This window comes from Malania oleifera, chromosome 13 (assembly GCF_029873635.1).
Source record: "Malania oleifera isolate guangnan ecotype guangnan chromosome 13, ASM2987363v1, whole genome shotgun sequence".
NCBI lineage: Eukaryota > Viridiplantae > Streptophyta > Magnoliopsida > Santalales > Ximeniaceae > Malania > Malania oleifera.
In genome coordinates, this window is record NC_080429.1 from 10,830,195 (window position 1) to 10,902,283 (window position 72,089).

At 36.3% G+C, this 72,089-nt stretch overlaps 1 protein-coding gene across 1 annotated transcript; it reads left to right on the forward strand.

Annotated features, from left to right (window-relative positions):
- Window positions 1-1,937: 1,937 nt before the first annotated feature.
- On the forward strand, window positions 1,938-31,164 carry LOC131145685 (uncharacterized). Its single transcript, XM_058094884.1, has 5 exons — window positions 1,938-2,019; window positions 2,129-2,455; window positions 3,671-3,765; window positions 10,344-10,367; window positions 31,039-31,164. The coding sequence occupies exons 1-5, from the start codon at window positions 1,938-1,940 to the stop codon at window positions 31,162-31,164; spliced, it is 654 nt and encodes a 217-aa protein (XP_057950867.1).
- Window positions 31,165-72,089: the final 40,925 nt, after the last annotated feature.

Consider the following 72,089-nt stretch of genomic DNA (forward strand, 5'->3'; position numbering starts at 1 on the left):
GGGCTGCACAACCTTGACCGTGGGGGGAAGCATGGCGTGTATAGAAAGATCCTCAGGGTGGCCATGAGTTACAGACGCGATGTTGGTATTTGATACCGAGGATACTTATGAGCCGGAAAGTAAAGTGGAAATGAAAAGTAAAAGAATGATTAAATTGGCTAAAATGAGGAATGAAAGAAATAATGGAAATTAAGAAATAAAGAATGATAAAATTGAGAAATGGAACAGTGTGAGTTAATAATATAAATAATTAAGGCGAAGTGAAACTCTCCGCCTGAGGGTTTACTGAGTAAGGTGAGTGCCCTGATGGGTATCAGATGTGGTCATACCCGACTGCATAACATGTTAGGGTAGAGGGAAACTACCTGTATGAGCGGGTAATCTTCCCTATTCTTAGGAGCTTCGCGGGTAAATATGTGTTGGAAATCATTGAATTTGATAAATGATTTTAAAGTTTATAAAAGTTTGTGTTGTATATCTATATGATTATGTGTATGTGAATATCAATGTATTTTCTCAGATGAAATGATGATTTGAAAAGTAAAGTGTATTATAATTGTACTCATTTGGCCACACAATGTAAATAATTTATTCCTTCTTACTGAGATGTGTCTCACCCAATTTATCTAAATTTTTCAGGGAACAGAGACCGGCCGGGTGATAGAGCTCCGTGATAGTAGGGAGCTGAGACCCTAATACATAGGGTGAGTTTTTGGATTAGGGGAGATGTAATTCCCCTAGAGTTGAATAGTGATTTTTAGTATGGGAAGGTAGTGTGAATATTTGTATGTATGTTGATACTCTGGGTATTGTGTTCTGACTGATATGTGTATATTGTCTTCCGCTGTTAGGTTGAATATAATAAAATACTTTTTACCTGGTACCCAATGCGGGTCAGGTTGTATGAATGGTACTAAGATTGTTGACGTGGCCGATTTGTGGATGTTGTGGATTTATGACGTGATTATTTATTTATTATAAAAAAAAATTATACGAAAATCGGGGCGTCACACGACCTAGCCCACCCTCTTCCACTTTTCACTACACCCGGGTGGTTCAAGTGCAACGCGTCGCTCGTAGGGGATGCCCTAACAAATATTCGGTAAAAATTCATATCATAGTGATTTGACAAATTTTATGCTGGCTGTCAGTTAATTATATAGAATAATTATATGAAGTAGTGAATATAAAATGGTGATGTTGCTAGCGATGCTTAATAGACCAAGTTACTTGTATTACCATGGAATAAGCTGAATTAATTAACTATGGAGAGAAAAAATTGGAAGGGGGGTGGACAAGTGGCAATAGCCCAATGCAGTAAAATTCATACCAAGAGTGTTAGAGAGCTCATCCTCAAAACTTAGGTATTTAGGAAAGAGAGTTAAGAAGATCTTATACTGAGTTTGAAATTGCTCACAGAAATAATATGAGACTTGACGTATATTAATACTTCCGCTCGAGTTCATAGGACAAATGAGGCGAGAAGAGCGGAGAAGTTATAGGCATGGAATAGGAGAAAGAGTGAAAGACCATTTTTTATTATTATAAAATTAAAATCAAGGAAAGCTAGAATTGTTTTTCACGAGCAAGCAAAGCAAGCATGCATGTGGCGGCCATCGGAAGAGGGATACAAATTAACAGATACACCCGCCGTCAGTGGCGGAGTCTTTGACTGCTTTGGGATCTCACAAATCACTCTCCCCTCCTCCCCCGACCATCTTGGGATTTGTCGCTTTCACACCTCCCCTAGCTAGCTTCATATATTCCTTAATTCCAGAGTCCCCACTTGAAGCCATGTATGTATAAATGCCCCTCCACTCCCCACCGGAATCCTCACCACCCCATCTTCGGCTTTCTCTAGCTACCCACTTCACAGGTATACACAGCAGCCATCCCGGCCACCGTCACCGTCCATCTCCTCCCAGCTCGGTCCGGCCATGGCTTCTCGTTTTAGCTTGAAGATGAAGACCCTCTCCCTGCTTGCCCTCTCCCTTGCCGTCTTCGTGGAGGGCACTCTGGGTAATTAATCATTTGGTGTTTCTGCTTTGTGTTGGTTTTTTGAATGTCGCCGATAAGGCGATCACCATTAATTTCGTCGTGCTATGGTTTCGTGATCGATGTACTGCAGGGGAAGTAACTTGTGAGAATCTGGGGGAGGACAAGTGCGCGTTCGCTGTGTCGGCGACGGGGCAGCGGTGCGTGCTGGAGAAGCAGGTGAAGCGCACCGGAGAAGAGAAGTTCGTGTGCCGCACGTCGGACATTGAAGCCAACAAGTTGAAGGATTTGGTGGAGAGCGACGAGTGCATCAAGGCCTGCGGCGTCGACAGGAAGTCTCTTGGCATCTCCTCCGATTCCCTGCTTGAGTCTCGCTTCACCCACAAGCTTTGCTCCTCTGAGTGCTACCAGTCCTGCCCCAACATCGTTGATCTGTACTTCAACCTTGCTGCCGGCGAAGGTAACTTCAATAATTCTTCAATGGTTTATAATTTAGTATGGAATTCTGGGAAATGCATCTCCAGCTATTATTCTTGTTTTGGTGAAAACTAAATAGTGAGTTCTGTTTTATGATTCACATACTCTCACTGTTTAAATTATTTTTATTAGATGAAAAGATGGAATGGAAGAACTACACTACTCCTCTAAGATGAATAAAGTTCTACTGATGATATTTTTTTTTTCGGAGAATAAACATAAGGGTGTGAGATTCAGATTTTTGTTACTACCTTAAGTTTTTTTTTTTTTTTTTCTATTAATGTGAAAAATGGTAGAGATAGTGATAATCCTGTATTTGAAAGAGAATTTAGATTTGAATTTGTGTATAATTAAATAAAATAAAATATTAAATTATATTAATTTTTTAAATTAACTCTTCAAATCTAATGCTCTCAAATTGTATTTGAGAGTGTGAATTTAGTTTTGAATTTGAATTTGTGTGGATTTAAAAAAAAATTAATACAATTTTATATTGAATCTAATCTAAATCTATACAAAATCGAATTCAAGGTCTTCAAGCATAAAGTTAATACAACTAAATACATTTAATAATTTATATGTTTTCTTTTTGTTTTTTTTTTTTGCTTTATATATATGAGATTGGTTTTCATGGGTCATTGAAAGATGGTTATTCGCGACTATATATGACCTCTTTTTTATTTTTCGGAAGTATTACTAAAAATAAAACTGCAACTCATTATGTTTTTCACTTTTGAGTCCACCATTCTATTTGATTATCGTTTGGACGAGCAAGAATTTCTCAAATCTCTGAACTCATGGATAGATATTGCACAAAGTTTTAAGGCCTAACATAATCATAATAATCCTTTTTAAGCAAAGGAGAGTGCTTCATGATTTTCAGACAATTTTATTTTTATATTTTATTTTTTAGACAAAAAAAATATGAATAATTACAGAGGCATTTTTTTAAAATTTCAAAAAACAAAACCGAAATAATTACAGAGCAAAAAAACCTTTTCCTTAGAATTCTTTTAGGTACCGAGGAGTCTTCACGCACATTTGATCGGTAATTGAGCATCGATATAACTAAAAATTTGAAGTTTATTAGATGTTGGGCTCATTTGTATATATAATTAAGCAACTCATTATAGTGATCTTCACCTATTTACGTATATCATGACTCTTTATTCTGTTATTAATGTCGTGTTTTTATTAGGCGTATTTCTTCCTAAACTATGCGAGGCGCAAAGCGTGCGTAGGGGAATGGCGGAGATCCGAAGCTCTGGCTTTGTTGCAACCGCACCCAAGGCAGCCATAGGGCTCACAGAAAGCGATGATATTATATTACCGGCGCCGGTGCCTGACTAACTTGTTTCAGTACCGAGAAGAAAATAATTCCGTATGCGGCTTCTTATGTAGTTCTCAATAATAAGCTTAATGGTAATTAGGTGCAGGCCTTCAGCGCAGACAGCGTGTGCACGTGCAGGTCACTTTTAAATGAAGTTGATAAAAGTTTCATTCCACATGCGTCTCATGTGCGTGCCCTCTTTTCTATTTACGTAAAATAACTGCAATTGAGCGACATAAATGAGTGTGTCAAACATTTTAGAGACAACGAAAGAAAAATATTATAGATAATTAAAAAAATAGAGGCTATAATTGTAAAAGTAAAAACGTAATTATATTTTATTATTAAAAAAATATGGAGTTAGAAGGGTAAACATAATGCGTGCCCACATATAGGGGTGAGCATAATTCGAGAAAACCCAATTTAACAGACTAATTTTGTCAATTTGGTTACGATTTTACTAATTTTTGGTTAATCGGTTATGCGTTTGGTTAATAGGAATTTCAATTCGGTTAACTGAATTAGCCGAATTAACAATTGATTACAATTTAAATATAAATTAAAGCTACTCTGGAGTGTTTTTAGATTGAGAGCAAAATTCATGAATTGCAGTTGCTAATGATAGAATAACAAAACTGACAATAATCCTCCATGCTTCTCCACATATGGGTTGCCATCAATGGCTTGCTGACATCTTCAAGCTCATTTCAATCTCTGGTTGCTTGTTGTTTCTATGAAGAACAAATAACATACAAAAAAGTAGCAGCGGTTTAGGAAGGACCAAGGATACAGAAAGTTACCCTTTTGAAGATGAATCCATTATCCAAACAGAGATCCTATTTTAAATTCTAGAATTTATTTCATCCCAAAAAACACAGCATGGTAATGAACCATTTAGTCATTAATTTATATTTTATTAATTTTATTAATTAAATTATTAGATGAGCCGCTTAATTAAGCTGGAATTGATAAAAAATCTACAATTATATTCTATCGTTAATAATTAATTTCAAATTATTTCGGCTAAATTTGGTTAACTGAATTACCTGAAAATGTAATTCGATCAGGTTCGGTTCGGTGAGCTTCCTTTGTTTAGTCGGTTTGGTTAACAGAAATCATTAACTAAAAATTTTGGTTAATTGAGTTAGTTAACCGAATTTGACTGAGCTGACCATTTGCTCGCCCATACCTACATACTGTATGTAAGAACCCAAACCGTGATAAATGGATTTGAATATTTTAAAGAGAGGGACATTTTGGTAAAGAGCAAGTCTCGTCGACGAAGCCAAATTTCGTTGACGAAGCCTTTGTTCTTCTCGTCGACGAAATTCAGAAACTCGTCGATGAGGAGAAGCCGAGGAGTCTCAGAAAAACCGGAGATCCCAAATTCATCAACGAGGCCACCGATTCGTCGACGAAGGCACCATTTTGTTGATGAGTTGGGCCGGGTCAAAGGGCTATAAAATAGGAAATTTCTTTACTTCCTCATTAAGTAACTTCAAATATCTCTCTCTCTCGCTCTCTCTCTAAACCTCTCCCTACTCTCTCCCTCTCTAGATTTCTTCACCGATCATTGATGGAATCAGAAATCTGAAGTTATCATGAGGATCGTGGAAGGATTCTCTACAATTTCTACGGATCAGAATCTCGTTTAAGAGATTTTCGGGTTTTGGCGTAAAATTGAGGTAAGACTCGGTTTTCATTTCTGATCCGGTAGTTTTATAGGTGACTATCTTGTGAGCATATTCTATACTGTGATTTGTAGGTTTTGGAACTCGGTTTGCTGTTTAGGGACCTTGGAGTTCGAGATTGGCTATATGGGGAAAAGGTAAGGGGAATTATGTTTATATTGGTTCTTTTTGAAATCGGACTCGGTGGAACTGTGGTCTACGGTCCTGTGTGTGTTTTGGCTACTCATTTGGGGGGATCTAACGGGGAAAACTATGGGTTTTTCATTATTACAGTTTTGGGAAAAGAGGGCGACTGGCTGTATCCCTGGTTTTGTGAAAACCATGGGTATATGTTGATTTATACTGTGTTATTGGGATAAACGTGCCTTAGCTTATTTAAACTGTGTTTGTTTGGAAAATCATGATTTAGATTACCAAATGGGTGTGGTTTGTTTGGTTATATGAACATGCATGTGTGTGTGATATGTTGAAATTCTAGTAGGAACGCGGTTCCGAAATGGTTCCAGGTACTGAGAGTGTCCGACTCTATATCCGAGGGCGTGTATTTTACCTCCTGCCATGTGGGCAAAAGTGTCTAGCTCTATATTTGAGGGCGTGAGCCTATTTTGGTAGATCAGGCCGAAGGGTGTGGATCCACTAGTTATGCGCCGGTACGATGCCATAGGAGTTGGGGACTAGCCATATGCCGGTGGCGTCGTGTTCGTGGGTTGGTTATAGGCCAAAGCCGTATGTCACGGGCCGGCTTTGGGCCGAAGGGTGTGACGACACCAGGATTACTAATCATGTGTATGTGTATGGGTGCGTGTATGCACTATGAAAATTAGTACTGGAATGCATTTAACTGTGTATGTTGTATCATTATAATACTCAAATGCCACACACCGATATAACCTGTGTTCTTCCTTACTAAGTGGTGTCTCACCCCTGCTGTACGTACATTTTTACAGGTCCTTCGAGTAACTAGAACTAGCATCCTGGTGTAGGGAGCGTAGTGGCCGGTATACTGCGTTTAGCACTTGGGTAAGTGCTAGGACTGTATTTTTGTGGGTTATCATTTTGGGATGTATTTGGGGTACCCATTTGTACGTTTTGATAGAGCTTATTTCTACTCTTGTATAGACTCTAGTATGATACAACATATGTATATATAGAATGACCTTTTTCTGCGGCGTTTGTGATTGTGTTTGGATGTGTTTAAGGTGCCTGGGAACCCCATAGGGTCGGATCCTTATTTATTATACTATATCTTTGGATGTTTTATCAGATACAGGGACAGGTTAGTTACATTTTCACCCTTGGGTCCCATTTTAGGGTTCGGGGCGTGACAGCTTGGTATTAGAGCTAACAAGGTTGTAAGGTCTTGTAGACTTGGTTAGGCTTAGTTGTGAGTACATATTAGAGTATAGGATGTTGGATATGGGTAGAGTTGGTTGAGGGTGGTTCGATTGCTCGACCGGGATTTGTCGATGGTATTTCGTGTTTTTCTTGGGATGACTATTCTAGTAAAAGAAGGGCAGATCATTGATGACTTTCGTGTCAATGTGATAGGACAGACCTAGACCTGGTAGGGAGTAGTTAACACGATTAGTTTAGCTCATTGTGTTAACTGTATGTGTCGTAGGGATACTGATAGATTCCTATTGTGCTGCAGAATGGAGCCCAAGGATAATGACCTGAGAAGTGGCTCTGAGGAGACTGCGAGTGATGAGTCTCCTTCTGTGCGTCGAGGTTTGACGAGGCAAGTATTTTGGGAGATCAAGCGGAGTGTGAGGAGACATGAGCGCTCTCCTACTGTTGCGAGGTGCACCATTGAGAGGTTTACATGCATGCATCCTCCGACTTTCTCTGGAGGACCTGACCCAATGACAGCAGAGGACTGGATGAAGAAGATTGAGAGGATTTTGTAAGTTCTGCACTGCACGGATAAGCAGCAAGTCCTCTATGCTACTTTCCAGCTGTCTGGGGAGGCGGGTTGGTGGTAGACTGCGGTGAGTCTGCTGGAGAAGCAGAGGGGTGGTCCTGAGGAGATGTCATGGAGCCGTTTCAAGGAGGTGTTCTTTGATAGATACTTCCCAGCTTCAGTACGTGATGTGAAGGCAGATGAATTTTCTGCTCTGACGCAGGGGAGTCTGACGGTGCAGGGGTATGCGGCTTGATACATAAAGTTGTCCCACTTTGCACCATGTTTGCTCTCGAGCGAGTATGAGAAGGCTCGAAGGTTTGAGAAGGGTTTGAGGAAGGATATCCACTTACTGGTGGGTATGCTTCAGATCTTCGAGTTCTTGGTGTTGGTGGATAAAGCCACGGTGATCGAGATTGGTATCCGAGAGGACGAGGTGGATTAGGAATCGAGGAAGAGGACAATACCTTCTGGTTCTCAGATAGGATCTCATCAGGGATCGTGGTAGAAGAGGGGTAAGGGCTCAGGTTCTCATCAAAATACTGAGCGCCAGGATTTTCAGGGGAGCTAGACTAGTGGTCGTTGTACCAGATGCCATAGGTGGCACGAGGGTGAGTGCTGGTCGTTTGGGGGTAACTGTTAGAACTGTGGCCAGTCAGGCTACATGTCTCGTGATTGTTGTGCACTGAAGCGAGATGTGCCTATAGTCAGTAAGGACCGAGGGAGCAATCAGATACCTCAGGGACCTATTCATACAAATATAGCTCCGGCCAGAGTATACTTTCTTACTCCAGCGGACGCTGAGCATGCAGGTAACTTGGTGACATGTACCTTATTGTTGATTTTGAATAAATCTTCTATTTTGTTTGATTCGAGTGCAACCCACTCTTTTGTATCTGTGAATTTTGTTTGAGGCTGTGGGGTGGAGACCTGAGATATGAATGAGGTGTTATCTGGTACTATGCCATCTAGGAGTGTATCTTTCTATAAGAAGATGTTGATAGACTGCCCAGTGGAAATTCAGGAGAAACTGCTACCGGTGAATCTTGTGGTATACGACATGTCAAGGTTTGATGTCATTCTAGGGATGGATTGGTTGTTCTCCAGTTATACTGTGATCGACTGTCGTGGGAAAGTGGTAGTTTTCAGACCTCTTGGGGAGCAGGAGTATGAATTTGTGGGATCGTGTGTGCGTGTAGCGCCACAAATTTTGTCGGCACTACAGGTGAGGAGGCTACTCTTGGACGGATGTCAGGGGTACCTAGCTTGTATGAAGGAATCGCCGCGAAATGAGTTGAGACTTGAGGACATTCGGGTAGTCAGTGATTTCCCGAATGTGTTTCCAGATGATTTACCCGGCTTACCTTCGGATCATGAGGTGGAGTTTGTGATAAAGTTGCTGCCCCGTAAGGCACTGATCTCTAAAGCTCCATACCGAATGGCCCAGTACAACTTCGAGAGCTAAAGGAGCGGTTGCAGGAATTACTGGATAGGGGATTCATTCGACCTAGTGTTTCTCCTTAAGGAGCTCCAGTACTGTTTGTGAAGAAGAAGGACGGGTCGATGCGGATGTGCATTGATTACCGTGAGATTAATAAGGTGACTGTGAAAAATCGCTATCCTTTACCTCGTATAGATGATCTTTTTGACTAGTTACAGGGAGCGCGGGTCTTTTCGAAGATCGACTTGTGGTCAGGATATCATCAGGTGAGGGTTAGAGTGGAGGATGTAGCGAAGACTGCTTTCCAAACCAGATATGGCCACTATGAGTTCTTAGTCATGCCTTTTGGGTTGATGAATACTCCAGCCGTGTTCATGGATATGATGAACAGAGTTTTCTATGAGTACCTAGATCGATTCGTAGTGGTATTCATTAATGACATTCTAGTATACTTAAGGAGTATGGAAGAGCACGTGGAACAATTGAGGTTAGTGTTACAGATTCTGTGGGAGAAGAAGTTGTATGCTAAACTGAAGAAGTGTGAGTTCTGGTTGAGTTAGATTGCGTTCTTAGGCCATGTGGTTACTGGGGATGGTATATCAGTGGATCCTAGCAAGATTGAAGCAGTGGTCGATTGGGTAAGGTCGAAAAATGTGCAAAAGGTTTGGAGTTTTCTGGGACTGGCGGGTTACTATCGTCGGTTCGTAGAAAGTTTCTTTAAACTATCTAGACCTCTGACACGATTGACCAGGAAGGAAGTCCAGTTTGAGTGGACCAATGATTACAAGCAGTGCTTTCAGGAGTTGAAGTATCGACTGGTTACTGCTCCAGTGTTGACCATTCCTTCGGGGAATGGTGGGTTTGTGATTTATAGCGATGCGTCTCTGAAGGGCCTAGGATATGTGCTTATGCAGAAGGGTAAGGTAGTGACGTATGCTTCACGGGAATTGAAAGAGCATGAGAAGAATTACCCTACGCATGATCTGGAATTGGCTACTATTATATGCACTGAAGATCTGGTGACATTATCTGTACGGGGTGTAATATGAGATCTTCACTGACCGTAAAAGCCTCAGGTATTTCTTTACACAGAAGGAGTTGAACATGAGGCAGAGACGTTGGCTTGAATTGATTAAAGATTATGATTGCATGATCAGTTATCACCCTGGAAAGGCTAATGTGGTGGCTGAAGCATTGAGTCGAAAGTTAGGGCCAACGACTGTATCTGCAGTTGTAACTGGGTGTCACATCAGACAGGATTTGGAAAGCTCAGGTATAGAGTTGGTGGTTGGTGATCATCAGACTTATCTTGCTGGTTTGGTGGTCTAACCGACCCTGTTTGAGCGTATAAAACCCGCACAGGCTAGTGATACAGAGTTGGCAGAGGTTAGGGAAAATGCACAACAGGGATTGACTATGGAGTTCAACATATTTGAGGGAGGTATGTTGAGGTTTGGGACCAGATTATGTGTTCCGAATAATGATGAGATCAGAAGGACGATTCTGGAGGAAGTGCATTCTTCTTTGTTTACGGTACATCCTGGTAGTACGAAGATGTATCGGGACTTGTACGAGACCTTCTAGTGGTCTGATATGAAGAGGAAGATTGCTCAGTTTGTTGAGTAGTTTCTGACGTGTCAGCAGGTGAAAGCTGAACATCAGAGGCCGGCAGGGCCGTTGCAGCCTTTGCCTATTCCGGTGTAGAAATGGGAGCATATTTCTATGGATTTTGTGACCGGTTTGCCACCAGCAGTTCATGGGCAGAATGCTATTTGGGTGATCGTGAATAGATTGACGAAATTTGCTCATTTCATACCGATGAAAGTTACCTATCCTTTAAGTAGGCTGGTGGAGTTGTATATGCATGAGATTGTGAGAATGCACGGGGTACCGTTGTAGTAACCCGACCCCGAAAAAAAAATCAAAAAAAATAAAATAAATAAAAAGATATTTTGGAGAAGATATTTTGAAAAGAGATAATTTGAGATATTTATATATAAATATCTTGGAGGAGATATTTATTTAGATTACTTAAGGGCTAAGTTAGGATTTATTCTATAAATTCTCTTATTCTCTCTCTCTCTCTCTCTCTCTCTCTCTCTCTCTCTCTCTCTAAGATCCTTCGCCATTCGTCGTTCGTTTCCAAAAACAGAGGGTAGTGCGTGGATCAGAAGAGGAAACTCTATACTTTTAGTGGATCGAATTGTCGTTTCGGAGAGTTTCGAGTTTTCCCAAGAATCGAGGTAGGAATCTGATCCTAATTTTGATTGGATATTTGGATAGCAGTAGAAAATATAGTAAGGTTATATTCTATGGTTTAGGTTTTCGGGATCTCGGGTTGTCGTTTTGGACCGTTTTCGTACGAAACTTCATTTCGAGTATAAGGTAAGGGGAACTTGATTACAACAACTATTTTGGAAAACTAAACCGCTAAAAAGCTAGTTTATGTTATTATCTATGATTTAACTGCTTATTTGTGAAATTCTACCAAGTAGAAATGTCGGTTTGATGATTTTACGATTTTTGGTAAAAATGAGGATTTCGACGTATGATCTCCAAATTTTACAAACATCGTTATTTGTGTTTATACTATAGTAGGAGAGGCTCGATTCCTTTATTTATTTAATTAAACTATATATATTGAATTTCTATCATTTAGCCGGTTTTTGTATCAAACTTGTGTGATATATGTTGAAATGGAAATGAATGTATTTTCTATATTACTGATATAGAATATGGGAATGAAATTCCAATTTGTTATACTGACAATGTGATAAACAAAGGCTGGTGATACATCGAGCCACATCAGTAAACAAAGAGGGGTAAACTGAGTGGAAAAACGCCAGTTTGAACCCGATGGGATTATTTATATACTATTGATATAGATTATGGGAGATAAAATCATATTTGTATAAATTGAATTTATGATACACGGAACCACAGCTTGAGAGTCCCGAGAGGGTTGAAAAATACTTTCTTTGCAAAGTTGAAATAAACTACTGTTATATGATACCGCACGATATCATAGCTAGATGTACACATGCAACCACACGTATTAAACGATGTGGGTAGCAAGATGGTCGGCTAGCAGGGTGAAACCATTGGTTGATATTCGGCCAATGGAGGCCGTCAGATCGTATTTAGGTACTCGGCAGTGTCTGCACGAACAGGGCATTGGACGAGTATCAGTGCACAACCCGAGCCACAGGGTAAAACTGGTTATAGGGATATTTTGCTGTTGGTCATCTGATAAATCATTAAATGGTCGAAAGACAGATGTGGGAATTTTGTAATATGAATAATGATATAACTGATGCATTACTGTATTGAAAATATTTGATTTGTATTCCAGATGTTGAATGAAAATATGCATGTATGCAGTCACACACTGTTGTAACTCCTTCTACTTACTGAGAGGTGTCTCACCCTATCATACAACCTTTATTTTCAAGTCCATCAGTGCGTCAGTCCTAATAGCTAAAAGGACTGAGAGATTGATTTTGAACAGCTTACGTAAGCATCTTAATCATGTAGTAAATCTTAGATGAAGTTCCTTTTTGGAGGGTTGTAATAATGAGAATTGTTCTAAGTCCGAAATATGTAAATTATGGATGTATTAGTGAACTCTGGTATAAGTTTAGTAGAAATCCCAATGGATGTTTATGTTTTTCCGCAACATTTACCTCATTATTATGTATGTTTTACACCTGTATGTCCCTGTTTAGGGCGGGTTGTTTCCATATCTTGAGCAGGTATAGATATTATGTAATGAAAGAGTGATACCTAGGTTCATATAAAGGACCGGGTCGTTATAGTTGGTATCAGAGCCCGTAGCCAGTCAGAAGTATGATTTGATTCATGCTGCCTGGTTAGGGATATGTGCTAAACTAAGAAGTTGCTAGTTGTTACAGTATAGAATATACCAGAGTATAGGACATGGATATGACCTTGAGTTTTGTTTTGTATACCTGGAGACGAAAACAATTGGCAGACTTTTATGTTTTTCTGGATCATTCGAAGGGTTTAGAAAATCATGGCAATCTATTGATGGTGTTGTTTCCAAGTGGAAGGGAAGAACTTGAGTTAGAATGATGATTTTAAAATAATGGAGTACATCGATATTTAGGATGTGGATTTAAGGGAACTGAGTCTATAGTATGATAGTGTTAGTTGATGCTTAGGCTATTACCTTCTAATGGATTCTCGTAAATGTTTTCAGGATGGAATCTAGGGATATCACTGCCAATATAGGTGGCAGTAGTAGTGAGGGTACCGGCCCCGAGACTGGTAACGACTCTACTAGTGTGTTACGTGAATTCGCACAGCAGCTTATGGCTGATGTAGTGCGTATGAATAAAGGGCAGGATCGTCCTATGACTGAGTTGGGTTGCTCCATTGAGCAGTTCACCAGATTGAAACCCTCTACTTTTGTGGGCAGTACAGATCCAGTTCGTGCTGAGAATTGGTTCCAGGAGATTGAGAAGATCTTAGGTGTGTTAAACTGCACTGAAACGCAGAAAGTCACCTTCGCCACGTTCAAGTTGGCAGGGGAGGCTGAGAGATGGTGGGGGTCAGTAAAGCAGATGGAGGAGCACCGATCGATACCGATAGCGTTGACATGGTCCCAATTCAAAGAGCTCTTCTTTGAGCGTTATTTTTCAGCCACAATTAGAAACGCGAAAATGGAGGAATTTATGAATTTGATGCAGGGTTCACTGACAGTGCAGCAGTACGCTGCCAAGTTCCAGGAGCTGTCTTGATTTGCTCCATTCGTGATTCTTGATGAAGCAAAGAAGGTTTGGAAGTTTCAGAGGGGTATGAGGAGCGAGATCCGTAAGTAGACGGGGATTCTGCAGTTGCAAGATTTTGCTACGTTGGTTGATAAAGTCACGGTAGCAGAGGAGTGTTTACTAGAGGATGCAAAAGTTCAGGTTACGAAGAAGAGGCCAGCGCCTCCTAATTATTCATCTGGGGTAGGATAGATTAAGTGGAAGAAAAATAGTGGTGGCACGTCCCAGAATTCCGCAAGTGTTCCACGTTGCTCTTTATGTGGTAAGAAACAGCAGGGGATGTGTTGGTTGTCTACGGGAGCCTGTATGCGGTGTGGTAGACAAGGACATCAGATGAGAGACTGTTCGAGGCAGAGGAATGATGGAGTCATGCAGCAGCAATACAGAGGGAATGCTCCGACACAGCGTGGTGGTCAGCAGGGGGGTACTACCCAGGCTAGGGTATATTCTCTGACTCCTGGTAACGCTGGTGACGTGGTCACAGGTACTATTTATGTGTTTTTTCATGAAGCTGTAGTACTTTTTGATTCTGGAGCTACGCATTCTTTTATTTCCCGTGATTTTGTTAAACTATGTGGTTTGGAGGTGCAACTGTTGGATTATGAACTGATAATGACTACACCATTTGGGTCTGCAATCGGATGTAGTAGGTTAGTCCGTAAGTTCCTTGTGGAAATTCAAGGAAGAATACTACGAGTTAACCTAGTGGTCTATGACATGCATGGTTTTGATATCATCCTTGTGATGGATTGGTTGTCGGCCAGTTATGCTAGTATTGACTAGCGCAAGCGGGAGGTGTTGTTTAAACCACCAGGGGAGCAGGAATTCAGATTCCAGGGGTCATGTGTGCGTTCTGCACCATGGATCCTTTCAGCTTTGCAAGCTAGGAGGCTACTCCTAGATGGCTGCCATGGGTATTTGGCATTTGTGAAAGATACGCCGGTTAAAGAAAATAAGTTGGAAACAATTTCTGTAGTATGCGAGTTCCCTGGCGTGTTTCCAGAGGACTTGCTAGGGTTACCTCCGGACAGGGAAGTGGGATTTGCGATTGAGCTAGTTCCAGGTACGATGTCAATATCGAAAGCTCCGTACCGTATGGCTCTAGCTGAATTAAAAGAACTGAAGGAACAACTTCAGGAGCTCCTAGACAAGGGGTACATTCTTCCTAGTGTTTCTCCTTGGGGAGCGCCCGTTTTGTTTGTTAAGAAGAAGGATGGGTCAATGAGAATGTGCATCGACTATAGAGAACTGAACAAGGTGATGGTAAAGAATAAATATCTGCTACCTCGGATCGATGATCTGTTTGACCAGCTTCAGGGCACGCAGATCTACTCTAAGATTGAACTACGATCTGGGTATCACCAGCTGAAGGTGAAAAAGGAAGACATTTCTAAGACAGCGTATCGAACTCGGTATGGCCATTATGAATTTATGGTTATGCCTTTTGGTTTGATTAATGCACCTGCAGTGTTTATGGATTTGATGAACAGGGTCTTTCACGAATATTTAGACCGGTTCGTCGTGGTATTTATTGATGACATCCTAGTGTATTCTAAGAGTGTTGCAGAGCATGAGGGGCATTTGAGGCTTGTCTTGCAAATGCTTAGGAATAAGAAATTGTATGCTAAATTGAAGAAGTGTGAGTTCTAACTAGAGCAGATTGCGTTTCTTGGTCACGTCGTGTCCAAGGAAGGTGTATCCGTGGACCCGAGTAAGATTGAAGTAGTAGTGGACTGGGTGAGACCGAAGAATGTTCAGGAAGTCAGAAACTTTTTAGGTCTTGCAGGTTACTACCATCGTTTTGTGGAAGGGTTCTCTAGTTTAGCAGGTCCTTTGACGCGACTCACAAGGAAGAACGTAAGGTACGTTTGGACTGAGGAGTGTGAGTTGAGTTTCTAGGAGCTGAAACGGTGACTGGTGACTACTCCAGTCCTGACCATTCCTTTAGGGGATGGTGGATTCGTTATTTATAGTGACACCTCTAAGAAGAGTTTTGGCTGTGTTCTAATGCAGCAGAGCAGAGTAATTGTTTACGGTTCTTGGCAACTTAAAGAGTACGAGAAGAACTACTTGACACATGATATGGAATTAGCAGCGGTAGTATTTGCATTAAAAATTTGGAGGCATTACTTGTATGGTGAAAAGTGCGAGATTTTTACTGACCATAAAAGTCTTAAGTACTTTTTCACACAGAAGGAGCTGAACATGAGACAATGTAGGTGGCTAGAGTTGATTAAAGACTATGACTGTGTTATTAGCTATCACCCAGGAAAGGCTAATGTGGTAGCTGATGCTCTGAATCAGAAGTTTGTTGATGCGTCTGTTTCAGCGATTAGAGTTTAGCACCAAATTTGTATGGATTTGGAAAGGTTGGGCTTGGAAGTGGTAGAAGGAAATAATCAGGTTGTCCTTGCCAACTTGGTGGTGCAACCAACCTTACAATAGAGGATCAGTGTAGCGCAAAAAGAGGATCCAGAGTTAGTTGTGGTTATGGAAGGAGTTCGGAATGGTTTAAAGCAAGACTTCAGTATTTCTGGTGATGGGATACTGAGATTCCGTAGTGGGGTTTGCGTTCCGAATGATGCCGTGATTAAACGGGTTATTCTGGAGGAGGCACACCATTCGCTCTACACTATACATCCTGGTAGTACGAAAATGTACTGGGATTTGAGGGAATCTTTCTGGTGGTCTAATATGAAAAGAGAGATCACCCAATTTGTAGAACAGTGCCTGATATGTCAGCAGATCAAAGTAGAACATCAGAAACCGACAGGACCACTTCAACCACTCGACGTCCCTGAGTGGAAGTGGGAACATGTCTCGATGGATTTTTTGATGGGTTTACCTGCGGCGATACATGGGCAGAATGCCATATGGGTTATAGTAGATCGGTTGACGAAGATTGCACACCTCATTCCAATCAGAGTCAGCTACTCTCTGAATAGGCTGACATAACTTTATATGCAAGAGGTGGTACGACTCCATGGTGTTCCTACATCTATTGTTTCAGATCGAGATTCGCGTTTTACATCTCGTTTATGGAACAGTTTACAGGATGCCTTGGGATCACGATTGATGTTTAGTACATCTTTTCACTCGTAGACGGATGGACAGTCGGAGAGAACTATTCAGATGTTAGAAGATATGTTGCGGGTTTGTATACTAGATTTTTGTAATAGTTGGATACGATATCTACCGCTTGTTGAATTTGTATATAACAACAATTACCAGGCGAGCATAGAGATGGCACCTTATGAGGCTTTGTACGGTCATCGGTGTCGATCTCCGTTGTATTGGGATCAGGTAGGTGAGCGGTAGATACTAGGTCCAGAACTGATTTAGCATACCTCTGCAAAGGTCACATTGATCAGGGAAAGAATTAAAGCAGCTCAGAGTCGAAAGAAGAGTTATACTAATACTCGTTGGTGAGAATTGGAATTTGAAGTAAGAGATATGGTATTCTTGAGAATCACTCCGATGAAAGGGGTGATGAGATTCGAGAAGAAGGGGAAGCTAAGTCCTCGGTATGTCGGGCCTTTTGAAATCCTTGAAAGGATAGGTTCGGTTGCTTATCGAGTGGCTTTACCTCCAGCATTATCCCGAGTTCATGATGTATTTCACATGTCTGTACTAAGGAAGTACACACCAGATCCATCGCATGTACTGAGTTACGAACCTCTAGAGATCAGTGAGGCTTTATCATATGAGGAGGTACCAATACTGATATTAGATCAGAAAGTTCAGCAGTTACGGACTAGGAAAATACCACTAGTGAATGTATTATGGCATAACCATGCAGTGGAGGAAGCTTCATAGGAGTTAGAGTCAGAAATACGCTAGAAGTACCTACAGTTATTTTCGGATGGTACGTAATTATGTATAGTAGTATAGGTGGTATGGTCTTTGGGAGAGTTTTGTGTGTGTGTGTAATCTTCCAAAGCATCACATTGTAACCACAATATTCCTCCACCATAAGCGAGGGTAGATAATAACTTCGGGACAGAGCTGCTTTAATGGTGGCTGCCGACTCTTCTGTAGGTCTCCGACGTAAGGTAGAGTATGCTTGGTATCAGTTGGTGAATTTTGGGGATGAAATTCTTATGAGGAGGGGAGATTGTAGTAACCCGACCTTGAAAAAAAAAATTAAAAAAAAATAAATAAATAAAAATAAAATAAATAAATAAATAAATAAAAAGATATTTTGGAGAAGATATTTTGAAAAGAGATATTTTGAGATATTTATATATAAATATGTTGGAGGAGATATTTATTTAGATTACTTAAGGGCTAAGTTAGGATTTATTCTATAAATTCTCTTATTCTCTCTCTCTCTCTCTCTCTCTCTCTCTCTCTCTCTCTCTCTCTCTCTCTAAGATCCTTCACCGTTCGTCGTCCATTTCCAAAAATAGAGGGTACTGCGTGGATCAGAAGAGAAAACTCTACACTTTTAGTGGATCGAATCGTCGTTCGGAGTGTTTTGAGTTTTCCCAAGAATCGAGGTAGGAATCTGATCCTAATTTTGATTGGATATTTGGATACGAAGAGAAAACATAGTAAGGTTATGTTATGTGGTTTTAGGTTTTTGGGATCTCGAGTTGTCGTTTTGGACTGTTTTCGTACGAAATTTCATTTCGAGTATAAGGTAAGGAGAACTTGATTACAACAACTATTTTGGAAAACTAAACCGCTAAAAAGCTAGTTTATGTTATTATCTATGATTTAACTGCTTATTTGTGAAATTCTACTGAGTAGAAATGCCGATTTGATGATTTTACGATTTGTGGTAAAAATAAGGATTTCGACGTATGATCTCCAAATTTTACCAACATCGTTATTTGTGTTTATACTATAGTAGGAGAGACTCGATTCCTTTATTTATTTAGTTAAACTATGTATATTGAATTTCTATCATTTAGCCGGTTTTTGTATCAAACTTGTGTGATATATGTTGAAATGGAAATGAATGTATTTTCTATACTACTGATATAAAATATGGGAATGAAATGCCAATTTGTTATACTGACAATGTGATAAACAGAGGTTGGTGATACATTGAGCCGCATCAATAAACAAAGAGGGGTAAAATGAGTGGAAATACATCGGTTTGAACCCGATGGGATTATTTCTATACTATTGATATAGATTATGGGAGATAAAATCATAATTGTATAAATTGAATTTATGATACACGGAACCACAGCTTGAGAGTCTCGGGAGGGTTGAAAAATACTTTCTTTGCAGAGTTGAAATAAACTACTGTTATATGATACGACACGATATCATAGCTAGATGTACACGTGCAACCACACGTATTAAACGATGTGGGTACCAAGATGGTCAGCTAGCACCATTGGCTGATATTGGGCCAATGGAGGCAGTTGGATCGTATGTAGGTACTCGGTAGTGTTTGCACGAACAGGGCATTGGACGAGTATTAGTGCACAACCCGAGCCACGGGGTAAAACTGGTTATAGGGATATTTTGCTGTTGGTCATCTGATAAATCATTAAATGGTCGAAAGACAGATGTGAGAATTTTGTAATATGAATAATGATATAACTGATGCATTACTGTATTGAAAATATTTGATTTATATTCCAGATGTTGAATGAAAATATGCATGTATGCAGTCACACACTGTTGTAACTCCTTCTTCCTTACTGAGAGGTGTCTCACCCTATCATACAACCTTTGTTTTCAGGTCCATCAGTGCATCAGTCCTAATAGCTAAAAGGACTGGGAGATTGTTTTTGAATAGCTTACGTAAGCATCTGAATCATGTAGTAAATGTTAGATGAAGTTCCTTTTTGGAGGGTTGTAATAATGAGAATTGTTCTTTGTTTTTGAACAGCTTACATAAGCATCTGAATCATGTAGTAAATCTTAGATGAAGTTCCTTTTTGGAGGGTTGTAATAATGAGAATTGTTCTAAGTCCGAAATATGTAAAGTATGGATGTATTAGTGAACTCTGGTATAAGTTTAGTAGAAATCCCAATGGATGTTTATGTTTTTCCGCGACATTTACATCATTATTATGTATGTTTTACACCCTTATGTCCCTGTTTAGGGCGGGTTGTTTCCATATCTTGAACAGGTATAGATATTATGTAATGAAAGAGTGACACCTGGGTTCGTATAAAGGACCGGGTCATTACAACCGGTGTCCATTGTGTCAGATCGAGATCCGAGGTTTACTTCTCGATTCTGAACGAGTTTACAGGAGGCATTGGGGACAAAGCTTACTTTCAGTACAGCGTTCCACCCCCAGACTGATGGACGGTCGGAGAGGACGATACAGATTTTGGAAGATATGTTGCGAGCTTGTGTGTTAGATTTCGGTGGTAGCTGGATACAGTTTATGCCACTTATAGAGTTCGCTTATAACAACAGCTTCCAGTCTAGTATCGGGATGGCATCGTTCGAGGCTTTGTATGGTCAAAGGTGTCGATCTCCTTTGTGTTGGGATGAGGTTGGTGAACGTCAGGTGTTAGGACCTGAACTTGTGCAGCAGGCATTTGAGAAGGTGGTTTGATCCGGGAGAGGATTAGATCAGCTCAGAGTCAGCAGAAGAGTTACGTAGATGCTCACCGCCGTGAGTTAGAGTTCGAAGTGGGAGGTAAGGTATTTTTGCGTATTGCTCCAATGAAAGGAGTGATGAGATTTGGGAGGAAGGGCAAGCTGAGCCCGAGGTTTATCGGACCATTCGAGGTACTTGAGCGAGTGGGTCCAGGAGCTTACAGGACTGCATTAATTCGAACACTTTCGAGGGTCCACAATGTGTTTCACATATCCATGTTGAGGAGGTACGTGTTGGATCCTTCACATGTTATCAGTTATGATGAGTTGGAAATTAGGGATACCTTAGCGTTTGAGGAGATACCTGTTCAGGTTCTGGATCGTAAAGTTCAGAGGTTTCGTACCAAAGAGATACCTTTAGTGAAGGTATTGTGGCAAAACCATGAAGTTGAGGAAGCTTCTTGGGAACTGGAAACAGAAATACGCCGGAAGTATTCACAGTTGTTTTGAGCACTTGTACATGATCCTACTATGGGTTGGGATAGATGGTTAGTTGTTGGGAGTGTGTGTGTATTGTGAACTCCTAAGACAGTTGTATATGTAACCACGGTATTCTTCCACCACAAGTGAGGGTATGTATGTGTATGATGGGACTGCGCTGTAGTAGTCGCCAGTTTCTTGTTGGTAGATCGTATATGTGTATTCCGGGTATGACTTTGTGAATGAGAGAGTACAAATTTCGAGGACGAAATTTTTTTAAGGAGGGGAGATTGTAAGAACCCAAATCATGATAAATGGATTTGAATATTTTAAAGAGAGGAACATTTTGGTAAAGAGCAAGCCTCGTCGACGAAGCCAGATTTCGTTGACGAAGCCTTTGTTCTTCTCATCGACGAAATTTAGAGACTCTTCGACGAGGAGAAGCCAAGGAGTCTCGAAAAAACCAAAGATCCCAGATTCATCGACGAAGGTAGTGGAAGATTCTTCGACGAAGGCACCATTTCGTCGACGAGTTGGGCTGGGTCAAAGGGCTATAAATGGGAAATTTCTTTACTTCCTCATTAACTTCAAATATCTCTCTCTCTCTCTCTCTCTCTAAACCTCTCCCTACTCTCTCGCTCTCTAGATTTCTTCACCAATCGTTGATGGAATTGGAAATCTGAAGTGACCACGAGGATCGTGGAAGGATTCTTTACGATTTCTACGGATCAAAATCTTGTTTCGGAAATCGAGTTTTGGCGTAAAATCGAGGTAAGGCTCAGTTTTCATTTCTAATCCAGTAGTTTTGTAGGTGACTATCTTGTGAGCATATGCTGTACTGTGATTTGTAGGTTTTGGAACTCGGTTCACTTTTTCGGGACCTTGGAGTTCAGGATTGGCTATGCGGGGAAAAGGTAAGGGAAACTATGTTTTTTTATATTGATTATTTTTGAAATCGGACTCGGTGGAATTGTGGTCCATGGTCCTGTGTGTGTTTTGGCTACTCATTTGGGGGGAACTAACGGGGAAAACTATGCGTTTTTCATTATTACAGTTTTGGGAAAAGGGGGTGACGGGCTATATCCCTGGTTTTGTGAAAACCGTGGGTATATGTTGATTTATACTGTGTTATTGGGATGAACGTGCCTTGACTTATTTAAACTGTATTTGTTTGGAAAACCATGATTTATATTATCAAATGGGTGTGGTTTTTTTTGATTATATGAGCATGCATGTGTGTGTGATATGTTGAAATTCTAGTAGGAACGCGGTTCCGAAATTGTTCCAGGTACTGAGAGTGTTCGACTCTATATCTGAGGGTGTGTATTTTATCAAATGCCATGTGGGCAAGAGTGTCCGGCTCTATATCTGAGGGCGTGAGCCTATTCCGGCACATCAAGCCGAAGGGTGTGGATCACCAGTTATGCGCTGGTACGATGTCATGGGAGTTAGGGACTAGAAATGTGCCGGTGGCGCCGTGTTTGCGGGTTGGCTATGGGCCAACGCCGTATGTCGCAGGCCGGCTTCGGGCTGAAGGGTGTGACGACACCAGAATTACTGATCTTGTGCATATGTATGGGTGCGTGTATGCACTATGGAAATTAGTACTGGAATGCATTTAACTGCGTGTATGTTGTATCATTATAACACTTAAATGCCACACACCGATATAACCTGTGTTCTTCCTTACTAAGTGGTGTCTCACCCCTGCTGTACGTACATTTTTACAGGTCCTTCGAGTAACTAGAACTAGTGTCCTGGTGTAGGGAGCATAATGGCCGGTATACTGCGTTTAGCACTTGGGTAAGTGCTAGGACTGTATTTTTGTGGGTTATCATTATGGGATGCATTTGGGGTACCCATTTGTGCGTTTTGATGGAGCCTGTTTTTACTCTTGTATAGACTCTGGTATGGTACTGCATATGTATATATAGAATGACCTTTTTCCGCTGTGTATGTGATTGTGTTTGGATGTGTTTAGGGTGTCTGGGAACCCTATAGGGTCGGACCCTCATCCATTGTACTGTATCTTTGGATGTTTTATTAGATACAAGGATAGGTTAGTTACATTTTCACCCATGGGTCCCATTTCAGGGTTCGAGGCGTGACACTGTATATGAATTTTTTTTTTAGAATTACTTGGTTTAAGTATATTATATGTATGATGGATTATCCGCTATTCATGTAATTATTTGATCCGATCTGAGATATTGCATACTTTATATTTTCCAAAAATATATATATTTTTAAAAATAATTATATATATTTTGTTTTTATTACTATATTCTCGTTGATTTAATTTGCATAAAAAAGCGGTTACTTAGACATTTTTAGAATTTGAAAGATTTCTTAATGTAAGTTATAGGATTAACATTTTTCACTACTTCATCCAACCATCCTTTCTATAAAAAAAAAATTCAAAAAGCATTATAAATTTAGTGCATAAATTTAAGTCAATGATAATAAGTACTTGATACACAATTCTATTAAATTGGCTTCAAAGGAAAAATAAAATTATCAATTTAAGCCAATTCTCTTCGTATTGAAATGTAATTATCAACTTCAATACTGATAAAATACAATAGTGCATACCCATCGAAAAGTCGCAAATGGGGTGTAAAAGAAGAGCATGTGTAGTGGGTTAAAATTTTTTAATCATTAATATTGGATTTAAATTTTTAATCTTTAATATTCATTTCTAATATATTTAATTTAGAGAGGAGGTATTTATTAGAATTTGTGAGAAAAAATATCATAAGAGATATTGAAGGGATAGGCAAAAACATTTTCCCTTTATTTTATAGATTTTACGTACGATTTCATGTTGATGGTATCTATGATTAGTGTCTTGTTTGCAATTTTTTTTCCTTTTTCATTAGACATGGACACTATTTTTATTTTGAAAAAAAGAAAAAGAAAATTCATTGCACATGTATCTCATGTGCATTTTGTTTATGGCATAGCAAATTGATCAACATAAATAACTGTGCTAAAATGTTTAAGGATGGTAAAAAAAAATAAAAAATAAAAAGCAGATGTAACTAAAAATTAAGTTTACTTAAGAAATGACCTCTCACCCATGGATTAAAAGGACCCGAAAAAAAAATTTGGATACCATTAGCTACCAACAAAAAAAAGGGAACAAAAGGATACGCTAATACATGAACATATAGTCTATTCCTAGCACTTGTTTTTTAGAGCTTAGTAATGAAAGATCAATTGAGTTCACGCTACATATTAGATGATAAGGTCATTCTTATCTTGTTTTATGATCATTAAGTCTTAAAATTTGAGTGCAAGACCTTCAACCTGAATGCCAAATATGATCAAATATTTGATCTTTTCTTATCGAAAAAAAAGTTCATAAATATTTGAATCATTTTCGTTATTCTTTCATAATCGAAAATTTATAAAACTCTACAATTTATTTAATCATATATATTGAATTACATACCCAAATCCCACTTCTTAAATTTCTTTACTATTATGTCTCAATAAACAAAAATAATATTGACATTGAAATGGAATAATAATAATAAGTAGGCAATTTTGCCCCCTAAATTCTAGGACCATTTATCACCAAAAATGCTAAAATATTCGTAGCCCAATTATTAAGGGTCTGTTTGGTATCGTTGTTATTTTCTATTTTTTGTTTCTATTTCTCCACAGTGAAGAAATAAATTATAAAAATGTTTTTTTTTTTCATATTGTCACTTTCCTATTTCTGTTGCCGATTTTCAGCTGTTATGTAGAAACCCAAACTTGAAAAATAAAAGAAAATAAATATAAAAGAGAGAAATAAAGGAAAACAAAAGAAAAAGAAGAAAATTGGTTTGGCAGGACCCAAACCGTCGAGAATTTTCTAGCGGTTAAGAAAATCGTCGTCGATTTTTGGTCAATTGGCAGGGTCAACTGCCAAACCGTCGCCGGTTTTACGAGGATAGGGAAAACCGTCGCTAGTTTTCTCCTAGGTTGCCCACCTATAAATAGAAGTGAGCTCATTTTTTCTTGGAATTTCAAAATCTCTTCTTTTTTGGCTCTGCTAGGGTTTCGAGATTTCTTCATTAAAAGGCTCCTACGAGTTCTCTCTTGCTCCCAGTTCACTCTCTCTCCAGGCTAGCCGGTACTCGTAGTTCTACCGGTTCAAAAAGCAAGGGTTTCAAGTATTTTCATCTGTTTCGGTTTCTTTTTCAGAAATAGGTAAGGGGATTAAGTTAAGTCAACTTTTTATCTAGTTTGAACTGATCAAAATGTTTTTAGTGTAAGTATATTTATGTTTTAAGTTGTTACTTCAAAAATTGACCATTTAGAATGGACATTTTCAAACGTAGGATATATGTTATGGTATTTTGAGTAAAATGAATGGTGGAAAGTTTGGTTTGACCTTATGAACTAAATATACTGTGTTTCTTGGTTGCTTACGGGTTATGTTCAAAATACTGAAATCATGTGGTAGGTGAATATAATTTTGGGGGTTATTGTATAACCGAGTTTGTGAATGTTTGTGAAATATCAGAACTATTTATGAAAATACAGGGATTTGATATGACAGTTGTAGGCCAGGTTTTATTGGATGGCCAGGGGCCTGGTTCTATTTGACGGTCGGGGGCCGAGTTGTTGGCCTAATAAGGCTTACGACTCTTATTTTGATGATAACAAATCAATGGAATTTAATATGATTTTAAAGTGGTGATGTTTCAGGAATTAAGTATTAGAAAGTTCAAGATCAAGTAATCACAAGAGTACATTGTAAACCTATAAACAAGTGATTCAAAGAAAGCACAGATCAAAGTTCGGCAAAACTCATATCAAAGTTTGACAAATATTATGAAAGCTCAAAGAATGTTGAAGCTCAAGACAAGATGAACTCAAAGTAAGTACATACATGAAGACTTCAAGAATTGAATGTTTTAGAGTCTTAAGGAAGTCTTATGTAAGTACTTCAATTTAAAGTTCAATATGAATGCATTGAAGCTCTTTAGGAATAATAAAGACCTAGCGACCTATCTTTAAGACCTTGAAAAATGATTTTCAAAGTTATAAATTAGAAGGCCCAAAGAGCAAAAAGAGTTTTTGAAATAAAAGTCTTAAAAAATAAGTTTTTCAAATGCTGAGGCACTTGACCTAAAATAGACAGGCGACTGACCTTTTTGTGCTTTTTAAGATTGGAAAACAGAAGGGTGCCAGGCACCTCAATTTAACCTAGCAGACACCTGACTTTGACAACTGAGGCGACTGACTGTGCACTGACTTTTTAAATAAAAATGGATTTGAACAAGGCAGGCACCTAACCCTTTACAGATAGGCGACTGCTATTCGAAACTTTTTAAAAGTTCAATTTGGGAAACTTTCTAAATTTGGTTTCTTGGTGTAACGACCCAAGAAAATTACTCAAGGCCTCGTCGACGAACATAGGGGATTCGTCGACGAGGGTATAAGAGGTTCTTGTCGACAAGAATATGTTTCGTTGACGAGAAGATACTGAGAGGATGTTCTGGGCGACTTTGAATTTTGTCGACGAAGGGGAGAGTTCATCGATGAATCCCACAATATAAATAGTGTTAAACTCAAATTTTACGCACAAATTCAGCGGAACTCTCTCCCACTCTTCTCTCTCTACGATTCCTTTTCCTTCTCTCTTCGATTCTGGCCCCATCAACCGCTGGATCGGCGATCTGAGGCCACCACGACACTCCTTGGAAAGTTCTCTCCAAGTCTGCTAGAGCAGATCGCTGGTGGGATGAAGTTGGATTTCATCCCAAATTTAGGGTAAGGTCTTTTTGTCAAAATTTAGCTTTCCAGTAGTTGTAGGAAATGTAATAAGCAACGAAATAGTAATATTCTGTTATGGCAAACATTGTTTTCAGGGTATTGAGTGGGGAGCCCTACGGGTGTAAGGCCCGTTACAGTAGGGGATTTTTAGAAGAAATCAGGTACTGGAAATATGCTATGCTAGGCAATTCTAGTATGTTTTCAGTATAAATTATACGTTTTTACCAAATTATTATTCACAGCAGAAATTTATATGGTTTATCAATTATGTTTAATATGTTTTAAATTACTGTGTGGCTTGAGAATATAGACATAGTACAAAGACATGTTTTACAGTAATATTAAAGATTATGTTTTTACAGAATATATAGACAGGAAACATGTTTACAGTAATTTTCAGAATACCATGATTATACAGTTTTACAGTACCATGACATACAAATTTACAGTTAATTTTAGAAATACAGTTGTTATAGAAACAATTTATTCCAGCATCATGGTTAATACAGCTATTATGGAATCATGGTAAAACAGATAGTTACATACGGAAACGTTCTATATAGTATCAGACTCTGATGGATTATTACAAATACAGTTTATAAAGTACGGTACCGTAGCTATATACAGTACTACAAAAAATCAGGGTATTAGTGACGGATCCAATCCGTCACTAATAGCCATCAATTCGTCACTAATAGTATTAGTGACGAATTTATGACTATTAATGACGGTTTTCAAATAGTTGTTATATGTGCCGTTACTACTAACTTTTAGTGACAAATATAACTTTCATTACTAAAATGGAATATTAGTGACGGATATAATCCGTCACTAAAACCCTAACACCATCACTATATAATATAGAACGACTCAACTCAAATTCGTCACTAATAGTAGTGTATTAATGACAAAACAGAAATTCGTCACTACTAGAAGAGTATTAGTGACGAATTTGAAATTCGTCACTACTAGAAGAGTATTAGTGACAATTTAGAAATTCGTCACTACTAGTAGAGTATTAGTGACGACTTAGAAATTCATCACTACTAGTATGGTATTAGTGTCGAATTAAAAATTTGTCACTACTAGCATTTTATTATTGACGAATCCAAAATTCGTTACTAAAAGTAAGTTATTTGTGAAGGATTCAAATTCATCACTAATAGTAGGGTATTAATGACGAATTTGAATCATTCACTAATAATTAGAAAATTTAAAAAAAAACCTTTTAATACTATTTTTTTTTAATCTTGAATTCTTATATAAAAATATATAATTACATTTTCAAATACATAAACTGAAACCATTCAAAATTTCATACAAATTCAATTAAAATAAAGAAATAACATATGTTCAAATAACAAAAATTATTTAAAAATATTCAAAATTTAAATACAAATACCAGTACAAATTCAAATTAAAATACAAAAACTTCATTTGTTCAAATAATAATTAAAACTATAAGAGACAATGCTATCTGATATATTTTAATGTGGCATTGAACAGTAACGCAAGAAACAAAGTTTAGATAAACAAACAAATTCATCTGGAAATCTTTTGAGAGTCCAATGCCTGAAATGATATATGGGATTGAGAAAAATGAAAATGATCTCTAGGCAACAAAACTTTAGGCAACATCTGCTCCCTTTCTTTTCTTTCCCTTCTTCCTCTGGATCTTCTTCATACAGAATTCTAGCTCTTTCCCCTCCAAAATATATCTACAAAACCATTTAACCACTGCATTTAGCCGAGATGCCCAACATAAAAGAAAATTTAAAAAAAAAATACAGCAACATGGAATATGAAAGGTATATCTATGATGAAATTATAGCCATTCCTTGTCTACTCTTTACTATGATTGATAAAAAAATATAAATTTTCACTTGTGCATTATAATACATTTTTAATACAAATTATCAAGTTCTTCTATTACAACTATATCTATTCTTAGGAATAAGCATTTTGCAAACTAAAGATAGTATAAGGGATTTATAGTGTTCACTCAACAGCTGAAAAGCCATTAGATCATGGCAATTTTTTTTTTGCTCGGACATGGCAAATGTTTTTACTCATCCTTTTAAAAATATTTTAACATTAAACTAAGCCTACCTTTCTTTTTTTTTTTTTGGAAAAATTTTGACGCAATTTTGGCAGCATGCCTTCTATAAATTAGACGTTTTCCCATAAAACCTGCATCTAATAAGTTCAAATAGATCATTATAAGAAGTTGAAGGCACACGAGAACCTATATCCACTACCAACATGCAATACACATCAACTGCATCCGCCATATAGGAGGCATTCTGCAATCATGTAGCATATTCACGACAGTAATACATGTAACCATATCTTAAATTCGGAATATAAATAGCAGAGAACATTGGATAGTATTGGGTTCAGTGTAGTATTGTTATTCATCCAGGCATTTGGACATGAACATTATGAGATGATGAGAACATTTAATTTAAATAATTATGAAATCGATGCTCCCTATGAGTTATGTATATATTCAACGTATGCCTTTTTCAAAATTTCAAATCCTCAGCCAAGTGTATATAATATTTTCAATGATTTCGGCATGGCAATGAATGCTTTAAGCTTACCGAACCAAAAACATATAAATGAATGTCCATTCTAAATGCACTAAGTCTACATTGCCTCATTTATTATGATTCATAAGTTTCACTCATCCTTTCAAAAATATTTTAACATTAAACTAAGCCTATCTTTTCTTTTTGTTTGGGAAAATTTTAATGCAATTTCGATAGCATGCCATCTGTAAATTGGACATTTTCCCACAAAACCTGCACCTGATAGGTTCAAATAGATCACTTCTAAGAAGTTGAAGGCACATGAGAACCTATATCCACTACTAGCATGCAATACACATCAACTGCATCCGCCATGCATGAGGCATTCTAGACTAGCATGCAATCATGTAGTATATTCATGACAATAATACATGTAATCATATCTTAAATTCAGAATATAAATAACAGAGAACAGTGGATAGTATTGGGTTCAGTGTAGTATTGTTATTCATCCAGGCATTTGGACATGAACATTATGAGATTATGAGAACATTTAATTAAAATAATTATGAAACTGATGCTCCCTGTGAGTTATGTATATATTCAACGTATGCCTTTTTCAAAATTTCAAATCCTCAGCCAAGTGTATATAATATTTTCAATGATTTTGGCACGGCAATGAATGCTTTAAGCTTACCGGACCAAAAACATATAAATCAATGTCTGTTCTAAATTAACTAAGTCTACATTGCCTCATTTATTATGATACCTAAGTTTCAGTCATCCTTTCAAAAATATTTTAACATTAAACTAAGTCTATCTTTTCTTTTTGTTTGGGAAAATTTTAACGCAATTTCGGCAACATGCCGTCTATAAATTGGACGTTTTCCCACAAAACCTGGACCTGATAGGTTCAAATAGATCATTTATAAGAAGTTGAAGGCACAGGAGAACCTATATCCACTACCAGCATGCAATACACATCAACTGCATCCGCCATGTAAGAGGCATTCTAGACTAGCATGAAATCATGTAGCATATTCACGACAGTAATCCGTGAAACCATATCTTAAATTCATAATTTAAATAAAAATTTTTATCTCGAGTCATCCGATAATATGCTCATTGAAAAGCTTTTAAATGACTTAAACATATCCTGAAAAATCGATGTGAGACCCAAATAGACATGAATATGCTTTGCTACTATCGTACTATATACAAAATAACATGCCTCTGAATCATCTGGGTATTGAAGTAGCTAATGAACTGAGACACAAATGTTCTATTATCATATGCGTAAAACTAAAAATTAACATAGTCTATGAGGTTCCCATAACTCTTCCACAGAGCCAAGTAATGTTTCTGAACTTCGTTATCATCAAATGGAGCTATAGAAGCAAAAGAGATTACCCTATTCTCCTTAAGGGTCACTATAAGCTGCCCTCTGCACTGAGCAAAAGTTTTAGGATCAGCTTTAAAATGCTACTTTGACATTCGAATGTTTACCTTGATGGAAGAAACATGGGAGGGGCTGAGATCATCTAAATCCCAAAAGATGCTTAAGTTTCCATTTGTTGGACGAGGAGAAGATAAGGCAGTGTAATCAATGGCGAATGAGAGAATGAAGTGGAATTGGACTTGTGGGTTAATGGATATATCTAAAAATGTGACATGTTTGAACTCAGCTCCTGTAAAAACGTCTGTTTTTGTCAACTCATGTATGATATGCTATGCTCATTTGGCAGCCACTCAGGTGGGACAATTCATGAAGTTTGAAGAAGCATCCGAAACTTCTTCGAGCCGTGGTGGGATGACAACTACAGGGGCAGTTCTTGTCCCTCAGTTGCCAAAATTACAAAAAAATGTATGCAACTCCATGTTCTTTTGTTGAATGGCTTGGATAAACTTCTTTTTTGGGGAAGGGGGGGTGTTAAAATAACTGAGCACAGCATGCATGACTTCTGTATAGTTTTTGGATTTTGTTCCATGTGTCGGATAATTAGAATCTTTAGAAGTAATAGTAGAGGTAGTAGTGGTTATAAGCTTTAGGAGCATCCATTAGGTGTAGGGTTATCTTTTGATAATGCTTGATGTTGTTTTACTTACACTGTTAGACATGGCATGTCGCCATTTTGCTTCAAATGCAGCTTGAGGCCTTAATGGATTTGCTCACTGCCTTGAGATGGGCAGTAGTGGTTCTACATTTTTCTGCGATAAAAGAGGTTCTTTATAATGTTTGAAGGACTTTATGTCATTTTTTTTTTTTCCTTTTGTGATAAGCGTGCAGTTCTTGACCTACTTTGCAAGCAGGAATTATTTTGACAGAAACCATGTTATATGCCAAATGAGATATGATATAGGAATTGCTACATGCCCTAAGAGGAGGAAGAGTGGGGAGGAGTTAAGGGAAAAAAGTAGAAAATTTTGAGAAGTCGTGTTCAGGAGAGAAGTGCGCAGGGAGGGCATGCTACATGCTGAGCAGGAAAAGTGGGGACGGGAATGGGAAGGGGGGTGGAAAATATGCTTGGTAGGAGAGAAAGTTAAGGGATTACTATATATTTTTACTTGTCCTGTGTTAGAAGAGCTTGATCTTGGACTATAAACCTTGGATTTGTGCAGAATTTGAGCTTGGATTTTAAACATGGATTTTTTTTTAATTTTTGGAGAGACAAATTGCTGCACATAATTGTGTTTTCTTCAAATTTACTAAGTTAAATTTAAAATGTGAAATTCATGCTCACACGTAACTAGAAAATGTGAAAATGAGACTACTTTACTGTAGCTTAGGCATATTTAAAAGTAGGTAAGTTTCAGAGATTGGGAGAGTAAGAGATGGATTATTGATATCTGCTCTTAAATAAGAGAAGATGTTGATTTCATCTATTATCTCACTATGATGTTCATACATCATGGATAAAGAAGTGTCTTATTTAAATGAAATTGTTTTATTTTTTATTTTTTAAAAAATATTGCAATCTTCTTTATTTAAAGTATCTTTCGAAAATTTGTGTACTTCAAAATATGGAAGCCATGCACTTAATATGAGGAAGAAGAGCAATTATATTAAAACTATTTACGGAACCAACAACCAAGGAATGTTGAATTGAGTTATACTAGAGGGCTCAAATCTGATGAATTTTTAAAGAGTACAATTTAAGTTTTTAATTTTGATAGGGGGATCCCTTTTCATATATAGTTCTTGTGGTCTAAATTATTCTGATGTTTATTTTGTCTTAAAAAATTGTGAAAATATTAATTATGTTCAGTTTTTCCAAAACAACTTTGCATAAAGATTTTTTACTACTTATCACCACTACTACCTCTACTATTACTTTTAAAGATTCAAGTTGTCCAACACACGGAACAAAATCCAGAAACTATACAGAAGCCATGCATGCTGTGCTCAGTCATTTTAACCCTCTCCCCCCCACCCCCCTTCCCCAAAAAAAAAAAGAAGTTTATCCAAGCCATTCAACAGAAGAACATGGAGTTGCACACATTTTCTTGTAATTTTGGCAATTGAGGGACAAGAACTGCCCCTACAGTTGTCATCCCACCATGGCTCGAAGATGTTTCAGATGCTTCTTCAAACTTCATGAATTTTTCCACCTAAGTGACTGCCAAATGAGCATAGCATATCATGTTTGAAACAGTTTTTGCAGGGGAAAAGCTTGGAAATAAGTTGGATGTGTTAGACAACTATTCCATCTCTGAATCGTTATCAAACATAAATCAACATAAAAATCTTTCCTGAGTTGACAAAAACAGACGGTTTGGCGCAAAAAGCCAACAGATAAAAGGTGCCCAAATCAAATCAAAATAATTCAATTATCATTAAAAGCACATTTGCAAACCTTAGAAACCAAGCTTGCAAAGGACTAGACGAGGAAGTAACATCATGGGGTGGAATCCAAACTTGTAGAGCACACACATAATCAAATGTTTGGACCCTAGAACCTTCAAAGTAAATGTTTTAAATGAAGTTTAGATCTTTTTGTCCAATCTCCATGCAACATATATTGCAAGTACTAAAAGTAACCTGGCTTTCAAGTCGCTGTTGGCGCAAAAAGCCAACAGATAAAAGGTGCCCAAATCATACCAAAACAATTCAATTATCATTAAAAACACATTTGCAAACCTTAGAAACCAAGCTTGCAAAAGGACTGAATGAGGAAGTAACATTATGGGGTGGAATTCAAACTTGTAAAGAACACACATATTCAAATGTTTGGACCCCATAACCTTCAAAGTTAATGTTTTAAATGAAGTTTAGATCTTTCTGTCCAATCTCCATGCAACATATAATGCAACTACTGAAAGTAACCTAGCTTTCAAGTTGCTGTTGGCGCAAAAAGCCATATATTGGATCAGATTTAGCCAATGTACACAGTATAGTAACTAGTCAGTTTATAAAATGGATAAAAAAAATATTATTTTTCATATAAATAAATTGAAGAAAACAAATAAATAAAAAAATAAAAATTAAACTAATTTTGAAAGTTCCACTATAAATTTGGATTTAGGAGATTATAATGAATCACTACAAATCAAATGTACATAAATTTGTAATCTACATTCTAAATCTAAACTTCGTAGTCTATAGTCTACCTCTAAATTGTAAATTTGTAACTAAGTAACAATTATATTTATATAAAATAAATACTTCACTAATTTACAATTATAAAAATTAGAAAACATTTAAAGACAAGTAGAGATAATATATTTAGAGACAATATCTCTAAGTTAGAATGATCAAATATATACCCTAAACCATGAAGAATCAAAGAAAAAAAGCAAGGGAAGGCCACATTTTAACCCTACAAACAAATCCTTACTTGAAGACCCCTGGTCCTTCAAAATCTTGATTTGAAGCTTCAAAATCAGTTTTTGATGCACAGTATCAGCTCACACAGCTTAAAAAATCAGTTTGAGAGACTTAGAGACAAGAAACAAGCTGAACGAGGTTATAGGATGTCATGCGATGAATTCTTGTACTTTCATTCAATCAGCACATAACATGCTCGTTCTTACAATATGTAAATATATGCTTGAAAGTAAAAAGATAAAGGGAAAGAAGAACCTGGGCTTGCGGCCAAGAGTAGGGGGAGACTAGGAGAGAGGATCGCCGGAGCAGGAGGGGTGGCTTACAACCGAGACTAGGGGGAGACTGGGAGAGATCTAGAGGATCGCCAGAGTAGGATGAGAGGGGAAGAGGAGGAGCTGGAGCGGGCTTGCAACCGAATGAGAGCTGAGGGAGACTAGGAGAGATGATCGCTGGAGCAAGAGGGGAAGAGGAGGAGCTGGTGCGGTGGCTTACGGCGGAGAGCAGCGAGAGATCGACTGGGATCTCTATTTGCGGGAGCAGGCAGAGGGGAAGGGAAAGAAGTTAGGAGAAGGAGGGAAAATATCCCACAAACAACAAGAAGGATTTTTGGGCATTAGTGACGATTTCAAAACTGTCACTACTACTCTCCGTTTATTTTTTTTATAAATAACAAAGCATTAGTGACGGTCCAAATTCATCACTAATATAAAAATTCGTCACTAATATTCTGAACTTAAATTTTTTTTTTTATATTTTTTAAAAAATGAAGTATTAGTGATGAATCCAAAAATTCGTCACTATTAGTCTCTTATTTGTGATGAATGTACAACATCGTCACTAATACTTTGAATTGAAATTTTTTTAATTTGTTTAAAACAAAAAAGGAATTATTAGTGACAGTTCTTAAATCCGTCACTAATAAGGGACAAATAGTGACGAAATCATAAATTCGCCACTAATACCCTTAACCTAATATTTTTAATTTTTTAAAAACAGGTAGTATTAGTGACGGTTATCAACCGTCACTAATAATGACCAATTGTGACGAATCTACAAATTCGTCATTAACAGTCTGAAATTAAATTTTTTCAGTAATGACGGTTGTCAAATCCGTCACTAATGCCCTATTAGTAATGACGGTTCTCCCAAACCGTCAATAATACCCTTAAGCAAAGTTATTTTATATTTTTTAAATAAAAAACTAGTAGTGACGGTTTCAAAACCGTCACTAATATGCTATTATTAGTGACGGAACTCCCAATCCGTCACTAATACCTTTTAGTTAATTTTTTTATATTTTTTAAAATAAAAACACTAGTAGTGACGGTTTCAAAACTGTCACTAATATGATCTTATTAGTGACAGATCTCCCAATTCGTCACTAATACCCTTTACTTAATTTTTTTAAATAAAAACACTGGTAGTGACGGTTTCAAAACCGTCACTATTTGAAACCATCACAAATTGAAACCGTCACTAATATGCCATTATTAGTGACGCGTATCCCAATCCGTCAATAATACCATTAACTAAATTTTTTAAATATATTCATAACTATTAGTAGTGATGGTTTATTAATCGTCACTAATAAGTGACTTTTAGTGACAAATTTAATCTGTCACTAATACCATAAAATCGTCGCTAATATTTTTCCAGAAAAATTTTCGCTCGAAAAGTGTTTGCCATGCAGTTTTAGTGACAAAGTGTATTAGTGACGGTTCTAAACCGTCACTAATAATTTTGTATTAGTGACAGCTGCTAAAATCGTCACTAATGCTTACACTATTAGTGATGGTTGTCAAAAATCGTGACTAATACAATACTATTAGTGATGGTTTTAAAACCATCACTAATACTTTCGTCACTAAAAACTTATTTTTTTGTAGTGTCAGAGTGCAACCACATATTTAGATAATACGTGGTAGATAAGTTAATCATGTCTATGTTGTGGACAGGCTCTTCATCAAATATGGGTTGAGGAGGGCCGATATGACTGTCGGAGTATAGTGGTTTATCTTGGTAGGTCAGCCAGTCATAGATCTCGCCTACGAGCCGCACAACCCTATCATGAGGGGTCAAATCATGACGTACAACTATCCATCCTGGGAAGTTTTTCAGTTATTATTATGTATATACAATTTTATTGAAACAGAGAATGTACTTTTGTACATTAGAAGTATTATGAGTAGAAACTTAAAATAAAGATATGTTAAACAACATAGATATAGGTGGTGGTTTATATTATTTGTACCGTATTTACAGATTCAGTTATACATGATTATATAGAATCAAACTTGTATAGAATTGTAAATCATTTGCCAAACACTAGCAATAGCATGTTTTGTCTTATTGAGCATTGTCTCATCCCATCATATTGACATTTTTCAAGTGATCCAGTTAGGTGAGCCGATCAGGCTCGCAGGTAGAGGGCTTCAGTGCTGCCCTGTCAGTAGGGTGAGTATTTTTGGGGTAGAAAATATTTTTGTATAACCATATTTAGTTATATACGTGTAACTTAAGGATAATCTAGCTCTCTGGTATTGTAAGATTTTTGTGTATGGATGCGGATATATGACTACAGCTTCTTACTGCTTAGGTGGATAATTAGACCTAAAATAGAAAGTATCAGAGCAGTGTAATTTTAGCTTATATGTGAATAACAGTATATGTGGAAAAATAATAATAAAAATTTAAATTATAGCAGGTCATTACAGTTTGGTATCAGAGCCTAGGTTGCTAGGTTCTGTAGACTTTAGAGTGCAGCAGAAGCAATATCAGAGTATAGGAAATGATTTAAGGTTGTTCTGTAGTATGGGTACAGGGCTTTCCGTGGCGGTTTCTGTGTTTTTCCTAGGGTGACGATTTCAGGAAAATCGTAGTAAACTATCGTCGGGCCGTGTTTCTAAGTTGCAGAATTAGATTCTGAATTAAGATCAAGGAAGGTAGTTAGTTATGAATATGGGATTTGAGTGGAATAAAATATATTAGGTATGTGCAGGAGATAAGATTCTTAAAATGTGTTCTTTGTTTTCAAGATGGACCCAGGAAGTAGTGGCACGAATGCTGGGGAGGATAGGCCAAGACCTTCCAGCATAGGTGGAGCAGATACAGATGTTGTACTGCGTAGTGTCACTCAGTAGGTGATGGTTGAGATGGCTAGGATGTCACGACCTGCTCATTTTTCACATTTTTTTTTTATAATAATAATATCAATGTCATACATTCCAGCTCAGCAGGTCACCATCCACCTAGGCCCATGGGTACCAGGGATATAACAGAATATATAGCAGAAGCCTAAGCAACAGAAAGCATATAATCATATACATCTCATCAGAATATGCATTACAACACCAGAGTTACTACAATCACTATATCTCAGAATATACATCCTAAAAATTATATTTAGGGACATTTCCCGCAAAATCTAACTGTCCCTACAAAAACTTACCCTTCAAAAAGGGCAGATAAATAGTATTAAATCAGCGGGGCTTTTCCCGCTCTCCTATCTGGGGCTCCTGAAAAGTTAATAAGATTTAGGGGTGAGACACCTCTCAGTAAGGGAAATAAACTAATACCAGTGTGTGGCAACATGAGTATTCTGTGTTCTACATATACCATACATACATATTCAGACTATTTCGTCAAATCTGGAAAACATATATATATATATATATATATATATATATATCAACATATGGCAAAACATACTGCATTTTTATAAGCATATTTCATCTTATATAATAATAATATCACATCGACCATTCAATCTCACACCACTCCGTACAGCGGCGTTAACACAAATATCATGATCACGAAAACCATGGACACATAGCAGTGGTACCGTGCAAGTGCTAGCCTAGACTAAGCCAACCAAGTTCTGATATCATATAACATATACTAAAACTGTGATACATAGATATCTCATATCATTTATTTTCAAATCAATCATATCATTTTGCATATATATGTGTATCATGAAAATCATCGGCTCGTACGTCGGTATTACACATTTTATCATAGCTTGGCCCATACGCCGGCAAACATAGCACAGCTCGTACGCTGAAAAATCACATCATAGCACGGCTCGTACGCCGAAAAACATAGCACAGTCCGTACGCTGGCAAACACATCATAGCACGGCCCGTATGCCGACAAACACATCATAGCACGGCTCGTACGCCGACAAACATATAATAGCACGGCCCGTACGCCGACAAACATATATATATATATATATATATATAAAATCTTGGCCCATACGCCAGTTTTGTGATGACCCAAAAATATATATATGATTAAAGCACAATAATAATAAAATAATAAAAATGGTCATTGATTTAATATCAATACAGAAGTGTTTTTCTGTAGGATCCTTGATTTCATGTTTGATGCCTAAGAAAGACCTTGTCTAAGCGAGTGCTCAAAGACCATTGCGGCTCAGTCGCTCCCTGGAGGTCGACCTGGTCAAAATAGAATTTCATAGGATAAACAGGATAGACACTGTTTGTACACGTAAATAGGTATATATACATAAAATGGTATTTTGACAAACATAATTTGTAAAAATACATAATAAGATGATAATAATATAGGTATCATATGTGGGGCCCACAAGACTATGTGGGGTCTACATGAGTCCCGAAGCCACAAGACACTGTTTATATACGTAAATAAGTACATAAAATAATGTTTTGACTGATAAAATTTGTAGAAATATATGATAAAATAATAATAATATAAGTATCCTATGCGGGGTCCACAAGACCGTGTGGGGCCCACATGAGTCCCGAAGCCATGTAGAGGTTTAACCGAGTCTCAAAGCTATGTAGGACGCATAAAATCGTATAAGGGTTATCCGAGTTACGTAGGATCCATTCGGGTCTCGAAGTTGTGTGGGGCCCACATGAGTTTTCAAAATTCAAATTTAATTCTTATTTAAAAATAAATAATAAAATAAATAAATACTAAAAATGGTTCAAAATTAATAATAATGATAATAATGATTAAGAAAAATAATAAAATAATAAAATAATAAAATAATAAAATAATTAATTAACTAATTGATTAACTAATTAGGTAAGTGATTAATTAAAAATTTATTTAATGGGAATGGTGGCAAGCACTCCCACATGGCCTCCATCCCATCCCATACTCAACCCATACCTTGCCCATCCCTTGCCCATTCTTTAATTTTTTAAAAAATTATAATTTCACCCATCTCCCCACACTTTTATAAATTTCATTTCTTCCCCAAAATTTTCCTATAAATAGGGAGCTCTCAACCTTCATTTTTCACAACAATTTTTCAAGGAAGAGAAGGATTAGTGAGTGAAAGAATTTGTGGTGGAGATAGAATTTTTGAATAAATTCTCAATCACCCACTCTTTCCGATCTCATTTCTTAGAGATAGTTATAGTATTCGTAAGGAAGAAGGTAAGTAAATTTTGATTATGTTAGTTTTTTTTTATTTAAAATTCATACCCGAGTTTATTTTATAAGTAAATTTCAATTATGTTCATTAGTTCCACAAAATTTTCATGAGTTTATTTTTACGCGTATTTGATTATACTAGTTCTATCTTTAATATACTTGCATCTATTTTTGGGTTAAGAAATGTTTTAATCCCCTCGGGTAAATTTTCAGCATTTTTTTCTATTCAAAAATAAAATTATATATATTTTTAACACAAAAAAATTGTGTGACATGAGTTTATTTCTACGTTACATTTTTTTTATGTAAATATGAGTAAAGATGAGATTTTCACGATATTATTTTAAATTGCATAAATTATAATAAGATGATTTTAAAACCCCTTATGGCAACGAAAGTTCAAAGTTACAGATACTCGGTACCGCAGCTTAAAGTTTATACGGATCAAAGTGCACCCACACTGTTTACAGAGTGGTTATTTATGTTAGTGAATTTCTCCTGAGTGCACACCTGGTTCCGGACCAGGACTTAATAAGGAAAATCTCACTTAAAGTTTACGTACATTGATTTAGTTTGGTCGGCCAGCCAGCTAAGTCCAGTCTTCGGACCGCACAACCCAGTCATGGCGGTAAACATGACTTATGGCAAATGGGCCTAAGGGTGGTTTTTATAATATATGTTTATACATATTTAATTACGTGTACAAAGTTACTGATGATTTGAAGGAAAAGTGTAAGTTTACGTGAAAAGGATCATTTTGGTGCTTAAATGACGATCTAAGGAAAACGTATAAGGAAAAGTATATGTACGTTTATCATTAAATGTTTATACAGTTTTAAAGTTAAAAGTTTAATTTAACAATTATAGTATATAATTATAAAATTTTACTGTTATAATTGATGACAAAAGTTTTATGCAAAAAAATTTTAAATTTATATTTATTCTAAAAGAAATTTTGAAATTATAGTATTAAATATTGTTTTACGAAATTTTTTTAAAAAACTCATTTTGGCCACACATTAATAATAATCTTATTTACTTACTGAGCGTCGTCTCACTCCAATCATATTTTTATTTCAGATAACTCTGAAGAGCATGCTAGAAATCAAGCTTAGCAAGCATGCGGGTGGGGATAGAAAAATAAAGATTGTTTAGAAATATTAGTATGATGTCAGATATTTATGCTTATATAATTTTTCTTCTTTTGAAATAAATGATTGTAATATGGATAATTAGTGCTCTGGTTTAATAAAAATTAAGTTTATTTGCTTCGCTATAAATCAGTAGTAAAAAGTTAATATCCCAGGCCCTTCAGGGTTGGGGTGTTACAAGTTTTCCATCATAAAATCCGTATCGTAATCACGTTTCCAGAAAAACAGTATTTCATAGCCATTTCTACTCATGCCACATTAAACAAGTTTTCCATATTCAACATACGATCATATTCAACAATATTTTCCCAAATATAAATCATATATAAATATATTAATTTCCCTGAAATCGAATTCTATAATAATATACAAACATTTTTCAAAAAGTACTAGTTTAGTTTATTCCCTTACCTGACTACTGAGAAAGCCCCCAAAACAATCTAGTTTAACCCCCGTAAGATTTCCTAACCAATACCCTGAAACCGAAAATTTTCAATATTAAACTTCAGTATTTTCATGCGTACATCATTTTGTACAACTATCATAAGATCAAATTTGGCTTAAAAAGCCTTACCTCAACTTAGGGATGATTTCCAACTTGCTTTCACCAACAATCCGCTCCGGCAGATTTGGAGAAAACTTCCCCAGGAGCATCGTGGTGACTTCGGATTGTCGATCCGACATAAATCTGGCCTGAAATAGATGAAAGAAAGAGAGAGAACCGAAGGGGAGAGAGAGAGAGAGAGAGGAGAGAGTTTGCTTATGAAAGAAGTTAAAAATCATATTTTTCCATACTTATAGAACAGGACTCGTCGACGAGTCACGTCCTTCATTGGCGAATTCTCATTAATTTCGTCAACGAAATTCAGTCCTCGTTAACAAAATTCAGTCGGTTCAAAACCCCCCTCTCGGTATTTCTTCGTCGACGAAATTCAGTCTTCGTTGATGAATTTTCTTAAGCCTTTGTCGACGAATTCCCTGTATTCATCAACGAAAACCTGCTGTTTTCCCCTCATCTAATCCTTCCAAAATCCAATGTCATCGATGAACGTGAAGCGTTCGTCGACTGCCTCCTTCTGTTTTCGGTTTCCATTTCCTTTCCTTTTATCATTTGATTCCCATTTTTATTCGGGTCGTTACATAGGAGCTCTAGGGAGCGTAGCTGCACAATTGAGCAGTTTATGTGGATGAAACCCCCATCCTTTGCTGGAGGAGATGGCCCGGTTGTAGCTGAGAATTGGATCCAGGACATCGAAGAGACGTTGGTTGTACTTCCCTGTACGGATGAGCAAAAGGTGGTATTTACAGCATTTTAACTGACAAGAGAGGCGAAGCGCTGGTGGAGATCAGCGCGATTGATAGAGAAGCAGAGGCTTGTTCCGGTGCCAGTGACATGGGACCAATTCAAAGAGCTGTTCTTCGAGCAATATTTCCCCTCATTTGTTCGGAGCGCGAAGGCAGTAGAGTTTATGCACCTGGTATAGGGGCGGATGACCATATCTTAGTACACAGCTCGGTTTATCGAGTTGTCACATTTTGCTCCACCTCTAGCACTTGACGATGAGAAAAAGGCAAGGAAGTTTGAAGAAGGACTAAGGCAAAACTTTTTTAAATAGGTGATTGGTTTTAGGGTTTAGATATTTACGGAGATTGTAGACAGGGCTGTGATCATTAAGAGTGGTATACAGACGGGTATAGTGGCACAAAGTCAGAGGAAGAGGCCTGCACCATAGGGTTTCTAGGCTGGCTCCAGTAGGGGTTCAAGGAGAGGAGGTCGTGATAGGGGAGATCAGCGGTAAACGACAAGACCTCGTGAGAATCAGAGTACGCCGACTATCCTAGTATGCTAGACATGTGGGAGACGACATTTGGGGGAGTGTTGGGTTTAGAGAGATGTTTGCTATAGTTATGGGAGACCTGGCCACATGGAATGTGCATGCCCAAGACCGCCATATCAGGTTCCAACTCCCAAGCCCTATCCGGAAGGATATTAAGCACCTCGTGGAGGCCAGCAGAGGAATGTAGCCTCGGCGAAGGTTTACGCATTGACACCGGGTGATGCTGAGGTTGCTACAGATGTAGTGACAGGTATATTCATTGTTTTATCACATCCTGTTATTGTTTTATTTGATTCAGGTGCTACTCATTCCTTTGTATCTGTATCCTATATTAAATTATTTGGAAATGAGACTCAATTATTAGATAGAGAAATGTCAATAGCTACACTGTCTGGGTCAGTGATGAGGTGTAAAAGGGTACGGAGAAGCTATCCTATAGAAATTCAGGGGAGAGTGCTACCAGTTGACCTGATCATGTTAGAGATGTGTGGGTTTGATGTAATACTGGGTATGAATTGGCTGGTAGTTAATTATGTTAGTATTGATTGCCATAAAAAAGAAGTAGTTTTCAAACCCCCTAGTGAGAAAGAATTTAGGTTTACTGGTTCACGTGTACGTGCGCCCTCACAGTTGGTATTCGCTGTGTAGGCAAGCAGATTGCTCCTAGATGGAAGTCAAGGGTTTGTAGCTATTGTAAAAGAAGTGACAAAAAAGGAATCAAAGTTTGGTAGTACACCAGTCATGCGAGAATTTCCCGATGTATTTCTAGAGGAGCTACCAGGGTTGCCTCCCGAACGCGAGAAGAATTTTTCTATAGATTTTCCTCCAAGGACAGCGTCGATCTCTAAGGTTCCCTATCGTATGGCTCCAGTTGAATTGAGAGAATTAAAGGATCAGTTGCAAGATTTTCCAGATAAGAGATTTATATGACCCAGTGTATCACCATGGGGAGCTCTAGTGTTGTTCGTAAAGAAGAAGGACGGGACTATGAGGATGTGTATTGATTATAGGGAGATAAATAAGGTTACTATTAAGAACAAGTATCCTCTACACTGTATAGACGATCTGTTTGATCAGCTCCAGGGTACTTGGATGTATTCCAAGATTGACCTCAGATTAGGGTATCATCAAGTGAGAGTAAAAGCATAGAACGTCACGAAGACAGCCTTCAGGACCAGGTACGGGCACTATGAATTTCTCGTTATACCTTTTGGTCTGACGAACGCCCTAGCTATGTTCATGGACTTGATGAATAGAGTCTTTCACCAGTATCTAAACCAGTTTGTAGTGGTTTTTATTGATGATATACTGGTCTACTCGAAAATCTTTGAGGATCATGAGGTGTATTTGAGACAGGTACTGCAAATGTTCAGAGATAGAAAGCTTTATACCAAGTTTAGTAAATGTGAGTTCTGGCTTGAGAAGGTTGCTTTTTTGGGCCATGTGATGTATTTCAGTGGATCCCAGTAAGATTGATGCGATGGTGAATTGGACCAGGCCGAGGAACGTGCAAGAAGTTAGAAGTTTCTTGGGACTGGCAGACTATTACCGTCATTTTGTGGATGGGTTTTCAGCCTTATTAGGGCCTCTCATGTGGTTGACCAGGATAAATGCCAGGTTTGTGTGGGATGAAGAATGTGAGCAGAGTTTCTAAGAATTAAAGTACCAACTCATCACTGCACCAGAACTAATGATTCCATTAGAAGGTGATAGGTATGTGATTTACAGTGACGCGTCTTTGAGAGGGTTCGGGGTTGTAATACTGCAGTATGGTAGCATGGTAGTGTATACTTCCAGACAGTTGAAAGAATATGAAAATAACTACCCTACTCACGATCTGGAATTGGCTGCGGTTGTACACGCCTTGAAGATCTGGAGACATTACTTATATGGTGAGAGATGTGAAATATTTTCTGATCATAAGAGCCTAAAGTATTTCTTTACACAAAAAGAATTGAATATGCGGCAAATGAGGTGGTTGGAACTCAACAATGATTACAACTGTGCCATCAGTTACCACCCAGGTAAAGCAAATGTCGTGGCTAATGCTCTGAGCCGTAAATCAAAGGATACAACAAAGTTAGCAGTAGCAATTCAACACCCAATTCAGATGGACCTGGAAAGGCTCCGCGTGGAATTAGTGGAAGATGATCCTCAAGCGTTTATTACTAGTTTGGTTGTACGACCTACACTATATGAAAGGATTAAAGCTACTCAAGATAATGATCCAGAATTAGCATAAGTAATAACCAGAATATAGGATGGTCAAGGAGATGAATTTATCATGTCTGATGATGGGGCTTTGAGATTTAGTGCTAGACTGTGTGTGCTTGCGGATGACAGCATCAGGAGGACGATTCTAGAAGAAGCACACAGATCCTTGTACCCTGTTCATCTTGGCAGTACAAAAATGTATAGGGATCTGCGGGAGTATTTCTGGTGGAGTGGCATGAAGAGGGAAATAGCAAAATTTGTGCAGCAGTGCTTGACATGCCAGCAGGTTAAAGCTGACCACCAGAGGCCAGCTGGTCAATTGTAGCCACTTTCCATTCCTGAGTGGAAGTGGACCACGCATTCATGGATTTTGTTATTGGGTTACCACCAGCGCTGCATGGTCAGAATGCCATTTGGGTAATTGTTGATAGGCTGACAAAGACGTCATTTCCTACCTATTGAAGTTGGTTACCCTATGAACAAACTAGCAGAGATTTATATAAAGAATATTGTTCGACCCTATGGAGTATCGATATCTATAGTCTCAGAACATGATCCACACTTTACATCACAGTTCTGGAAGAGCTTGGAGGAAGCTTTGGGGACCCAGTTGGCATTCAGCACCGCTTTCCATCCTCAGTCAGACGGACAGACAAAGAGAACGATCCAGGTACTTGAGGATATGCTACGAGCATGTGTGTTGGATTTTGGGGGTAGCTGGACTCAGTATGTGTCATTGGGGGAATTGCCTACAACAATAGCTACCAGGCTAGCATTGACATGGCTCCTTATGAAGCACTCTATGGTAGGAGGTGCCGTTCCCCTTTATATTGGAGTGAGCTGGGTGAGAGGCGAGTTTTAGGGCCAGAAATAGTACAACAGGCATAAGATAAAGTTCGACTCATTTGAGATAGAATCAGTGCAGCACAAAGTTGGCAAAAAAGCTATGCGGATACTCACCTCCAGGAATTGGAATTTGAAGTGGGAGACCATGTATTTTTGAAAATAGTTCTGTTAAAAGGGGTTATGAGGTTTGGGAAGAAGGGTAAGTTGAGTCATAGGTTTCTTGGCCCATTTGAGACACTCGAGAAGATTGGGTTAGTTGCTTATCGGCTAACTTTACCACCATCTTTATTTAGGATTCACGACGTATTTCATGTTTCTACGTTAAGAAAATACGTCTTAGATCCTTCTCATATTATCAGCTACGCATAATTGAAACTCAGTGATGCTTTAGCATATAAGGAAGCTCCAGTCCAGATCCTAGATAGAAAAAAACAGGAATTGCGCAGAAAAAGGATACCATTAGTGAAAGTTCTGTGGAGGAATCACACGATAGAAGAAGCTTATTGAGAGCTTGAAGATGAGATTAGATAGAAATACCCTGACTTGTTTATTGGGTTATAGCAGTGATGTGTAAATTAAGTAGTGATAATTTTGTTTTGTACAATGTAATTGTAATGTAAAGTATATGATAGGTAGTCTTTTGGTTTTTGGGGAATTTTCTTTTATGGTTGTAATCTCCAAAACTACCCATGTAACCATCGTATTCCTCCGTCATAAGTGAGGGCAAGTAATAAAATAAGTAGACCGTTTTGTTTTTAAGGGATGATGAGTTGTATGAATAGTAAATTTCGAAGACGAAATTTTATAAGGAGGGGATAATGTAATGACCTAAGAAAATTACTGAAGGCCTCATCGACGAACACAGGGGATTCGTTGATGAGGGTACAAGAGGTTCTCATTGACGAGAATATGTTTCGCCGACGAGAAGATACTGAGAGAATGTTCTGGGAGACTTTGAATTTCGTTGATGAAGGGGAGAGTTCATCAATGAATTTCCTCTTGGCCTCGTCGATGAGGTGACGTGGCTCATCGACGGATCCCACAGTATAAATAGTGTTAGACTCATATTTTACGCACAAATTCAGCAGAACTCTCTCTCTCTTTTCTCTCTCTATGGTTCCTCTTCATTCTCTCTTCGATTCTAGCATTGTCGACTGCCGGATTGATGATCTGAAGTCACCACGACGCTCCTGGGAAAGTTCTCTCCAAGTCTGTTGGAGCGGATCGCTGGTGGGACGAAGTTGGATTTCATCCCAGATTCAGGATAAGGTCTTTTTATTAAAATTTGACTTTTCAGTAGTTGTAGGAAATGTAGTAGGCGAAGAAATATTAATATTATGTTCTAGCAAATATTTTTTTTAGGGTACTGAGTGGGGGGCCCTGCGAGTGTAAGGCCTGTTATAGTAGGAGATTTTTAGAAGAAATCATGTAAGGGAAATATGTTATGTTAGGCAATTCTAGTATGTTTTCAGTATAAATTATACATTTTTACCAGATTATTATTCACAGCAGAAATTTATATGATTTATCAATTATGTTTAATATGTTTTAAATTACTATGTGCCTGGAGAATACAGATATAGTACAGAGACATGTTTTATAATAATATTCAAGATTATGTTTTTACAGAATATACAAACAGGAAACATTTTTATAGTAAATTTTCAGAATACCATGATTATACAATTTTACAGTACCATGACATATAGATTTATATTGTTATAAGTTTTAAAAAATAAAATAAAATAAAATAAAATAAATTGATTTGTCTTTGATGACTTCACATAGCGTGATTTGTGGCCTGATTTTATTAGTTAAAAAATTGATTCACTATTTATTAACTCTTGTTTTAGGAAAGAAAATAAACTTTAGGAAAGTTGTTTATAATGCTAACTTTTGCTCAATTATTTATATTTTTAGTTAATAAGGTTTCCTCTTATAAAAAATTCCATTTCGTTCCATGATTAAAATTACTTAAATATCATCACAAAATAATGATGTGGCATCCCGTTATTGACTAGAAGTGATGACATCAATCAAACCTGTGCCAATTAAGAAATGCCACATCATTCAAATAAAAATAATAATGATGACGATGTGGCATTTGCTTAGCTTCTTTTTCTATTCATTTTTTAAAGTCAAAAAGAAGGAAAGGCCTTTGGGAAATAAAAGTGACTTTTGACGTCTGACAGCTGCCCCACTCCGGTAACTAACACTGGGCCCCGACTAATTAGTTACATCATAGTAATATAAACATTTTTCCATGTGCTTTTTTGTAATTTGACAAAATAAATCAATCTAATGTGAGCCCCTGTGTCTGAAAATGAAAAAAAAAAAAAAAAAAGTAATAAATTGTATATTATTTTTATCTAATGAATGTATATTTATTTTTCTAAATTCAAATATGAGAAATAAAAATTTTAAAGTATAATTAAACATGGTTTTACTCATCAAGAATAGTTAGTTTAAAACGTATATATTAATTGTATGTCTATGCTAAATTTACTCATATATTTTAACTTTTGTGGGGTAATTTATTTAAGTAGATGACTTAATGTACACTGGTCTGCACATCTTACATGCATGCTCACATCCTCAAAGTTGCTAATTTTAAGGATGACACCAAATGAAAACTTTAAAATTTTGCATCACTTTTGTTTAGAATTATCACCCCTCGATTACATAAATTTACTATTAATTAATATACTAATACTAATTTACAACATAATTAATCAAAAAATTAGCAATTTTAGGGATTTTTTGTCGGGAAGAAACTAGAAAATAACACCTTTATCATGTTAGAAAAGGATCACTTCATAAATTTGTCAATTATTAAATTTTTATTAAATTAAATTTTTGTAAAAGTTAATTCTAAAATTACAGAATCCTAAGGGAACAAAGTATCTCACATGCTCCCAAACATTCCCTTGGGATTTTTTCGGGAAAAGAATTTAAGTTAATTTTTTTTCCCTAAAAATTTTAGAGAAGCCACGGTACACACCATAGAGGCTTTTTTTTTTTTTTCTTTTTTCTTTTTTCTTTTTACGATCTCGTAATTGTCGATACCCCAATTTTAATCAGACTACCCCAAGAAAGCCTTGTTAAATAAGATTTGATTTTAAATCCCAAGCAAAACCCCTTTATTTTCAAATCAAAGAAACCTAAAGTCCCCATAATATTTAAATTTGAGTCTTTGACTCCTGTTAAGTTGTTGGATTCTTAAAAAAATGGAATCATCTTGAATCAAGGTGTGAGTCCGCAGAATCAATTTCCATGACACTATAATTTCGAAAACCAATTTCCCTTTGGCTAAGTACTTCAAAACAACATTTCTTTTGAGTTCAGGTTTCTTTCACTTCAGTCAATTGAAAAATCCCATGAGTTAGATCTGAATTCTCAAAAATACCCAAATCCTAAAAACCCGATTCCTTTCTTCAATTCGAATATGGGATTGAACTTCATTTCCCATTTTCTTAAGCAGGGTCATTTGAGCAAATGGACCCTCAATCCTAAGTGTTTAGATTTTAAACCAAGTTCGGTAATTTTAGAGTCAAATCTTTAATCTTGAGGCTTTAAGTTTGAAACTAGATTTTGATGGGATATTAAAGTCATGTTTTATTAACAATGCTTATCAGATCAAAATTGGTCAGCCACATGTCACAAAGCACGTGTACACGTGTGAAGAGTTGATGAAAATCCAAGAATACAGAAAAATAAAGGAGAATGCACATAGAGGTTACATTTGAAAAATACAAGGATAGGGGTACAAATAGAAGTTGCGGGGGAGGGTTACTCAAGGGTACATACATCACCATACAAAAAGTTAAATAAATGCAAAGCACAAAAAAACCAATGCTGAATCCTTCCACGCTCCAATCCGGGCTTGCCAAGCTGGGACTTCCAAAAAGCCCTCCTCTCCTATGCTGACATCTGGATCACCTCAGCTACCTGCACACAAAGAAGTACAGCAAAATAAAAATTGGTTAGCAACAGCAAAAGAAAATTGCAAAAGTAAATAAACCAAAGATACCTTGCCCTCCACCCCGGTGCTGCCACCTGGAAACATCCCAAAAGCCATCCATTCCTCATCTGCCATATGGACCTTCAGGGTCACCTGCGCACAGAAAAAGGAGAATTGGTTAGCATTTAATATAAACATTTTTTCATGTGCTTTTTTGTAATTTGACAAAAAAAAAAATTTATATAATAAATGTATATTTATTTATCTAAATTCATATATGAGAGAAAATAAAAATTTTAAAGTATAATTAAATATGATTTTACTCACCAAGAATAATTAGTTTTAAAATTATCTATTAATTGTATGTCTATGCTAAATTTACTCATATTGTTTTACATTTGTAAGCCAATTCATTTAATTAGATGACTTAATATGGGTTCGTTGTCGGCACATCTTACTTGCATGCTCACATCGTCAAAGTTACTGATTTTAAGGATGACACCAAATGAGAACTTTAAAACTTTGCATCATTTTTATTTAGAATTATCACCCCTTGATTACTTAATTTTACTATTAATCAATATAATAATACTAATTTACAACATAATTAATTAAAAAAACAACAATTTTAGGGATTATTTGTCAAGATGAAATTAGAAAATAACACCTTTATCATGTTAGAAAAGGATCACTTCATAAATTCATCAATTATTGAAGTTTTATTAAATTAAGTTATTAAATTATTGTAAAACATAATTCTAGAATTACAAAAATCTAGAGGAACAAAGTTGATATGCCCTAAATATATCAGCTTATAAAAAGAAGTCAAAATCCAGCAATCACTACCCAAGTCAAAATCCTCTGGTAAGAGCAAGTTGCTCTAATCCAATAATGAAGGGAGAGATCCACGCTGGTACCTTAAACGCCTAGAGTGATCCACGTTGGCGTTTTAAACCTTCGGAGTGATCCACGCCCTCACGTCATAATGATAGATCACCCCAAGGGTCAAATCTCACCACTATAAAGAAGGGTGACGCAAACAAGTCTAGATAACTAACTCTTAACCCAATATTACTGTTGCATTCGACCTCTTAGAAATATTCTCTTACTTAGGCATCGGAGTGACCCCCCCCGGGAGTACACCTCGGGTCCTCCAAGCCTGCTTTGATTTCATCTTTTTCAGGTCATCAGAAGTCGGAGAGCAACATCGCATGTCATCGCCATTTTATCTCATAACAGTTGGCGCCGTCTGTGGGAATCACTTCTGAGAGGTGCTCATTTTGCTCCCGACCTCCAACACTCAAATAATGAAAATCACTCACGGCTCAAGCTCCGGCCTTTCCACTGGAAAAGAATCACCCCAGTCCATTCACTCCACACCCGTAGAGCATTCATGGGTCACCAGGGGGGAATTTCTCGCCTTCCAAAAGAAAATGGAGGATATGTTTTGTAACAACCTGCCTAATTTACCATATATATTTTTTTACATAATAGCGTGCCAATAATCATGATAACCATAAACAAAATTCACCCAAACCCGTGGGTACTGGGGAATAAACCTGTCATATATAACTGACATCCTAGTAGCAGAAAACATACATCATATACATAATAAACCAACCGTCCAAATACAATACCAGAGTTTTACAAAATCATCATATAAATATACACACATCCCAAAATGATCATAAAATTCCCTAGGGTCACTACCCAAAAACCCATCTGACTCTAGCATAGTGACTTACCCTTCTGGCAAGGTAGATCTGGCGACTACAAACGCTGCAGAGCTCTATCTGCTTCTTTACCTGGATTCCCTGAAATATTTTAGAGCTGAGGTGAGACACCTTTCAGTAAGGGAAATAAACTAATCAATGTGTGTGACAACATGAGTATTTTCATGTGTCATAAGCATATACTATATATAAATCGTATCTTTGAAAACTGTCTGATAATTTATTGAATAAACATATTTAAAAGTAACATACATGTCATGCTATATCTTTTGTACGTGTAAATCATCTTATACAACTGTATAATACATGAAATAAATCTCAGGATGGATAGTTAGCTGGTGTCATGTATTACCCCCCACATGACTTAGCAATGGGTCGTGCAGCCTGACTTAGCAATGGACCTAGCAATGGCTAGCCGACCATGGTAGATCAAAAACTCTGATTTGTAAGTACGATGAGCCTGCCCCACCTGGTCCAGACTGTCAGGGGAACATCTCCAAACTATACTGAAGCCACATCGACTGCCACCTTACCACACTTTGATCGTGTGGTTGCACTATCATAATCTGAATATATATAGCTACAGTACCGTGCTCCTGAAAACTGAACTAAACTAAGCCATCTGGGTTCTGATATCATATACTATGCTTCATATATATGTTGAACACAATTGTTTCATCATAATATCTGATATAATAATAATTTCATGAAAATAGCATATCATACGTCACGGCCCTTGCGCCAGCATATCATATCATATAAATTATAGCCCTTGCGCCATTTCATATAAATTACGGCCTTTGTGTCGTTGCATTATAATATACTTTAAACATATTTCTGTACTCTTTTTAACAATTTCCTGAAACAATGATAGCATGCTTATTCTGAAAACATAACATTTTGCCATTACATAAAATCATAAAATTATATACCCATGCCACACAAAAGTAAATCATGTTCTACTCATAAAATTTGCATTGAAATCATTTTCCCTGATTAAATGTATCAAAACACTCTCCTATTAACAACAGTAAATTTCCCAAACATAATTTTATGTTATACATAATTTCCTAGAATAAAATGCTATAAAATAGTAAATATTTCCATGAAAAATGCTGACTTAATTTATTCCCTTACCTGGTTTTTTGAACTACGCCAATAAGAATCCCAAACTAATGTGTGCGGCGCTCACCCGGACCCTAAACAAAAAATCTCAATTCCATTAAATCAATCCAAAATAAAATACAATTTTAATATTTCCTAGGCCCATAAATTCCAAATAAATAATTATACCCTCATATATAACTAATTTACCTAATTCCCCAAATCCCACTCTCGCTTTGAGTGGGGCTTAGGAAACCCAAATTGAAAATTTACTCCAACCAAAATGACGAAGGTCGCATCTACTACCCTGTGGTGGTGCTTGATCGTCGATTTAACAGCAAATTTAAGGAGAAATTGAGAAAATAGGGAAAAGTTACCTTATCCCTAGAATGGTGCCTACGCTGTTGCTCCAACAACAAATCCTCTTCAGAAGAAATGTTGGTGGCAGAGTTAGGAATCCAACGACACCTTCCGTTTCCTAATCAGCCAAATATCCGTTGAGAAATTGAAGGAAGCGAGAGAGAGACGGAGACGAGCGAGAGAGGGGGGGGGGGGGGGCTGCGACTTCTCCCTGAAATTCAATTTAGATGCTTCATGAAGCTTTGGATATATAATAATAATAATAATAATAATAATAATAATAATAATAATAATAATAATAATTATTATTATTATTATTATTATTATTATTTATTTTAATTAATATAATTAATTATTTAATTATTTAATTATTTAATTTAATTTTTTTTTAGGATCCACTACATCCTCATGTAATAATTATTTTTAAGACTTTACATTCTCCATTCCTTATAAAATTTTGTCCTCGAAATTTACTGTCTATGTTATACACCATCCCTTAAGGAAAAATAGGCTACTTATCTTATTACTTACCCTCACTTGTGGCGGAGGAATATCGTGGTTACATTCAGGGTTTTGGGAGATTACAAATACATATAAAATAGAAATCTCCCACAACCAAAACACTACCTACTAGTAGAAAATTATTACATTTACTAACTAACCTACATAAAAGAGACTTTACATAATTACCTGTATTTTTCCTTAATTACTGCTAATCTCCACTAAAGAGATACGGGTATTTCTGTCGTATCTCTTCCTCGAGTAGACCAGTATATCATCAACGAAAACCATGAAAAACTGGTCTAAATACTGATGAAAGATTCTATTCATCAAATCCATGAATATTGCAGGAGCATTCGTCAGACCAAAATGCATAACAAGAAATTCATTATGCTTATACCTGGTCCTAAAAGTTGTCTTCGAGACATCTTCTACTTTTTCCTTCACCTAATGATAACTTGATCTGAGATCAATCTTAAAATAAACCCGTGTAGCCTGGAGCTGATCAAATAAGTCATCTATATGGGGTAGAGGATATCTGTTCTTAATGGTTTCCTTGTTTATCTCCCTGTAGTCTATACACATTCTCATAGACCTATCTTTCTTCTTTACAAATAACACTGGAGCTCCCTAGGGCGAAACACTAGGTCTGATAAATCCTTTATTCAATAGGTCTTGCAGATGGTCCTTTAATCCCCCCAACTCTGCTAGAGCCATACGGTATGAAGCTTTAGAGATCGGTGCTGTCCCGGGAAGTAGATCGATAGCAAAATCTACCTCGCGATCAGGAGGCAATCTTGGAAATTAAATATCTGGAAACTCCTTAACCATTGGTGTATTGTCAAACTTCATTTCATTTTTTGACACCTCCTTTACAAAGTCTATAAACCCCTGACATCCCTCTAAGAGTAATCTTCTCGCCTACATAGCTGATACTAACTGAGGTAGGGAATGCACCCACAACCCCACAAATCTAAATTCTTGCTTTCTTGGTGGTTTGAAGATCAGCTCTTTCAAATGACAGTCAATATTAGCATAGTTAGCTACCAGCCAATCCATACCCAGTATTATATCAAACCCATGCATATCTAACACAATCAAGTCAGCTGGTAACACTCTCCTATGAATTTCTACCGGATAACCCCTGAGCACTCTACGACACCTCACCAATGACCCTGACGGTGTAGCTACAGAAAATTCTACCTCCAATAACTAGGTTTCACCACTAGACAATTTAATATAATTTGCAAACAAAAAGAATGAGTAGCACCTGAATCAAATAAAACAATAACATGGCCTGATAATATAGTAAAGGTACTTGTCACTACATCTTCTACAGTCTCAGCATCTCCTGACGTCAGAGCATAAACCCTCGCTAGGGCTATGTTCCTCTACTGCCATCCATGGGGCGCCCGGTAACCTCCCCTAAATTGCCTAGGAGCAGGAGTAGTACCAAGTGGAGTAGGACAATCTCGTTCCATATGGCCTGAACCACCGCAGCAATAGGAGACAACACTCCCCACTCGACACTCTCCCAAGTGTTTATTTCCACAAGTCTAATAAACATGGTATGTCTGCACTACCTGAATCCCACGACCCCCAGCCTCTTATTTCTGACCTCTACCATAGTTTTCTCTCCTCTACTGACCCTGCCTGGACCCTTGCTGGAAACCTGAAGGCAAAAATCTCTTCTTCTTTCCCTACTCCTCAGTAGCCAACCACTTACTGGCCTCAGCCAAAGCGGCTTTATCTACCAGCTCAGCAAAAATCCCGTATTTTTAATACCATAACCTGGCTGTAGATCTCATGCCTCAACCCTCTTTCAAACTGTCTTGCCTTTCTTGCTTCATCAGGTAAAATAAATGGGGCGAAACAAGACAATTCTATAAACCTCGCCGCATATTGCTGGACTGACTGTTGTCCTTACTTCACATTTAGGAACTCCACTTTGGCTTCTCTGACAGTGGTTGAAAAGTATCTGTCAAAGAACAATTCTCTAAATCAGTCCCACATCATAGTTATTGGCGTCGTCCTCTGCTGTTCCAGGAGTTTCACAGCAGTCCACTAATGCTCTGCCTCCCTTGTCAATTTATAAGTAGCGAATAGAACCCGCTGCTCCTCAATACACTACAGCACCGCCAAAACCTTCTTTATTGTCTGCATCCAGTACTCGGCGACTACAGGATCAACCCCTCCTGAGAATGCTGGAGGATTCATCTTAGTGAATTTCTCAAATGTACACCCAGGGCCTGCAGACGGGCCTCCCCGCTCCCTGAAACTCCTAGCGATCTCAGCCATAACCTGTTAAGCTACACTGCGTAATACGACTTCTGGATCACCTCCTCGTCCCCTTGAGGGCCCAGCTACATCACCCCTAGCATTCATACCACTGTTTCTTGGGTCCATCCTAAAAAAAACATGAACATGACTCAGGGACCCTGTCCTTATGATCTACATATCTAACCTAAACCTCACTATATTGCCATTCTTATCTGTTGATTAAGGTGTAATCCTAAGAGGGGGGGTGAATTGGGTATTTTAGAAAATCTTTGAAACCTATTTACCAATCAATCCCCATTTCTATGTTTAACTAATTAATGGTAGGGACTTATGTTTGAATTAAAGTTATTCAACAAACACAAGTAAGCTGGAAATTGAAAAACGATGCGGAAAATAAAAAGTATAAGGGAAGAGAGAATGCAACCACAATTTTATGAGGTTCAGACAACTCGGCCTACGTCCTCGCCTTGAGCAACCCACTCAAGGATTCCACTAAAATCCATACTCCTTAAATTGGGACAGAGCTTCCCTTACAATCCGTTGCTGACAAGAGGTACAAGTTCCTCCTCACACTCGGTTCACAACCCGAACTGTGTTTACAATTTAGGCTCAAATCTGCAAACACTCAATGTTACTTCTAACAAAATCTAGTGAGTACAATTCAAAATCCTAGTACATTGACATATGATGTAACTTGAAGCTCATAATGTATGGAAAAGATACAATCGTTTATGTATGATATGCTTTAACACACAAAACCCTTTTTATCAAAAACTCCCAAGTAATGATATATTTAAAACGCTTTGGAGAATTTTAGGGTTCTTAGTTCACTTTGCAAAAATGCAAAAATATATTTGATGTGAACTTATTAATAAAAACTTTGTCTTGAATATTAAATCAATCAAAATCACAAAGCTTTCTTTCAAATATTCAATCACAACACGACCTTTGCAATATGCAAATATATATAGATATGTATTCCAAAGATCAAAAACCAATGTAATCTATTTCAGAAAATATCCTTCAACAATATATGTATTTAAGAACTCCAAGGATATCTAATCAAGTGGATTTGTAATATTAAAAGTATTGAGTCTTTGAATGGAAAAACTCACTTGAACCTAAAATATTTAATCAATAGGTAAAGCTTTTTTCAAGTGGTGTTCTTATCAAAGTGATTTAATATATATATATGCACACTCAAGATCAACCTCTTAATACTTAATCAAAAATAGATTTTGCAATACTAATCTCTATGAACAATATATATATATATATATATATATATATATATATATATATATATACTCTTGAATCAAAAACCAATCAACCAATAGCTAAAAAACTTTCTCAAGTAATGATCTTGTCAAAAGCAATTTTTATATGTATGTGCACACTCAAGATCAATCTTTTCTAACGATATTCAATAACAAGTGATGGGATGAGAAACTCTTGAAAATATTAACTTGAATGATCAAACCTCAATACTAGAATTAAAAACAAGATGAGTAAACGAGTTCCCTTCAAGATTCTGAGTTGATTTGCCCAAGCTTGATGAGTAGAAGTTGAAGTGTAGGCAAATTTATAGCAATAGGAGCAAGTTTTCAATGTTCTTTCAACAAGATGTGTTCTTCTCTTTCTTGAGTGTCTTAGCTTGGTTCTAGGGTTCAGATATTTAGTATTTATAGTGTCTAACCCTTAGGATTGATCTCAACCATTGGATCAAAGAAATAGCTCGCGAGTTCATTTAATAAAAATTTGATTTTTAAACTTTCCCGCGACTTCAGGCTACTAATGTTGAAGTTCAAACTCCTAAAGTGACTTCAAGCGACTGAAGTTCCAGTTCAGGCAACCGAAGTACCTCGGCCTTCTTGTCGTGTTTTCCCATTAATTCTTTAGGCTACCGAACTTAATTTTCAGGCTCCTGAAGAAATTCTTCAGGCTACTGAGGGTGAATTCAGGCTACTGAAGTCCCATTTTTCTCAAATTTTTTTTTAATTTAAAAATCTATTTTACTTTCTTTCTTGGCTCTTTTATAAAGGTATTTTCCAACGTTTTAAGAATATTTCTAAGTCCATGAAAGTCCCCTAATAATATACATGAGATGCATGAATTCTAAAATCATTCTAAGTTATGTTGAGTCTCAAATTGAATCATATGAAAATGTAAGTACATGAGATCTAAATGCCCATTCCCAAGATGTTCTTGAACTTTGCTGCTTGCATCTTGATTTTCGTACTTTTTGAGTTTCATGGATCTTGCCAAGATATGTTAGTTTTACTTTATGGCTTCCATGACTCGTTATCTTTCCGTGCATGCTTAATATAGGTCCTACTCACAAACTCAATGCACAGATCAAATATCAAGTGATTTGTCATTATCAAAATCGGATTAGACTCGTAGAGTCAACAATCTCCCTCTTGTTGATGATGACAAATACACGAGTAAAATATATATATATATATATATATATATATATATATATATATATATATATAATAGGTTACCCCTAACAAGGCTCCCCCTCAATTAATACATCAAATATTCAATGAATGACAATATGCTCATGTTCATACACAAAGTGTTTAACCTGAATTCAAATGAAATATGAAATATGCTCATAATAAATATGCTCGTGATGTGTCAACCATGACATCAACAATAGTTTCTCCCCCTTTATATATCTCACCCTTTGCATAACATCAATAACAGTTTTTGCTCATTCTTCTTTGCTTCTGATTTTTGTGTGTTATTATTTTTGCTCCCGATTTTTCTCCCCCTTTTGACATCAACAAAAAAGTGTATAATAATAAGACATGAATGGACATACCCTTATGTTCTTCTCCCCTTTGAAATTTTAAAGTTTTAATCTTGTTCAACCATTAGATTTGGAAAACTTTTACTTCTCCCCTTTTTACATCAACCATCCCCCTTGCATAAGTTTCAGCGATTATGTGAGGATACCGATTATTGATTGATGGGATATCAAATGTGAACTAATGTTATATCAAATGTGAATAAATGTTGATTGATTTGATACCAAATGTGAATTAATGCAATACTAAAAGTAGATTTATTTGATACCAAGTGATTACATCTTAAGTGACATTACTCTCCTTGAATTATGTCATCTAATATAATTCTAGGCAACCACACTTATTTTACTTCAGAAAAGTTCTCCCCTGTTTTACTTATTTAAGCTCATACACATTATAGATTTTGCAATTTTAAAAATTTCTCCCCCTTTAGTTCTCATCAGAAATTTACTCTGGTATATATCCCTCACCTTTTGGATTTTCAAAGAAAATTTTGCTATAGATATTTGCTTTAGCTAGAAAGACTAACCATACAGATCCTAATTGTATTGATACATTTCAAAACAAGATCATGTGGTTAACTCAAGCAATTTTCAGCAAAGCAATATATTTTTCATTTTGAATATTCAATGGAATCATCATAATTGAGTGCATGCTACAGAAAGTTCACTGCACATCTAAGCACAAGACATATTGGTAAGCATAATAAGATAGGAAATCATTTCAAGATGCTCCCCCTATGAATTATAATACTTGCGTAGATGAAATGAAATGCTTATACTTATCGAAGATTAATGTCACTATTAGTTCAAAACCATATAAGTAGTCATTGTAAAATATTTTAGACCAACTATAGTGATACTATGATGCACATGCATTCTTTATGCTCTTTCTCTAGGAATGGAGCTCAGTTCCCTTAAATATTTTCAAGCAAGCAACAAGTTTAGTTCAGTATAGTTTTAACACAACACTCATCTGGTTAACATGTTGTATCAAATATACACACAAGAAACATACCATTCATGATTTGATGCCAGATGTACATGCAAAATATGATACTAAATGTGATTATGCTTATTTTTTAGGGTTATAGTATTTCAAGCTAATTTGCTCCCCTTCAGTTATGCTCTTATCATAATCTTATGTCTTTTCCTTGTAACCATTCTTCACTAGTATAGCCAAGCGTTCTCAGATTTTGAATGATTTATACTTGACTTTACCAACTTTAGCTTAGAAAATGAAAAATTCATAAACCATTTTACTTTAGAGTCATAAGCCTATACTGCTTCCTTTCTTATGGATCTCAATGCACAGGTTTCCTAGTCATTTGCATTATCATATAGATTGAAACCTATAGCATATAGCTTAGCCATTTGACACATTCAAACTCTTCTAATAGATTTGACTTGAAGTTTGAGAGCTTGTGATGTGAGATTTTGCAAATACTCTAAATAGTTTAATTATCATTAGGTTCGGAAGAATATTCATTGTGTGTGGACAATATTCAAAATATTTTCGTGGAAGTGAATATATCCAACTACATAGACCAAAGAGCAAATTTTGAAGAATATTAATTTTGGAATACTACTCTTTAGGTATTTCTGATTATCCAATTATTGGACGGTACCTTATAAGTATGTCTTCAATTTTTAAGCAAGGGTATTACCCTATAATGGATGAGTCTTTATCGAATATGATCAGGGTATGGTAAAGATTTCCTGTGGAGGATGTTGCTTAATCACATATCAAACTTACGAATTTTTATATTTTAAGCACAATGGGAATATTCATTAACAATCTGTAGGTAAACAATTTTATCCCTTTAGAGAACTCCACTTATTTGATTATAATGGAATATCTTTTAATAAGCACTTGAAAGATATGGAATTTTTGATTATCAGTGCTTGTGGCTAGAATGATGATTGATTTAAATCCTTTGAGGCTCCAAGAGTGAGTTTAGGATTAGATGATTTTTAATATATGATTTATTCCTAAAGGCTCAGTCTTATGCATTGGACATGATCTGCTTAACTTGGGATTTTAATATTTAAGCATGGGTTGAGCAATAAGAATTGTTCATTAACCAGCAATACTTTCATTCATTTGGAAGTGGATTAATTCTTCAATGATTTGATGTATGTTACTCATTGCAAAGATATAAGCTTCCTGATATTCTAACAATTAATCTCTCAACCTTCACTTTGAATACATCAAGATTTGCATGCTATTCAATGTTTTAACATTTTACCCCATCATTATGATATAAAAGCATAAGATACTTAGATTGGAAGTGTTGGTTAAATAATCATATTGACTTAACTTTCTCAAAGGATTCTTAGTGTAATGATACACATACTAAAAGCATATACTATTGCCAAGCCTATTAGTTCTCATGACCCTCTTTGTTTATGTGACTGATTTCACTAAATTCTCAATCCTAAAGTCTAACGAGGAGTTTTTGGGGTGTGTTTGGTACTCATTTTTCTTTGACTCACCAAACTTGTTTGAGCTTCGCACCTTTCCTTTTAAATGGACAATAAAATTTAATGTGTCCTTTATTTTTACATAATATGCAGGTGGTGTGTGCATACGGACCAGAGGAGGTACTAGCATAGAATTTTGGCTCTTTAACAACCCCATGTATAGGTTCTTTCTTCTCCTATTTCCAATTCCATTGTAACCTAAACCTTCTTTGTCTAAGGTCATCTTTTGGGAACCTAAGAGCTTGTCAAAATTTTCTTTTCCCTTAGTAAATGTGTGGATGATCTTAGCTTGATCCTCTATCTTTCTTTCTAGGTCTTGGATTTTTGAATTCTTTAAGCCTTTACAAACAGCTTGTAATTTTACCAATTCGTCGGTCATTCTGTTTGCTTTACATTCGAGTTCAGAAATTTTAAGATCTTTTGCATTATCACTCGAAATCTTGGATCTTAACTCTTTCAGCTCTTTTGCCACCATATCATTCTTGTTTTCTAATGTTATGATTTTCATGTCCTTGTCTTTTTCAACACCAATTTTGGACTCTAAATCTTTCAGTGATGCCTCATTCTTGGTTTCTAATCTCTTAATTTCTAAATCCTTTTCAGTCTTTTCTTTTTCCTAAGAAGTATGAGACTCTCAAAAATCTTCTAACTGTTTTGGTACGTCTTTATTTTCACTTTTCCACATTATTTTCTTTTTGGACATCTTTGTTAACATTTTAAGAGCCTTAACAAATCCCTTTTGTAATTCCTCATAAGATGGCATGTTATCATTATCAGATTCATCACAATATTCACTACCAGAACTATCACAAGATGTATCACAGTCATTGCATGAATCATTTTGAGAATTTGAATAAAAAGTAGAATGAGTAGAGTGTACCTCTTCATCAACCAATGCAACTAGGCCATAGTTTTCTATTACCTTATCGCTTGAGTATGGATCTTCCCAAGTAGTGGACTTCTTTCCTTTGGTCTCTCCAAATCTCCTATCGAGTTCTTCCCATATCTCCTTGGCACTTTGACATGACTTGATTTCATGAAAAACATTAGTATCTAAACCAAGCAATAGAATGTTCATAGCACCAAAATTTATTTGCATTAATTTCATGTCATTCTCATTCATCTCATATTCAGATTTTGCAATTTCAACATTATCAATAATTTTCATAGGAACTAAGTTTCCTTGGTCAATTACTCTCCAAGTTCTCCAATCCATGGGTTTGATAAAAATAGTCATTCTCATTTTCCATTCGAGGAAATTTTAACCATAAAACATTGGAAGTCTTGTAGAGATTTGTTCCACACCAATTGGGGATACACCAAAATAATCCATGTGATCTTTTTACAAATTAACAATTACGTCTATGTACACCCTATCTGATACCAATTGTTGATTAAGGTGTAATGCCAAGAGGGGGCGGGGGGTGAATTGGGTATTTTAGAAAATCTTTGAAACCTATTTACCAATCAATCTCCATTTCTATGTTTAACTAATTAATGATAGGGACTTATGTCTAAATTAAAGTTATTTTATCAATGAATTCCTTTTTACCCAATTAAGTGCGTGTAAAGTTATTCAACATACACAAGCAAGTTGGAAATTGACTCACTCGAAAAATGAGCAGCGCGGAAGCTATCCCAAGTATAGGAGTTACGTCGTGTAATATTAAGCCCAAGGGTTAGATCATCTCCTCAGGGAATGCGTTTTAATCTCAGATTTTACGTTCACCCAATCGAAAAATAAAAGTTGCTGAACTCAGTTCAGATTCGGGGTTTTTCAGAATTTTGAAGACTCAAACAAAAACTTAAATTAAAGTCCTAAAACTAACATGCTTTAATTTAAAGAGCAAAAATGGAAACTCTAATCTACTCAAGGAAACACTGAAACACGCGTTAATGAAATATGACAACCTAGAACATGAAATCAAAGATGCGCAAGAATGGAAACCTAATCAAACACACACGCGCGAGGAATAAAAATCAAATCTTTAACATGAACTAAAAATTACAAACCAAAATCACAATTTAAATGCAGACTAAAAACTTAACTTTTAATACGAGCCAAGAACTCGAACCGAAGGAACAAAACACAAACAAAAACCTAAATTTAACGAAACATAATAAAACCCTTTTATTTTTTATTTTTTATTTAAGAACGAAACTAGACCTCATTAGACTACTGCAAAATAAACAAAAGTACTAGTTAAATCTACCATGAAATTAATTGAGAAAATACATAAATAAAGTGCACTAATAAGAAAACACCCTAAACAACGACTCAAAAACTAAAACTTTCCAATAAATCTCAACGAGAACTTAGCAATGTCCAACTAAATAAATAATTTTAATAATAAAAATATACCTTAGACAATTATTCAAACTCACACTTTTCAACGAAACTAAATAATAATAAAAAGAACAATGTTTGCATAACATAAAAAAAAGACAAGAAAAATGAAAAAGGAAAAGAGAGAGAGAGAGAGAGAGAGAGAGCAGAATTCAACCATGGAGACTGCTGCTATGCATGGGAGCCTCGGGTTGGTGGTTTGCTACTGAAGGAGAAGGTTGGTGGTTGACTGGAGGCTCGTGAAGGAAGCTGCCGGAGATGGGACTACTCGAGGAGTGCTGGAGTTACTGTTGCTGAAGAAAACTCTCGGGACCTGCTGCTGTTATAGAGTGAAACAGAGGAGATCTGGCCATGGTGCTGTGTGGTGGAACTCGGGTGGCAACAAAGCAGCGGCCGTGCGTTGGAGATGCTGGAGTGGCTTGGCGGTTGTGCGGGAAACAGAGGTTCTCGAGTTGGCAGCAACAACACAGCAGGAACAGGGCTTCGACAAGGCTGTCCTTGGGTTGGTCTTCCACACACAGCACAACAGCAAATCAGAGGAGACAACAGGGAGTTTAGTGGAACTTGAGATGCAGAGAGAAGAAAGAAAGAATAAAGAAAGAGAGAGTGAGAATAACTGAGAGCTGAAACAGAGAGAAGAGAACGAGGGAGAGAAGAGGAGAGGGAAAGAAAAGAAAGAGCAAAGAGTTGAGGGAGACGGAGAGAAGATAGGGAGAAATAGAGAATGAGAGACAAGAAAAGAGAAGAGAACAGAGAAAAGCTAAGGAAAAGAGACCGGAGAACAGAAGAAGAAGAAGAAGAAGAAGAAGAAGAAGAAGAAGAAGAAGAAGAAGAAGAAGAAGAAGAGGAGAGGAGAGCCCTTACGGGGCTGCCTCCGTAGGGGGAGGAAGTAGGGGAATAAAAAGGGAAATTGGGTGCCCTAGGATTTGGCGTGGAACAACCTGACCCGTTTGGAAAGGGTTGACCCGTATTGTTATATTTTTTTCATTTTTTTTCATTCTCTGTTCATCACAAATATGACTCTTCTGGAGCCTGTATATCACAAAACTCAAAACACAAAAGTTGTAGATAATCCTTTTCTCTTTCTCCAAAAATTTGAATCGTCTGGATCAGAGATCGGACGGAAAAGTTTTGCATGAAATACGAACAGGTGTCGGTTTTGGTTCCCGAGAATTTTCGTGCAACAAAAAATTACCAAAACATCATAAATAATGCAATAAAATTCAAGAATGATGATTTTGGCACTTTATTAAAATATTGGACAATTTTGGACATTTAATTAAAAATATAAACCATAAAGCTCGGGTTAAGATGCCTAATTACGCAGTTTTGACGCGTAATCAGAAATTGAAATACAATGCGGAAAATAAAAAGGATAAGGGAGGAGAGAGTGGAACCATGATTTTACGAGGTTTAGCCAACCCAGCCTACGTCCTCGCCTTGAGCAACCCACGTAGTGATTCCACTGAAATCTCTGCTCTTTAAATTGGGACAGAACTTTCCTTACAATCTGCTGTTTACAAGAGGTACAACTCCCTCTTAATCCGCTGCTTACAAGAGGTACAACTTCATCCTCACACCCAGTTCACAACCTGAACCGTGTTTACAATTTAGGCTCAAATTTGCAAACACTCAATGTTGCTTCTAACAAAAGCTGGTGAGTACAATTCAAAATCCTAGTATGTTGACATATGATGTAACTTGAAGCTCAGAATGTATGGAAACGATACAATCGTTTATGTATGATATGCTTTAACACACAAAACCCTTTTTATCAAAAACTCCCAAGTAATGATATATTTAAAACGCTTTAGAGAATTTTAGGGTTCTTAGTTCACTTTGCAAAAATACACAAATATATTTGATGTGAACTTATTAATAAAAACTTTGTCTTGAATATTAAATCAATCAAAATCACAAAGCTTTCTTTCAAATATTCAATCACAACACGACCTTTGCAATATGCAAATATATATAGATATGTATTCCAAAGATCAAAAACCAATGTAATTTATTTCAGAAAATATCCTTCAACAATATATGTATTTAAGAACTCCAAGGATATCTAATCAAGTGGATTTGTAATATTAAAAGTATTGAGTCTTTGAATGGAAAAACTCACTTGAACCTAAAATATTTAATCAATAGGTAAAGCTCTTTCCAAGTGGTATTCTTATCAAAGTGATTTAATATATATATGCACACTCAAGATCAACCTCTTAATACTTAATCAAAAATAGATTTTGCAATAATTATCTCTATGAACAATATATATATACTCTTGAATCAAAAACCAATCAACCAATAGCTAAAAAACTTTCTCAAGCAATGATCTTGTCAAAAGCAATTTTTATATGTATGTGCACACTCATGATCAATCTTTTCTAATGATATTCAATAACAAGGGATGGGATGAGAAAGTCTTGAAAATATTAACTTGAATGATCAAATCTCAATACTAGAATTAAAAACAAGACGAGTAAACGAGTTCCCTTCAAGAATCTGAGTTGATTTCCCCAAGCTTGATGAGTAGGCAATCGTATAGCAATAGGAGAAAGTTTTCAATGTTCTTTCAACAAGATGTGTTCTTCTCTTTCTTGAGTGTCTTAGCTTGGTTCTAGGGTTTAGATATTTAGTATTTATAGTGTATTACCCTTAGGATTGATCTCAACCGTTGGATCAAAGAAATAGCTCGCGGGTTCATTTAATAAAAATCTGATTTTTAAACTTTTTCGCGACTTCAGGCTACTAATGTTGAAGTTCAGGCTCCTAAAATGACTTTAGGCAATTGAAGTTCCAGTTCAGGCAACCGAAGTACCTCGGCCTTCTTGCTGTGTTTTCCCATTAATTCTTCAGGCTACTGAACTTAATTTTCAGGCTCCTGAAGAAATTCTTCAGGCTAGTGAGGGTGAGTTCAGGCTATTGAAGTCCCATTTTTCTCAAATTTTTTTTTTTTTTAATTTAAAAATATTTTTTACTTTCTTTCTTGGCTCTTTTATAAAGGTATTTTCCAAGATTTTAAGAATATATCTAAGTCCATGAAAGTCCCCTAATGATATACATGAAATGCATGAATCCTAAAATCATTCTAAGTTATATTGAGCCTCAAATTAAATCATATGAAAATGAAAGTACATGAGTTTTAAATACCCATTCCCAAGATGTTCTTGAACTTTGCTGCTTGCATCTTGATTTTCGTACTTTTTGAGTTTCATGGATCTTGCCAAGATATGTTAGTTTTACTTTATGGCTTCCATGACTCGTTATCTTTCCGTGCATGCTTAATATAGGTCCTGTTCACAAACTTAATGCACAGATCAAATACCAAATGATTTGTCATTATCAAAATTGGATTGGACTCGTAGAGTCAACATTATCTTTATTTGAGGTTAAGTCCTACACTTTAGAAACACAACTCAGCAATAGTTTACCATGACTTTCCTGACATCGTCACCCTAGGAAAGACTTGGTGGACACTCCAAATCACAATACTACACTATTAGGTTCTTTCATGGAAGCTATGAAGACTAAAGCATATACATCTTGGAAAAATCCATGGAACTAAAAAAGTTGAAGAATGAAGATGCGAGTGGCAAGTTCAAGATCGTCATGAGAATGGGTATTTAAAACTAATGTATTCACATATTTCATATGATTTTGTTGACCTTACAAGGCTTAAAATCTTTTTATCTTATTTTGATGCTAACAAACAAGTGAAATTTAATGTATTTGTATGAATAATGATATTTCAGGGTTCATATATGTGAAAGTAAGGTCAAAGTGCCCACAAGGATCAAATATGATGGAAGCAAGGTCAAAGTGCTCACAAGGATCAAATGAAGGTTAAATGAGCCAAGACATGAATTACTTGTTGAAGAACATGAGGACATGAATAAGTTGTTGAAAGCCAATGCATATTAAATTCAAAAGAGCCAAAGAAAGACAAAGTAAGAAAGCTCAAAGAATATGGAAGCTTGAAGAAAAGATGGATTCAATCCAAGGACAAAGCATGAAGACTCAAGAACTTAGAATGTTAATATTTTAGAAGTCTCATGTAAGTGCTTTAATGTTTAAAATATCGTTTGAAATATTTTGAAGCTCTTAGGTTAATTTCTTAGACCTAGATACTTTTTAAAATACTTGAAAAATATTTTTATAAGGTCAAAAATTATTTTAAAAAGGTTAGAATCATTTTTGGAATAAAGAGCACCAAAAAGAGTTTTTTCCCAAATTTTAAAGAGTGGTAAACATGGAAGTTGTATAATTTTATCTTATCTTTCTTTTGACACCAAGAACACCTAATTTGGAGTTATAAATAAGAAGCTATGGCTAAAACACTGAAATGGGGTTAGTGTTGTTAGACATTTAAACACTGTTCAACGGGAAAATTTTTAAAAATTCTAATGTTTTAAATTATAGCCGTTTGAACCTTAAATATTCTAATAAATAGGGAAACTCTTTAAGGAAACTTTTACTAGTTTGAAAGCCTATAAATACATGGTTTTGCAAATCAAAATAAACCCAAGAATTGAAAAATCTGTTTTGAGAAGCTGAAAGTACTCTTGTTCTTCCTAAGTTCTCTTGCTCACTCATTGAAAAATTCTTTTGCTGAGAACTTTGAAGTGCTGATCCTTCTTCCTTTGAATTCCTACTGCTAATCCTCTTCTAAGAAGGATATTGGTGAATTCTACACTTAGACTTCACTCTATTTCCTATTGATATTTTACATTGAAGTATATAGTGCTGAAATTGTACTAACTTGCTCTTTGAGAGAGTATACTTGTACGCAGATTTGATCTTGTGTTTCTTGTAGTTCATTAACGTTCCAAGGTGTTTGGATCGTTGGCTAAGCAAGGAGATATTGCTTAGAGAGGCGGATTCTAGCCTATGTAAGGAGTGACCGAAAGAGGGAATATCGTTTGGAGAAGGCAGACTCTAGCCTTAACCAAGGAATGTTGTAATCGATTTTGTTCCACCCGTCAATGGAACAAGTTTAGTGAATCCTTTGGTGGTTTGCCAAAGGTGAGGACGTAGGCTGGGTATAAGCCGAACCTCGTAAAAATCTCCATCTCACTCTCTCTTTCCCTATTCTTTATTTTCAGTTCATATACAACTGCGTGGATGATTTAAATATCTAAATTATACATACTACGCATATTTGGAAATCAAGTAAACTTAAAATCTAATTTTGATTTGGGTTGCGGAAATCAAAAGGGAGTACATTGTTTATACCATATCTTACGGAAACCATACGGGAGTACGTTACTTGGTTAACACCCCAAAGATAAATTTACCAAGAGTTTATTTGAATTCTAAATATTTGGAAAGAGTGATTGGATTTATTTATACAGGTTTTTACTTCTGTAAGCATAAATTATAATTCATAATCACAGGGCTTATATAAACAAACAAACTATCTCAAGATCTTATATTACCAAAGTGCTGAATACTTTATATCTTGGTTTGGTTGTTTGTTGTTTAACTTGTACTTGGCAAATAAATTGATTGTTTGGTTTGAAGATTGTGTTTAATTGATTGGATAAAAGAACTAAGTTCTTGATTGATTAAGGAATTAAAAAAAAAAGTCAAGAATTGGTTAAAAGAAATAAAAGAAGTTTAAGGTATTTTAAAAGGAATCAAAAGAAATTTTTAGAATCCAATTCACCCCCCCCCCCTCTTGGGAAGTTATTCCTAATTTCAGATTTAATTTGAGACTCAAAATATACCCTAAACTGACCATAGGAATCATTCATCTCATGAACATCATTAGGGGATATTTATGGACTTAGAGATATTTTTACTCTGGAAAATATTTTATAAAAGAGCAAAGAAAGAGAGCAAATCAATTTTTGAAACTAAAAAGGAAAAATCCAGAAAATGAACAGTTTAGAAGACCGAACTTCACGTTCAGTCATCTGAAGATTTAACTTTAGAAGACCGAAATTAAGCTCAGTCGTTTGAAGAATTTCTTTAGAGGACCAAAGATTAAGTTCAGTCATTTGAAGAATTAATGGTGAAACACAAAACCTGATAGAAGCACATCAAAAGACTGAACTCAGACTTTAGCCATCTGAACCCAACACTTTAGAAGACTGAACCCCAACTTCAGTCATTTGACCCTATGTCCAGGTTAATTTTTTTGAAGCTTTAAGGAACTTCAGTCGTATGAGCCTTAACCCTCAATCATCTAAACTTACGGGAAGATTAAAAATTTTGATTTTAAATGAGAAAAAACGCGAGTTATTTTTTGATCCAATGGTTAAGATTCATTCTAAGGGCAAGGTTACCTATATAATCAACATCTAAACCCTAGTTCCCAAGGAGAGAAGGAAGAAAAAGAACCTTTGGCATACAATTGAGCATATTGTATGATTAGCACAACTTAGGAGAACACACTACTAAAACTTTTGATTGGGATTTCAAATCTTATACTTCAAATATGAACTAAAGCTACGTTGATCTTCAAAAGACTTTCTTGTGATTGTTGTGCAATCAACTTGGTACTGAGGTTTGGTAAATCGATCTGCTTGTTCAAATTTATTCTCATAGAGTTTTTCATCTTAACTGATTTGCTTGTTGATATTTATTTTTCAAAGAGTTTTTCATCTCAAAATCCATTATTGAATATTTGTTGAGAGGTTGATCTTGAGTGTGCATATATTAAATTGTTTTGATAAGATCACTACTTGAGAAAAGCTTTAGCCATTGGTTAAATATTTTTGATTCAAGTGAGTTTCCAGTTAAAGACTCGATATTTTCTATATTACAAAACCTCTTGTTTAAATATCCGTAGTGTTCATAACTATATATATTATTGAGGGATATTTTCTAAAAAATATTATATTAAATTTTTGATCTTTAGAAATCATATATATATATATATATATATATATATATATATTCATATTACAAAGATCATATTGAGGTTGAATATTTGGATTAAAACTTATTAATTTTAATCGTTATAATATTCAAGACAAATCTTTTAATAAGTTCACATTTGATATTTGTGCATTTAGCAAGTTGAACTAGAACCCTAATTTCTCCAAAGCTTTTACTTATATCATTAATTGGGAGATTTGATAAAAGGGAAATTGGTTGAAGCATATCATTGATATAATGATTATATCATTACATACATATTGAGCTTCAAGTTTCATCATATAGATATGTGTTAGGTTTCAATTGTACTCTCTAACTTTGTTAGAAGCGAATCTTGAGTTGTTTTGTAGATTTGACATTATATATTGTAATCACAGTTCGGGTTGTGAATCGGGTGAGAAGGAAGTTGTGCCTCTTGTAAGCAGCAGATGTAAGGGAAGCTCCGTCCCGGTTAAAGGAGCAGGGATATAGTGGAATCCTTGAGTGGGTTGTTCAAGGCAAGGACATAGGCCGGGTTGGTTGAACCTCGTAAAAATTGTGTTTGCCTTCTCTCTTCCTTTACTCCTTTTATTTTTCGCAATGCATTTCAATATCTATCTTGCATATGTATGTTGAATAACTTCACACACACTTGATAATTAATTGGGTTAAAAGAATTCATTGGGATAATAATTTAAATCAGTCTTAAACCCCTGCAATCAATTTATTAAATTTAGATATATGGATTAAGTGGTAAGTAATTCTAAAGGTTTTTGAAAATACCCAATTCCCACCCCCCCACCCTTCTTGGGATTACACCTAAATTAACAGAACCCTTGGTGAATTCTACACTTAAGCTTCAATTCTATTTCCTATTGGTATTTAAATTATTGAAGTACCTAGAGCTGAAATTGTACTAATCTATTTTGTTTTGAGAGTGCTTTTGTACGCAGATATTACTTTATGTCTTTTGTAGTTCTTGGACGATTTAAGGTGTTCAGATCATTGGCTAAGCGAGGAGATATCGCTTAGAGAGGTGCTGGTCTAGCCTAATTGAAGGAATGACCGAACGAGGGTATATCGTTTCGAGAGGCGGACTCTAGCATAATCAAAGGAGTGTGTAAACGGTGTTGTTCGGCTCGGCAAAGGAACTGATTTTAGTGAATCCTTTGGTGGTTTGCCAAAGGCAAGGAACTAGGCTAGGTATAAGCTGAACCTCGTAAAAACAACAGTCTCACTTTCTTTTTCCTTTACTCTTTTTTTTCAGCTCATATAAATTACGTGGATGATTTAATTTTTTAATCATATATACTACATATATTTGGAAATTAAGTAAACTTAAAGCCTAATTTTGATTTGGATTGCGGAAACTGAAAGGAAGTATGTTGGTTAAACCATACTTTGCGGAAACCATAAGGGTGTACGTTAATTGGTTAAACACCTAAAGATAAATTAACTAAGAGTTTATTTGAATTCCGAATTTTGGGAAGAGTGTGAATGTTTTGTTGAAAATCATTTTGAGAAAATTAATTCATTATTAAAGGGATTGTGTTAACCATAGGGCTTAAACCAAACTTTCATATTTACAGGGCTGCAAACAAACAAAAGCTGAAATCTTGTACCTTATATCTTAGTTTGGATATTGTGTTTGATGGGATAATTGGTTTGGTTGATTGATTGGTTACTTGATTGTTTAAGTAATTGTGTTTTAGATTGTATAGAAAGAATTAAGTTCTTGTGTGATTGAAAAATCAAACAAACAAGTCAAGAATTGGTTAAAAGAAATAAAAGAGGTTAAAGAGTCTTAAAAGGAATTAAGAAAAAATTTTTAAATCCAATTCACCCCCCTCTTGGGACTACACCTCAGTTTTCAAATGGTATCAGAGTGGGGTTATAACAAATCCTAACATGTAGTTATATAAAGATCTTAATTGCAGAGAACATCCTTCAACATCCTTTGGAGAGGGCCAATCCTCAACTAAGTCACCCATCTTTTGTGGTTTACATTATACATTTTGGAAACAAAGCATGGGAATATATCTTCAAACTATGAATTGGAAAGTTTGGGAGGTTGTCGCAGATGGTTATTTAATTCCTACCAAACTAGTAGATGGAAAACAAATTCATAAAAAGAAAAAGACTTGATCGACATAGACTACAAAATGCTTCAAATAAATTCAAGTGCCATAAATGCCTCGTATGGTGCTTTAGATGCTAATGAATTCAATAGAGTAATGGCTTGCAAATCGGTTAAGGAAATATGGGACAAGCTAGAAGTAACTTACAAAGGCACTATAGATGTTAGGGATAATAGGATTGATATGCTTACAAGAGAATATGAAGCTTTTAAGATGAACTCAGATGAATCTATAACAAGCATAAACACTAGGTTCACTCACATAATAAATTCCCTAA

Coding starts and splice junctions, on each gene's coding strand:
- LOC131145685 (XM_058094884.1), top strand. CDS start 1,938: ATGGCTTCTCGTTTTAGCTTGAAGATGAAGACCCTCTCCCTGCTTGCC. Junction 3,766..10,343: donor TTGCAACCGCACCCAAGGCA/GCCATAGGGCTC, acceptor ACGATTCTGGAG/GAAGTGCATTCTTCTTTGTT. Junction 10,368..31,038: donor TGCATTCTTCTTTGTTTACG/GTACATCCTGGT, acceptor TTACACTGTTAG/ACATGGCATGTCGCCATTTT.